The sequence below is a fragment of the Typopeltis vanoorti genome, chromosome 21 (genome assembly GCF_054136105.1).
Source record: "Typopeltis vanoorti isolate ZY-2024b chromosome 21, IOZ_Tvanoo_1.0, whole genome shotgun sequence".
Classification (NCBI taxonomy): domain Eukaryota; kingdom Metazoa; phylum Arthropoda; class Arachnida; order Uropygi; family Thelyphonidae; genus Typopeltis; species Typopeltis vanoorti.
The window spans coordinates 60,490,552-60,562,640 of record NC_143569.1 but is presented as its reverse complement, the minus strand read 5'-3'; the positions used below and the strand labels follow the sequence as shown (position 1 = coordinate 60,562,640).

General features: G+C 36.0%; 1 protein-coding gene across 1 annotated transcript; it reads left to right on the top strand.

Annotated features, from left to right (window-relative positions):
- The first annotated feature begins 37,470 nt into the window (after window positions 1–37,470).
- Window positions 37,471–66,143, top strand: dap (cyclin-dependent kinase inhibitor dacapo). The gene is made up of 3 exons (XM_090410943.1): window positions 37,471–38,027; window positions 49,981–50,106; window positions 62,037–66,143. The coding sequence occupies exons 1-2, from the start codon at window positions 37,553–37,555 to the stop codon at window positions 50,085–50,087; spliced, it is 582 nt and encodes a 193-aa protein (XP_090267069.1). The 5' UTR covers window positions 37,471–37,552; the 3' UTR covers window positions 50,088–50,106; window positions 62,037–66,143.
- The last annotated feature ends 5,946 nt before the right edge of the window (window positions 66,144–72,089 follow it).

Here is a 72,089-nt window from a genome sequence, read left to right as displayed (position 1 = left end):
ATTGCTGTAGCCAATGAAGTTTTAACTGAGACTCGGCTATTGCTGTTACCATTCTGCCATGATCAGAGCTTATAGCCCTATATTACCCCATCCATACAGTTTTTAAAAGTATAAATAGAGTGCTATTACAATGTCAACACTTTTTTTGTTACTTAAGTATAAAGAGCTAATAATGGTTGCACCTGTTTGGAAAACTCGGTCGCAGAGTACATAAGTTCTTTTCGCTATACACTTTGGTATTAGGTCTAGCTACTCACTGGTGAAGCCTCAAAAAAGGCTGAAACCGGTCTGGGTAGTGACCTCCCTCCATAATGTAATAACAGCATACATTTCCTAGGAAATGTGTTTTTACATTATGGAAAATACCTAAGAATACCGATCTGAACTTCCCCCACCTTTGCAACGAGTGGTCCGGTATTGTACTACGTACTAGGGTCATTTGCATTGGCTAACGCTAGTGTCGCCGATACTTTATAGTTTTACTATATTCGGCAGGAAACTCTCTGATTCCAATCTTTGAGTTTCTTATTCGGTTTTAAAACTATGTGGGATTTAATATCCCCTTAATTTAAGTCTTTTTTTGTGTTTATTTCGTACGTCATACTTTGTTGAATAGTTTTTTTTATTTATTTATTTTTATTTTATTTTTTTTTTTAACCCGTGGCGGAGCAGTTAAACTTTGCAGATGGTGAAATTCTGATTTACAAACTTTGTAAATGAGAATTTCGCTTGACAGAAGGAAAATAAATTTTGAAAAAAAAAAATCTTCATCTACAAGCTGAATATCCAACCAGAACAGATCTTTTTAAATTCGCCACGATTGTCTGCCAGTCCTAGAACGATGGGCAAAATGGAAGAAGGATGTGATTGATCGCTGCAAGACGTCATTTAACGGAATCAACCTGTTACTGTCATTTTCCCACTACAGCTTTCCAGAGATCTAGTAATATATTTGGGCACACATATCCCTCTCTTCCCGATAAATCACGAAATCAGGAATAAAAATGGTTTGGAAACACCAACAGAAAGATCTTTTCATTCAACGAAAAGAAGGGCAAGTGATGTTGTGATATACACAATGTTTTGAATTTTTCAGAGTCCCGCAAAGAGGTTCGAATTCTGAACCAAAGTCGAGATGAACGCTTAGTGCATAAAAAACATAGTTCCTTTTCGTTCTTTAAATTCAGTTAAAGCTCAATTTAGTTAAACGAGCTAATACCCTATCTTTCTGAAAGCAAATCATTCAAATATAGTCGATGATCAACAAAGTAAGTTAATTGCAAGGCGAATTCGTGTGTCGGATAAGACCCATACTCTACTTCTGAACTGTTGGACGATATTGGTGTCTTGGAACACCATGTTTAAAATAAATAAATAAATACAAAACAACAATAGCAATAATAATTAATAAATAAATAATAATAATAATAATAAGTATTATGTGAACTTGACCGAACAGTTCATATGAATATGTTACAATTATAAATCATTCAGCTTTATTAACGATTTAAGCTGATAATGTATGATATTATATAATTAATATAAATAATGCGATATGATATGACGGATCTCCTTAACTCAACTTTCGACGAAGCCCTTTGGTTGTGATTGAAATACGTGGGATGCGAGTCCCATCTAGAATGAAAAGAACCTCTATATGGACTTTTCAACTGAAGGTGAACTAACCTGACTCATATGGAAGTATCAGGGTCTTTCTTCCCAGGAAGTTTTTCATCCAGCAAATCTCGCAAGGAACACATGCAACTTACATACAAGAACATGTAGGCTATTTACGCATAACATTGAAAATCTTGCCCGACAAATTATGGTTAAGGATCTTACGGGATCTTAAGCATTAGTTCAAACAACAACTATTATAGAGAAATAAAAAAAAACAGACCCCTTCATTATGTAATGAAGGAACATTCTATATGCATGTCAAAAGACACAATTCAATAGTGAGGGTATATAAAGAATAGGCTGAAGAACAAAAGTTGGATAGAGGGGCAGTAGAACCCCACTATAGGATTAACATTGGATTGAGAAAGTCTGACCTTGTCGTAAAGACAGGAGATTAGTTAGTCGTTATCGACGTACAAGTTGTGGTTGCTGAGCGACCACTTGTTATCTTCCATTATTAGAAAACTGCTTACTATGCCAAGACTTGATACAGCTACTTCAGGAAGCACACCACATCGTGCCAAAATTTGCCTTTGCAACCTTGTCCTTTAAAGGAGTATGGTGTCAGCAAAGTTATATAGACTTACTAAGCTTTGGACTCTCTCTCTCTCTCTCTCTCTCTCTCGGGATGATTTCAAGATACTCCTTGTTTGCCTTGCAGGGTACAGTGGCTGTGGGCATAGCAGAAAATGGCTTCTCGAATCTCTAGGTCTGAAGTCGGATAGCACTGGATATTGTTGGGGACTCAGGCCGCTTTAGCTCTTTACATGGGGGACCATAGTATGTAGCATTGTTTTTAGTGCGACGGTAGAAAACAAAAAATAAATATGTCCAATAGCGAGGCTATGATCCTGCACTGGGCAACTAAATTATAAAAAAACAGACATTCCTTAAAACTGAAACAATAATGTCGGCCTGTTGGCTGAGTGGATAGCGTATCCACTCTCCAGCCTGCAGGTTCCTGCCATGGGCATGGATGTTTGTGATTGTCTGTGGAAATATCAGTGGTGGTCGGCGGTAGATGGCGGTGGTGTAGTTGCGGTCAGTTGGTGATTGAATAATGGAGACGGAGTTGTAGAGCAGGTGTCCTCCCTCGATGAGTCCTTGGCTCCCTGGAGGTGTCAAATAATAATAATAATAAAATAGTTCTGTGCTTTGGTATTGTTTCTTTATTTCTAAGTTGACATTTCTAGATTTTCGACCGAAATTTACCTACAAAGCCCAAATATCATAACAGTTTTTTTTTTTTTTTCTGATGATGATGAGTTAGTCGGGTCTCAAACGATAGTGGAAGGGTTTTTTCTATCAGAAACTCGGATTTTTTCATCCTTCAAAGTATAACACATGCAATTTAAAGACGATATTGGCCTCATAGTGTTACCTGATTCGGTCACAGTTCCGAACAACTCTAACCTTATTACTTGGATTTGCAGTCAACTATAAATTGCATGATAATATTCTACTTAATAATACCCTAGGGCTTCTTTTCGTTGTAAATGCAGAAGCCCATGTAGGGCTTCTGCATTAGCAACGAAATTTTATAAGAGATGCTTTTAAAAAAATAAAAAATAAATAAAAAAAACAAGAAGAAGAATTAAAGGAAAAAGTGGAAAAAAAGAAAGAAAAATTATTTTCAGTAGAAAAAACGTAAGTATAAATTCCATAGTCCACCAAAAGAGCAATATTTTCTTAAACAGAATATTTCTGATACTAATGACATAGGAAAGAGTTTTGGAAGAAACGCAACAATTGAGTGGGTCAAAAGTTAGCACTTCACAGTTTATGCAGCTGACTGGTTGTGCTTCTCTCATCAGAGAGCACTGAAGTGTAGACAAGGTGAGTGACATTATTTAGATATACACTTGATTTGATTACATAAGACGTGCGTGCTTTACTAATAAACGTGCAAGCTTGCATGTGCTAATATTGAACTCTCAAATTAGTTTCCAGGTTTTGAAACCTGACGCCAGGTTTCAAAAGAATAATATCAGAAATTTATCAAATAATCTTGGACTGAAAGAACCACCATCGTTCATCATATATCTCAATCCGTTAATATTTTTATATTTGTGACTATCATTTGTTTTACTGATAAATTTTATTTCATTAAATTTTCTAAAACACAGTCATGAAAGATAACACACGCAAGTAATAGTAGTGGTTTCAGTGACACATTAATAAAATATTTTTAGAAAAATGAAAAATTAGTGGTATTTTTCATAAAATAATAATACTGCCATTATTTTCAATTATGCTATAAATAAATTTAAAAAAAAAATTAATCGTAACAATAATCTCTAATATATATATATATATATATATATATATATATATATATATATATATATATATATATATATATATATACACTAGATTATATAAGCTTGAAATAGATTAAATTTTAATAAAAACATGTTAATAATTGAATTCAATAATTTTAAAAATTACCATAATACAAATATTTTTTTTTAAACATAAAATTTCCAAATACACCATAACAGTTATTGTATGCAAATTATTTAATTCTTCGCTGTCTTTGTTCACTATCACATTGGGATTGGGAGGAGTGGATTAATCGACCGTGAGATGCGGTGATTACTACCCTTGGAGGATAATGGATGGCAGTGCTGTAGCCAATGAAGTTCTGACTGAGGCTCGGCTATTGCTGTTACCCTCCTGCCATGATCAGAGCTTTAATTTAATTTAATTTAATTTAATAGCTCAATAACACCTTATCCCTATATCCCTACACTGTCCTCTACAGATAACGGGGAATATGAAAAGCATTCTTGCTTCGCCCCTTTAAGCCAGTCCTTATAAGGACTATCACATTGGAAATAGAGTGGTCCTGGTCGGCCGTGAGATGCGTTGATCAGTACCTTTGGAGGGTAATGGATGGCATTGCTGTAGCCAACGAAGTTCTAACTGATGCTCGGCTATTGCTGTTACCCTCTTGCCATGATCAGAGCTTTAATAGCTCAATAACACCTTATCCCTACACTGTCCTCTACAGATAACGGGGAAGATGAAAAGCATTCTTGCTTCGCCCCTTTAAGCCAGTCCTTATAAGGACTAAGTTCACTATCACATTGGACGTGAGGAAGTAGGTCGGAGAATTAGTTCCCAGGATTTCCAGGGTAACGGATGGCAATGCTGTAGTCAATGAAGTTTTAACTGAGGCTCGGCTATTGCCGTTACCCAGCCATGACTAGAGCTTTTAACTCAGTAACACCCCATCCACACAGATTTATTTCATTCAGATGACGGGATAAAGACTCAAGGACTCAGTCCATCGCCCAGTTCTTTTAAGAACTCACTATCACATTGATTGAATAATGAATCAATGTGATATGATAGTCAAAAGAGCGTGAGAACGGACGTATTATATTAGACTGAGCACGATTGCATTGCATGCAAGGTTTCTCAGTAATCCCACATTGCACTGGCGCTGACACAGTTTGATTCCTACTGTCTCCCCCTCTGCACGAAGCATGCAAGAGGTCAAATGGCCGGCAGCCCGACCCGCAATGAGGACCAGTGGTGGATTAAAGGTTTTATAGGGAGGTAGGTTTCCAAACTGTGGTCAAGGAAGATACTGATACTCCTTTCCCCAATTAGTAGGTCGCAGCAAGATTAAATTTGCTAGTAGACCAACTCAGTTTGCAGGAATTTTGCTGACAGGCTTCAAACCCTGTGGGATTATATACTGCTAGTAGTCCATCTAAGTCTATAGGATACTTTGCTGGCAGGCCCCTAGCCCTGCAGGATTATTCATACTGCTGTCACAATTTCTGCTAGCAGTAAATCGCCACTTTGATATGGAAAACATCAAAGAACAGATCCAGATCCGTAATAAAGAGCAGTCCCTAGAGGTACTGAAACTCATAATAGGCAAGCTCTGACTGGCTGGGTTTTATAAAATGGTACATTCACTCAATTGATCAGGATGAAGAGGAGGAGGAGAATGAGATTTCACAAGATTAACTCATTGCTGCTCTGTCACCAAAATCCCCTCTGTCAAAACAACTCTCAGGGAGAGCACTCTAGCAAAAGAAGAACTACAGAGGACCAGATGGAAGAAGACTCTCCAACACCAGATGTCCCGAGGAACACCGAAAAGGTTCCACCTTATCCTAAGGAACAAGGACAAATGGACCACTGTCACATCAGCACTTAGGGAACATAAAACCTCATATTCCTGGACTAAAAATCAAGATGAAGGAGTCAAAATCCAGCCAGCCTCAGTCACTGACTACAGACAGTTGACAAGACTAATGGATAACAAAAGTCTTCCTTATCACACTTTTACTTTATCCAGTGGAAAGAATCTCAAAGTAGTACTTCGCGGGGTAACCGAAGGTGTCACCTATGAAGAAATCACTGCTGACCTTATGAGTCGGGGCCTAACACCAGTAAAAGTGAGCAGGATGCACAGGTCAGATAAACGGCCAATGCCACTGGTGCTCGTAGAAATTGACAAGGCACAGAAAGATATATATGAACTGACTGCGATCTATGACCTCAGAATTTCTACTGAGCCATTAAGGAAAAAGTTGTCAGTTGGGCAGTGCCAAAGGTTTGCTAGGCAAATTACAGGTGTTTAAAATGCGGTGAGGGCCACCAGACCGTCATGTGTACCAAGCCAAGATCCACACCAGCTAAATGCACCAACTGTGGAGGACTTCACCCCGCCAACTACAAAGGATGCATTACACACCCAAATAACCGAGGGTCAGCAAAAACTACCCTTCCAACACATTTCAGCGATGCTCAAGACAGCCGTGCAGATCGCACCCCGGTCCAAATAATCTCCAGCTTGACAACTCAGGAAAGAAAACAAATGCCCAAAACTTATGCAGAGGCAGCACTAACAAAGGCTGCTCCATTCCATGATCAAATTAGCTCAAATCTAACATCAGTATTAACTGCCTCACTAGCTACCATGTTAGAAGAATTCAGCAGGACAAATCCTTCGCCATCCTCCACGAAAAGATTACAAGATACCCACTCAATTCTGACAGTCCTCAATAATGAATAATAGAAAATTCCATCCCAACTCTCTCATGATCACTGCATGGAACGCCAATGGAGTTAGTAACAAAATCTTAGAACTGCAAGAGTTCACTCACAGACACAATCTTGACATAATACTAGTAAATGAAACACATCCAGGCCAGCTAATAACCCCAAGTTACGGAACTATATTATGTGCAAAACAGATAGACTCACCAGCAGTGGAGGAAGAACAACTATATACATTAAAAACTACCTAAGTCACAATGTTCTGACCAATTCACAAACCAAGAACCTAGAGATAAACAGGCATTGAAGTTCATACCAACGATGCTGGCAATATCAAATCTATGCTGTATATAATCCACCCAGCATTCCACTACTGGTGTCTGATTTGGACATCATACTCGGCTTCACAGACTCCATCATCATGGCTGGTAACTTTAATGCCAAACATACAGCCTGGCATAGCTCCACAATCAACGACAAAGGTCGAACTCTAAATCATTACTCAACACAAAATTATATTGTTGTAGTCGGACCCACAGAGCCCACCCATCACAGCTCAACTGAAGCTCAGATGTACTTGACATAGTTATCCTCAAAAACATCAGATACCAATATCAGCTGGAAACATTAAATGAACTTTCATCCGATCACAACCCTATTCTGCTTCAACTCGGTACACAAGAACAATTCTTCCCTCCCCACTCTTTCATATCTTGGGACAAACTCTCCAGAATTCTCCCTGATCACATTGGCCCAGTCCCTGCTATTCACACTAAAAAGGAAATAGAATTTGCTGCAAACAACCTTACCAGTCAAATCAAAAAAGCAATAAAGTGAGTTATCCAAACTACAGACTTTCACTCTAGTGGTCGGATCCCCAAGGAAATCATGGATTTAATCAGACTAAAAAACAAAACCAGAAAGAGGTACCATAACACAAGAGCCCTGCAAGATAAAACAAATTTGAATAAATTAAACAGACAAGTCCGAGAAGCCCTCCGAAAACATCGTAACCAAGAATGGGAACCTAAGCTAACTAAATTAAACCCAGAGGACAACTCCGTTTGGAAGTTCCTGCGAACCTTCCGCACTAAAAGGCAACTTTTACCCCCAATTCAGACCAAGAAGGAGAATAGCCCATACAGACAAAGAAAAGGCAGAGGCTCTGGCAGACAGCTTGGAAACTCAGTGCAACCCCTCTTATGAAAATTTGAACATCAATCTCATCTTCAAGATTCACTGCCGAGTCAGGCAGGCCATAACACAACAAAAGGATGACCTAAAACCAGTCACACCCACTTCTCCAACAGAAGTTATAAATATCATAACCCACCTGAACAACAATAAAGCTTCACGTTCAGATGGAATCACAAACAAAATAATCAACCTACTCTCCAGAAGAGCCATTGTACATCTAGTCAACATAATTAATGCCATCCTCAGACTCAAGTATTTTCTCTTAACATGGAAGATAGAGGATGTCACGCCAATCAAAAAGATTGGAAAAAAACTCACAACTCCCTGAAAGCTACAGACCTATCAGTCTTCTGTCCAGCCTTGGAAAGATCGCAGAAAAAGTAATCCTTACAAGGCTTCAATCAGAAACAGATAAACTAGGTATAATTCCAAATGAGCAGTTTGGATTTAGAAAAAACCACACCACAGTTCAGCAGATCCACAGGCTGATCGAATTCATCTCCGAAGGATTCAACAGGAACCTTCACACAGTTGCGGTCTTTTTAGATACTGCGAAAGCTTTTGATAAGGTGTGGCATCAGGGTCTTCTCTACAAGCTCATCACATTCAATATGCCTACTAATCTAGTTAAAATAATTCACTCATACCTCCAAGACAGATACATGCAAGTCAAAATAAACGAAACTGTGTCAACCAGACGCAAGGTCCTGGAGGGAGTGCCACAGGGCTCACTCCTGGCCCCCCTTGCTGTTTTCTATCTATATAGCTGATATCCCCCAAAACCCAAGCTCAACAATCAGTGCATTATATGCAGATGATACTGCATTATTAGCAAGATCTCTCAGCCCCAAACTAGCTATCAAGAGACTCCAAAACAGTATTCACACACTAGAAAAATGGCTGATGGACTGGAGAATTCAATCCAATCCACAGAAGAGCTCAGCCATACTGTTCACTAGAAAAAAAAGCTTCAAATCAAGGAAGATATACATTTATTGGGTGTTAAAATCCCATGGCAGAATACAGTCAAATATCTCGGAGTAATTCTGGATAAAAAAAAACTACAATTCACCAACCATATAGAACACATAAGTTCAAATACATCCAAAGTAATAGCGTAGCTCATGATCAGCAGAAAAAGTTAACTGGATACTCGGAACAAACTACTCATATACAAGATGGTAATACGCCCGGTCATCACTTACGCATCTCCTGCATGGAGTCATACCTCGAACACAAAGGTTCAAACTCTACAAGGAATACAGAACAAATGTCTGAGAATGAGTTTGGATGCTCCGTGGTTTATCAGAAGCTCCCAAATTCAAGAAAAGACAACATTCCCTACATCACATTCCTCCTTCACGACCTAGCTGAAAAGTTCTTCATCAAGACAATTAATCATCCGAACCCACTGATCAAGCAAGCTTCAGACTACAATGAGCAGATTTCTGCAGATACAAAAGACCCAGATCAATTCTATGCTCAGCTGAACGCAGTTAATCTCACTGCCCTTTCAGGGCAAGCTTAAATCTCAATAATTTCTCCACTCAAAGAACTTTCCTTTTCAGACAAAGGGGAATATGGAAAGCATTTATGCTTCACCCATCAAGTTAGTACCGTTATGCATCACTATCACATTTATGTTATTTTCTTGTGTGGTATCTACAACGGTATATTTTTGTCTGTTAATTATGGATTGCAAAAAAAAATTTTTTCGTTATAATTCAGCTTCGTAGACTAAACGACTGATATACTATTCGAATTAATATTAATAACTCATTCATGCTTGATGAAATTTAGTATTTAGATCCATTATTAAAAGCGGTCAATGTGTGCAATAATTTTTTATTATCTGTGTGATTGTTTTATAACTACAATAAGGAATGTCATTATCATATCCAGCCATCAATACTGCAAGTCTCTCTGGTCTATGCATGTATATCCCTGTAGAAACTTTCATTAAAGTCAGTCTCATTCACGAGAGATTAAACAACCTTTCGTGGATAGTATTAGCATTTCCTTAGTATTACCTTTCTGTATTTTTAAGTGCTTATAACGTCTAGTAATGGTAAATGCTATGTGAAATTCTGAGTTAGAGTCAAACAAATTCTTCCCGTTAAAACGGCTGAAGAATTACAGCGAACACATCCTTATCCTTATAAGGACTGGCTTAAAGGGGCGAAGCAAGAATGCTTTTCATATTCCCCGTTATCTGTAGAGGACAGTGTAGGGATAAGGTGTTATTAAGCTATTAAATTAAAGCTTTGATCATGGCAGGAGGGTAACAGCAATAGCCGAGCCTCAGTTAGAACTTCATTGGCTACAGCATTGCCATCCATTACCCTCCAAGGGTATTGTTGGATTGAATGAATCCTGATCACAGCGAACACATTTCACGAAATAGAATAATATATATTTTCCGTATATTAGTAATAAAAAGGTGTAATCCCTTATTATTAAAATACTTTGAATTAAAACTAGTTTTTGAAAGCCTTTTAATTGAAAATATTTTAATTAAAGTTTATATATCTTTTATTATTTGTACGTAGGAAATATAGTTAAACAGTACTAGTATTTTAGAAACGAAGCTACCTTTCTAAAATATCAAAGTTTTTAAAAGTATTTAGAATAACATATTAAACATTTTATATTTTTTTAATTTTTTGCTATGGGAGCCTTTAATATTTTTTTTCAACTTTCCGCCGCTGTAGACCTTAATTCAGTCCCTAAAAATAAAATATACAAATGCAGTGTTATCATTAAAATAAAATTCAATGCTACAAATAGTAAACTGGGAAAAAAAAAAAAAAAAAAAAAATATATATATATATATATATATATATATATATATATATATATATTCACTATAATGCAAAATTCATTTTTAATCGGTGCCTCGATGTTTGAATAACAGATTGTCGAATAAAGGTGTGAGTCTTTTAATGCAGTTGAAGATCACCCGTATGTTTTGAAGACGTCGCCATGTTTGCAATAATGTAATTCAATAATGTTCGCGATGGAAGTTTCACTTGCCGCGAATTTTGAAGCTGGTTGCCTAGATGCAAGTGCAACTATCGCATTAAATATTAGGTTAGAATTATATTCTGAAAAATCTATTTTTTAAAATGTTTTCTTGGCCCAATTAAAAATGCCTTTTTATGCAAATATGGCGGGGATTGCAGGTTACTAGGCTATTATAAAAGGGTATCGCGACTCGAAAAAAGATTGGGAAACACTGATTTAGAGGATGGGAAGAGAAGAAGATGCTTTTTTTTTTTGATGAAAACGAATTTTCAATAACTCGCGCAAGAATTGCATGAAAGAATGCCTAACGAGATTTTAAGGAGAGGATGGTCAGGCACCTTAAGAATACCCTCCTCACTATGTACCTGTTGTAAAAGTCGACCTGGTTGCCCGAATGGTTAGTGTACCTGCTCTCCAACCAACAGGTTACGGATTCGAATGACGCTGAGACATGGATGTCTGTGATTGTCTTTAGGTGGGAGATGAACTTCATTGCCCGGTGTGACCACCGCCTTGCTTATTGGAGGCCTGAAGTGGCTTGAAAAACTTCCATGTTTGGTCTCTAGAGGGGACTTTCGGACCATGTAAAGAATAAATAAAAGATTACTAATAATTTTAAATAATAACCAGTTGTGAGTGGGAGGACATAAATAAATAAATAAAAATAACCTACAGCAATATTTTTATCCTTGCAGTTATTTCGTCCTGTAAAAATGGCGTTCTAATTTAGTTAAAGTATTGGAGCAAAGTGCTCACATCCGGGATCTTTAATTGGTTTCGTCTGTTAGCCTTTCGTGGACTTACTAATGAAATAAAATTAGTACAATGTTGTGTTAGTAGTGCGAGACCATTAACTCAATGGTGTACCATTCCTGTTGAGATGTGTATTGCGGGATATAGAAGATAACTACACTGAATATCATTCTTTATTGCCCTATATGAATTACTCCCCCCCCCCACTTCTCTCTCTCTCTCTCTCTCTCTCTCTCTCTCTCTCTCCAGGCAATGACTGCCGCAGTGAATTGTTCCGTAGGGGGTCGAGAACGAGATACGACAGTTACGATGACTTCAACACCTGCTCGAGCAGACACCTGCCACCGAAACTATTCGAATAGCTGGAAAGCAGACAAAGTTGGCGCGCGCGTGACACCAAAGCACCTGACCACTCCGATAGGACGGCACATTTCGCACGAGTCGCTAAGAACCTGCGCATACGCATCAGGTGCGTAGCAAAAAAAACCGACAGACAGAAAGAGAGAGAGTGTGGGTAGTCCGTTAGGCGGGTACAATACCGCCCTAAAGGCCAAGGAGGTATCATGAGGTCAGCAAGACTCCGGGAACGCTGACCACTGGACGCTATTTGTCCGCTGTGGCAGGTGTTTGCCAGCAAGACATAAACAACCTGTCTGTAATCAGCGGATGGTGATCGTGAACCCTGGACTAGAAGTGCTACGGGTGAACTTTGACCTGGCGTTCCAAAAATACGCGTTAATTTAAAGAAACATAGTGAAGGGATAAACATATGTTATCGCGTACAATACCCAGAGAAACCATAAAAGTACTGATTGGAAAAAATTGTTACAATTGCAACGGTTAGAAAGCATGTCAAAGAAACTTGGTTCGGTGACGGTGTTTCTGAACACCAAATGAAGCCAACACTTGATGATGGTGGTGGCGGTTTCATCCAAGTTAGATTCTTGTAAGAAAAATGCAGGAGTTGTTTTAAGTAAGATTCATCGCTTACGGCTTCATCGGTCAGTTAAGGTAGGGGTTTCCAAACTACATCCCGAGCAGCAGCTGGGACTAGCCTGCAAGCGAAATACGAGAGAGGGAGAGAACTAATTATAATTATGTTATTATCATTATCCTTGTAGGAATTTAGGACATGCGATTCTTGGTGGTTTCCATCAAGCTTATTCTAGCTTTTCTTTGCTTCCCTTCCCCCAGATTTATGTCGTGATATTAACTTTGATCTCTTTGTTGGTTCATCATATCGATATATTCTTTCGATTTGTTGCAGCATTTTTATAAATTTTATTTATTATATTTGGTTCATGTTAGGCTTAAACAATAAGTCTGAAATTGTTAACTTTGTTTACATGACCCCCCTTTTTTTTTCATAAAAGAATATCGTGGTTGATATCATTTGAATGTATTGATTTCTTTAATAGATTTGTTTTATTTTTAGTGGATGCTATTAGTTTTGTGTTTCACTGAAAACAGTCATCATACCAAAGGATCATCGCAAACATCTAGTGAAAAACAAAACAATCTATTATGAGTGTTGAAAAACCCGAGTTTCTGGAGTAAAAACCCTTTGAGACTGGCTAATTCACCCTCAGATGAAAAACTCTTATAAAGGTTCTAAACAGCAAGAAAGGCTTCTATATATTCATAGTCAACCTCCAACTCTTTAGCTAGCACCACTATCTTGTCATCAATCTTTTGTAGGGTTTTGTCTGTGAATGTATCAACATATATTTTCAGAACCGCCTTCCAAACACCATTCATACACTCTGCTGTCACCTCACCCCATGCTCTAATCTACATTCTTCGTACAACAGAAGGCATTACATTCCTTTCTGACGTCTCTAAGGGTTTCCTTACCTTCAATAGTGTGAGGGTAATAGTCCGAGAAAAAGGTACTTCTTGTATAAATATGCCGTGAAGGCAAGAATAACATCCTAGTCTATGTCTTGCAGAAGTGAAGGGATGTTCAGCGAACGTGTTAATAGGATGGCCGTATTAAGTACGAGTGGTACTTACTGTGCTTCCGAATATTAAATACATTGCCGATCCAAACGATAAACATTTCAATCGAAGATGGAGAGAAATGCAATATAAATACTCTTAGGACTATTATTGAAAAAGTGAGCATGATAGGCGATGTAAATGAATAAAAATAGTGGATATTGTAACCCCATCCTTATTTCATAGCCGAATGTATAGCTTAGAATGTAATCCTCGCAATTGCAGTTGCTTTGGCTTTCACTAAAGATACGAACTCTGCTCAGGAGTCTTGTATATTTGCCTTTTATAAGCGCTTTTACGTTTCATTGCCTGATAGCTGTTTCGAACTGGTCGCTCTCATCAGACACCAGGCAAAACTTTCATCTCATGTCAGAGATTGTATTTTTCATTAGTGAACATTCAGCCGATGAGCAATTGTAACTATTGAAAAAGAGAATCTTAAAGGCTCTCTTTTTTCATGAGCAATTTTGATTGTCTTGTGATGAGAATAAACAGTTAAAACGACTGCGAAGCTGGTGAAACCTAAAAGCACTAACAAAAGCCAAATATATGGGCTCCTGGGAAGAGTTCGTATCTTTTTAGTTCAAGTCCAAGCCAATTCCAATGACTAAGTCCGTATTCTCATGAGCTCTCTGGTCTTATTTTTTTCTAAACTTGCTAAGAATAACATACGTTATTCTCTTTTCTTACTTTATTGGATTGTAGCTGTCATTTCGTAAATTTATAATCAAAAGATGCTTAACTACACTGGTTGTTGTCTGTATGAACATATATTTTCAAAACCTTCTTCCAGTGTATTACAAGAGAATTAGGAAATAAGAATCTCAGTAGTTTGATTTGACTATTTTCGTGCGCAAAATTAAAATGTATTTGCCCAAAACAAATTCGCCACGAGAGATATTAATAAAACATTTAAAATATTAATTTAAAAACTATTTTTGTAGCTCAGTGGACTTGAACTATTACTGAAACTTTGGTATCTCCAGCCTTGGCAGCATCGTTTAAGTAACCTTCAACTCACATATATAGTCCTTATAAGGATCTTAAAGGGGCGAGGCAAGGATGCTTTTTATCTTCCCCGTTATCTGTAGAAGACAGTATAAGGTGTTATTAAGCTATATAAACCTCTGAACTCTGATCGCCTCGTACGACATGCATGAGCTACACTATTCTTATCCCGCCCACCACACGGGTAGATTTCTGGTACCCTTCAACTTACTTCTTAGCTTATAAGGACTGGCTTAAAGGGGCGAAGCAAGAATGCTTTTCATCTTCCCCTTTATCTGTAGAGGACAGTGTAGGGATAATGTGTTATTGAGCTATTAAAGCTCTGCTCATGGCAAGAGGGTAACAGCAGTAGCCGAGCCTCAGTTAGAACTTTATAGGCTACAGCATTGCCATATTTAAATTTAAAGCCGTCTCTAAAAATTCGGACGATCCCTAGGCCACTCAATCGTGGGCGAAAGATCATCCATCTAAGCGTTGCTTCACTCAGTGATGGCCTTCCACCCACACATCACCACCGAGCAGAACCGCTCATATTCCGAAGAAAAGCATTCATCGACAAAGCCCCTCAGTGGGCCGTGCCGGAGAACACTTTCCCCGGAGACTCAAATTGCTCCCTTAAGAGAGCGTACTCAAACTCTCGAATCTCTGCGCCCCAGTAGGTAACAGCAACAGCCGAACCTCAGTTAAACTTCATTGGCTACAGCATTGTCAGCCATTATGCTCCCAGGGTTTCATCCATTCTCCTTCCCTACCATTCAACTTACTTCTTAAAAGAACTGGGCGATGGACTGAGTCCTTGACTCTTTATCCTGCCATCTGAATGAAGAGAATCTGTGTGGATGGAGTGTTATCGAGCTAAAAGCTCCAGTCATGGCTGGGTACCGGGCAATAAATAGCCGAGCCTCAGTTAAACTTCATTGGCTACAGCATTGCCATTCGTTAACCTGGAAGTCCTATAAAGGACAATTGACAATTGACATTTATGTCTTTAGGGGTGAAGCAAGATGCTTTTCATATTCCCCGCTATCTGTTGTGGTTGCAGTGAAGGTAAAATTTATGAACAGATTGCTCGCCCTGGATGGGCATGGAGATTATGCATCACTAAAGGAGGCCAATATAGCTTTTGGCTTCTATATTTGAATATGTCCGTTGGATCGTATGCTGTAGCTTGTTGAACCAAATCGTTGGGATGTGTGGACGTCTTTAGGAAAAACTTGGTGGCTAAGGATCGTAGAAAAGAGAAGATATAGGGAATATTTGTGTCTCTGTGGAGTTGAATGTTTCTAACATACCACGGCGCGTTCAAAATCATTCTCAGGCACTTGTTCTGCACTCGCTGTATTTTGATGATGTTAGCATTAGAGGTGTGGCTCCAGGCCGGAGAGGCATAGGTGATTATAGGACGAATTGTCATCTGGTATAGTTGTAATTTGATTCTGTTGCTGAGCTTGCTATTTCTATTAATTAGCGGATAGATCCGTGCTATGGCTTTAGATGCCTTTGTGCATGCAGACTTGGTGTGCTGATTGAAAGATAGCTTTTTGTCGAGAATTACACCCAGGTAATTTGTTTCTGACTGCCAAGGAATTTTAGTATTGAATAGTAACAAATCTCCTACAGGAGACTTGTTACAAATCTCCTATAAAGGACTTCACTTCAACTTACTTTTTATACCTAAACAGCTAAATAGGAAGTCATATCTTTTTATATAAGAGGTGTTTACATATCTGACTCTTTTCTTTTCTTTAAGTTCAATGTTTATTCAAAGTTAAGCTAAATAACTAAACATATCAATTAATTTTGTTTTGTATACAAAAAAACTTCTCTTTAAATTTTCAACATCTAAACATAAATATGCCTTAATATTTCTGATTACTACTCAGTGATCAATATACAACTTCGCAAGAGAGAGTGAAAACAAGCATGCGCAGAAATGTTTCAAATGTATTATGTAATACCATCCTTTAGTATTGTGGTACCGATGTACTGTTCATTATGTACAATGCACCATCGGCATTATTGAATTTTTCTTCATTCGAAGAAGACCTCAGCAATGAAACTAGACATGCTTAGATTTATATAAACATATACCGATGTATTTTACTGTTGCTTCCTTCTGCCATTCCAAATAATTCTCGGTGTACATCGCATCATTTCAGTGTACCTCACTACTTGACAGGTTTGCTGAGTTTAATAAATACATTTATCAGATGTAATGAGTATAAGGATATTGCAGGCATTCTGTCATATAGTGGTATTCATTTTTCTTCCCCTGCAATCCATTTCTGATTGTTATTTCTAGATTGCACTGAAATCTCTTGTAAATCTCTGACCCTCGGGACTTGCCTAAGTCTAATTTACGATGTCACGGCATATACGGATACAAAAGTGTTCACTTTATGACCTGAGTTCTTTTGAGTAACTTGATGTGTCGTTCACTGCTAGTTCCCACCACTCGGTGAAGAAAAACTTGCCTTGCAGTCCGATAGGAGAGGTGGGGGGGGGGGGGGGAAGGCTTCTACAGGGACGTTTCTTAAAAGAGTGTTGTATACTTGACGCCTCAATAAATCTCAAAACAGAAGAAAAACCTTGTCGGAATTATCGCCCACTGCAGCTTCCCTCCGACAGTGACCTACGGAGCCATTTTCGTCTGGAGTATTCAGAGTAAAGATCATTGCGCAGCTAAGGGTCAAAGGTGACGTGCATACCAGTCAGGTCCATCGGAAGATTTTCCTCTTTCTTCTGTAACTCTGTAAAAAGGAAGGTTACAGCATATTCAGTGCGTGATTACACAACTCCACATTTTCATTTTAATTCCTACTTATTAAAATAACAATCCATCTATTGGGTAGCAAAATTATCTTCACTCTTGATAACCTTTTTGAGCTCAAGACATTAGTTTTCATTTGTCCACCTACTGATTTCTATCACAAATCCGCCCAACTTGGAATATTCCTTCCATATTTGGGATGGTGCTTCTAAGACCTCTGCAAAAATTCTTGAGGCTGTTAAAGGCGTTCGTCTAATTGACGATCCCACCCTCACAGAATCTCTTCAGCAGCTGTTACACAAATGATCAATGGGTGTATTGCCTCTTCTACAGAGATTTCGATGAGTCCTATTTAGCAGAACCTTCCATCATCCCCTCCCTATTTCTATTAAATCTACAATAACACAAGCAACAAGTACCCAGTATTCTTTTTATAGTTGAGCTACCTACTCTCAGAACCTTCCAATCCCATTCATCTTTCATTTCATTTCATCTATCGCGGTTCTGTGGAACAGCCTTCCTAAAAGACTACAACCTCCAGCTCTTTAAAAAGAATACCAACAGTTCTCTTAATCCCTACGCACATACAATCGATTTCCTATAGGCTTTGGGGGTCTCTCTCGTGTGGGCAGTGATTATATATATTTATGTATAAATAACAGGTAACAGAGCCTCCGTAGCTCAGCCCGTATAGACGAAGACTTTTGGTTGGTAAAACCTGGGTTCGATTCCCCTCAATGAGATGAGGAACTTTTATCTGGTCTCTTTTGACTAAAGGTGAGTTAGTCGGTCTCATACGAAGGTATAGATTTTTTTCACCCGGAAACGCGGGTTTTTCTTCCCCCCCCCCAGAACAGGCAAACCGCCCGTGAACACACGCATCTACACACCTGGAGGCATAGGGCTAGCCACCTTGTCCTCGATACGATAGGGATTAAATGTAAAAAAATCGTCGACACTGCCAGATAACACAGGAGAGATAGAATAAGAAGAAAATAACAGGTAATATTCATATCTGAATTATTTTACACCCATGGAAAAAGTCATCGTTCGCATGCTATTTTTTCTGCCTGTTTAATTCGTGTACATTTAAAACAATGTCTTTTACAATAAAAATTACCAAGCTGCTAGGTAATGAATGATAACTTAGATACTAATAAATAATAGTATGTGTAAACCTACAGTAACACATTCTTCTCTCAATCATTGTAGAAGGTCCAGGTTGCATGATTGCCAGTTGGAGCTAAGTTATTTAACTCGGAAATAATTCTGTGCTTTGCAGATCTGTGGATGACATCAGATATATTTCATATGTTGCTATGGAAACATCTTTAGATGCGAGCGAAGCTGATGTGGGAAAAAAAACTTAATTTAGTCACTGGGATGAACAATGCATAAGCAGGAATTTACTGCAGATCCAGAGAATATCTGTGTGTGGGTGGATGGGTGACCTTTAACAAAATTCGTGATATCAGCAATAGAGGGAGGGGAGGGAATCCGTTAAGAGGGCCAGATGGATTTTTGCTATTACAGACGTAGTCCCACTTCCATTTCTAAGTGGACAGAGAGAAGCGCTGTGAGTTGATCTGCGAGTGATCTATTTCCGTGTCGCCTACGAGGGGACGACCACAACCTCTACAAAGTAACAACCTAACCTTCCACGGACGGGGAGGCGCCTACCTCTCGCGCTCATCACTGCAGGCACGCGTGCACAAGGCACAAGACCTTTCCATCAAGGCAGAAATCTTGTACAGAGCCAAAGTATAGGGGGGCGGGGTAAAATGCTAGAGGTCACGCTGGGAGTCTGGCTTACCCGCACTCGCTGGCACGCGCCATATGGCACAGCAAATGACGCTTAACTCGTGCTTGGTCCCGTCCCTTTGATGACTGGCTTAAGAGCCGAAGGGCACAACAGACAATATGTTTTTTTTTGTTTTGTTTTTTCCTCCTTTGTCTCGCCTGTGCAACCTTTTCGTAGACGCCTTCGGCCTCCGTCAAACAATGGAACGCAATCTTAGACACCCTCTAGAAAACATCCCCAACTGGGCAGGTGTGTGTGTGTGTGTGTGTGTGTGTGTGTGTGTGTGTGTGTGTGTGTGTGTGTGTGTGGATTCTCTTCGTGCATTTCTAAAATCAGAATCATTAAACCACACACACACACAATTCGATTGTGATGACGTCACGTGTGACGCAATAGTCGCGCCGATACGTTAACGATGTTGAAATCACAGCTAGAAATTAACTGGACGTGAAATTTTTGAAAGGAGAAAAGATTATTGCTACACAAGTACTGTACAAGTCGGATGAATAGATCAATTAGCCAACATTACTGTTATAGCACTCGTAAAAGTGTTAGTCGAATTAATTGCACAATAGCTCATCAGTGTGTGCTCATCCATCTATCTGTTTAAGTATAAGGACACACACACGAGTTTCATTTGCATTAATTAGTGAGCACCAGCCACACCTTAGGGAAACCAGGCGACCATCCCTCCTGCTTATTAGCATATAAACTGAGTATGATTTTGACGGTGCTGGGTTCAATCTCCCAGCGAAGGACCTACAACCGAAGCCCCATTGAATTTATCACGCTGACACGTTTAATTACACACACACACACACACACACACACACACACAGGAGAAGAGTTGAACATTGGGAATTCTCTTGTGTTATGGATCTCTTAGTAGATTACAGTAAACTACCCCACAGTGAACACGTAAATTAATCTGTCTGTGTAAGATCAGTGGATCATTTATTTCTGGGAAGATTACAGGTTCTCAGGACCGTGTCATTATCTTTTGCCAGGGGAGAAAAAATAGATTATCACATCCTTTAATTATGAGAAAATGAGTGGCAAAGATCGGTCATGTGTATAATAGCAGCAGTAGACTAACATATCATGAGATAATAATGTTGTATAGCACTGCTGGTTTATCACTGCACAACAAATACGGCGCAAATTCGAGTTATTTAGGGGAAGAGGTCAGTGCAACTACCAGGTAATAATCAATAAAAAAAAAAAACGTAGTCGTCAGAATTATTAAGAATTGACTATCTGCCTTGATGATTTTCAAAGATAACGCAGCAAAGGTTGACCCCAAAACTCTGAAAATTTTATTTGAAAGAACTTATAAACACTACAACTAAATATCATCAATGTTTACCTTCCCTCACTGGCATAGTTGGCTGAGTTGATAGCGTATTCACTCTCTAACCAATAAACTCTGGGGGGGGGGGGTAGCGTAACTCGAGTTCTGGTGCCCTTGGCAAATTTAGATACGCACCTTTTTTTTTAGTGTGACAATTTCGATAATTGGTAAAATATCCTGTCACTGACGCCTTTCTGACACCGGCGCCTTTGGCAACTATCCTATTGCCATAGCGTTCCTATGCCTTTGGCTGTAGATCCGAATCCCACCAGGACATGAGTGTTTCGACTCGACTTCTTCCAAGAGAGGCTTCACTTCCAAAACTCTATGAGATACTGGCGTGACCATACAGCATCAAGTGACGTTAAATGTAAGTACCCTCTCTCTCTCTCTCTCTCTCTTTACCCAAGAGCAGTCAAAATATAATTTATTTTTTTCTCTTTCAATAAATAGTTTATATAGTTAACATATTTTAAAATTGAAAGGGGAAAAAATACTTCAAAAATATCACAGGTGCTAAAAATATAAGTGTTGACATACATGAATTATCGTACACTGATAACGATCTCTTTCTACTAACATTTTGTCCAGACATGCATCGGGGCAGATGAGATCGTTTTTCACTTGGCTGGATACTGCCTGAAGGATGGATAATAATACTGTCACTTCACTCACATTTCCTGCATTAAATCACTGACAAATAGTGGGACTGGCTTTCGACTAGTGGTCTTACAACTGACAGGGGGGGAAGCTAAATAGAGGAAGAAAATCGCCATAGCTAAACACAAAAGTAGTTAAAAATATTCAATCTTAAAGAGATTATATGCATTAAATAAATTATAGACAATAGTGTGCATGTGTTTATATACACTGTGTTAAAATAAGTATTGGAAGAGCATTATATTTCAAAGATACTTCAAATGAACACAGCCAAGAGCATCTGGGGGCCTCTTATGGTTCTGATCGCAATCCGACCCTTCTAGGCACATTCTCCATCAGTTTATAATAATATGAATCAGATATTTTAAACTGCTTTTCCTTCACCACGACCACCAGTCCATGAATCAGTATTCTATCCGATAGGTGGGTCCACACCCAACGTTTCCTTCCAGTGTTTTGTTAGCTGGAGATTGAGACTGAACAAAGAAGCCCAGTTTTTCCCACATCAGTTTACCCAATCCATGTCTGAAAAACAACTGCAGTACAACAATGCATTCTCGTGTTGAAAAAGATGTGAATTTGTTTTGTGAAACTACCACAATGTAGGACATGTTGTGTTATCCTGAAGTGTTTGAAGTCTGTGGCATTCACCCGAAATTTCAGGCATTTTTAACCAAAGGTCCGAGTCCAGACCTTTGATTAAAACTGGCTCCAGACCATTGCAGCTTTAAACCTCCGCTGCCAAATTTTGCATTTGAAATGATGCGCCCTAGACTTCCGTTACATTCCACCACTTATCAATCCGGAAGGAAAAGATTTACTATGATTCGTCGGTCCGGTCAGCAGAGTAAAGAAATTCCATCGCTCCATGAGCTACTCACGGTGTTTTTACATCTGTGCTGCCTACACTGTTGACTACGGTAGTTAATATTTGACTTATTTACAACTGTACTTGGGTACAAACCGAAACCAAAACCAATCCCTGTAGATTCTTTATTAGGAAGTCATTTCCAGATCGGACTTTTCTCTTTTCGTGTTAGCTTCCTGGATCTTTGCTTTTCAAATGAGAAATTCGAGATGTTTTTATTTTAGTCTGGCCAGAAGATTGGACACAATTCACTGGCATCATGCCCTTTATTGCTGTGCGTTCTTCTGCTGGCTTGAGTGATTTGTGGGAGAAAAAAAATTTTTTTTCTCGTCGAAAAACTCTGCAACTTCTGTGAGCTAACTTACTTCAGTTAAAAAGCCCTTATAAAAGTTTCTTGCCTTCATCTTAGACGGTATTCAAGTTGAGATCTTTTCAAAAAATAAGGGATATCCCTATAAGTATTTTAACATTTAATTTTGACTTTAGCATTTTACTTAAAATTAGTATTATTTTTGGATGAATCATGTTTTTTAAGGAATCTTTTAAAATGTTTAACACATTTTGAAATACAGTAAAACAGAATATCACATAGATTAAAAAAAAAAAACGCGAAAATATGAAAAACTTGACGTCACTAATGTTCCAACCATATCGACAATGTGTTCAGATCTTCGGTAATCCAATCGATCTTCAACAGCACTTTGCTTACACTTTTATGCCGACAAATTCTTGTATCTTCACCCCTAGTCATTAAATCCTTTTGCGGTAGCCGAATAACCACGGTGAACTAACGTAAGCGGTAGTCAAGGAGTGGCACTCCCACCCCTTAGGTCAAGCTTCGGCAGTACTAGGCACCACTAGCATTCACTAGGTGGTAGATGAACTTTATTACCGAAGTAACAAACCGCTTGGTTAGTGGAGATCTCACAGTCAAACTATGTTTGGTTTCTAGAATTAACATAAGAATCTCGCATCTAAGAACAATCTACTGATCTTATTTTTGAATGGATGAAGGTTATAGTCTTCAGATAAATCCTAGTGAGAAAGAAAATTTCAAAGATGGAATGAAAGAAGAGGAGAAGGAGAAGCAGGTTTGATAGCTTTGCATTCAACTTGCGAATGTATGTGTAGGAGAAAGATAGTAGGCACAGAATAACTCGTCGAGTGCCCCCTGGCAGCCACCCATCACGACACGCAGTGAACAACCGGAGAGAAAACGGACTACCGAATTACAAAGAATGAAAAGAAGACCACAGGATAGCAAATTTACTAAGTATGCCTCCTGAACAGACGTGATCAACTATCTTGGAAATGCAAGAGCGACTGGAATTAATTGAAGTAATTTAATAAGGAAGTAACTATCTTTCGCCTACTGTAATTACGATAATCTTCTTCAGGTAATGTCAAATAATTAATGTGGTAACTGAAGTGTGTTTTTCATACTATTTATCATGATAAGTGTGACACATAACACCGTCTGATCTAATTTCATAACTATTGCTGTTGATCTATTGATTGAAGTAAAGAACGAAGACTTCTTACATTTCTCATCGATGCAAGTGTGAGAATATTATTCTACTTTGCATTATATTGCGATAAAAACACTTGGCGATATTCGTGTAAAATCATTGTCAAGATGCATTATTTAAAAAAAAAAAAAAAAAAAAAAAAAAGAGCCTCTCTAATAATAGATTTTTGATACACGTCAAGGTTTGTCCACAAATTATGGACTACTCTTTTCCGTACTTTTAAACTTCTCCCCCCCCCATCTATCACATAGCATTAAATTCTTTCGAAAAGGAAGAAAAAAACAAGTTTATTTATTCTGCTGTGAACCACAGGTTTCTTTTATTTTAATATCTTAATTTTATCGTATAAAATTAACTATACAAGTATAGTCCTTCATGGTAGACAGTTTCCTCTCATCTGATTTCTCCATCATTGCTGGGGTGAGGTACCCCAAGGCTCTGTACGTCAACCTTCACCCTATACATCAATGCTCTCTTGGATCTGACTTCAAATCCAAGACCGTCAAATCCGTCCCTCAAAACCTCAAATCCAATCCATAGTTTTACTAATGACAGCGCACTCTGTTTCTCCTCTTTTTCATTCGAGAACCTTTACAGTGCTCCAATGAGTCAAGCTTCAAATTGATCTCCTCATCATTTCCAAGTGGTGGTGGTGGATGATAACCTAGTGAACTGCAATAACAACTAAAAGCAATTCTATCTTAATTCACGGACGAAAGATCTTGCTTCACTCCCTCTTGCTTTTGATAACATCTAACCGCTAGTCAAGATCATTTTTCTCTTCTTGAATTGGCTTTCACACCTAGCTAATCCTGACACAAATATATCATATTCATAGCCTCCTCAGTCACTGAAAAATTGGTGTTCTTTTTAGTTCAGGACGCTATTTCTCTCCTACAAAACTCTTTGCACTTTATAAATTCCAAATCGTGAAAAATTAACCATCGACAGTTGATCGAGATCTCCAGTAGTAGTCTCATAACGAGCAACGAAAAATTATCAACGACCTAAAGATTTATAAGGACCCATGCTCCTGATGGTATTCGAATTCCTATCTTGCTTGCTTGCCTGCAGATATTCTAAACCCCTTGGCCGGTGAGACCAACAGCGTCTATTTCTAATAAACTAACAGATAGTGATTTATTTTTTCATTGATAGATTAGTCTATTCAGTTCTGATATCAATCTCCACGCACAGCATTTATAGGTGTGTTTCTTACACTGAAAAAGTAACTTGAAAACACATTTCTTGAGAGTAAGAGACTAAGATTACCTTCCTTCTCCTTTGTAAAAACGCATTTTCGCTAGCTTAAAATAATCCCACTATTTTGTTGTGGAACGTATGTCGTGTATTTTTCTGTCTGTTGGCCAACGAATTGCGAATAATTTGGTACTCGTGGTAATGGAAAAGTATAGATGGTAATGTTGATTACGAAATTATATATACACCGCGTAGGTAGCGATACCTACCTAATAGTGTGTTGAACGAGTGTGAGCCTTCAGATCAGCCTCGATACGCCGGATCATCAAGGAGGCTCCAGAAGTATCTTCATTATCCATAGAAGCATGACGAATACATGCAATTCTATCAGATTTATTGGTATTGGGTCCTTGTCACCATCTCATTTCCATCATATCAATGAAATGGTCAACAGGATTTGATATCCTTGTCAGTAGGATGAAGTTGCCATCACGTTCCTGTATCCAATAAATATTGCTGAATCTCTCTTGTACTATGACATAACGCAGTCGGATCCGCCCATCACGTGGTCAACATGTATTCGCATTCAGCCGTTCATACATCCATTCACCCATTCTGGGACCAGCGGAATATAAGAAGTGTCAGAAATTTAGCTAGTTTTTTTTTTTTTTTTTTTTTTTTTTTAATTTGGCGATTACTAATATAAACAATAACAAAGACATCGAATAAACAAGACAAAACAAATTACTTACGTATTATATAATTTCATTTCGCTCAATGAACTCACTAGAAAAGTTGAGAAAATGTTCTCCAATGAATCTTATAATCGTAATGACAGTATCTCTCTCTCTCTCTCTCTTTCCTTGCTCCCACAGAATTAATTTCTTATATTCTTTCGTGTTCATAAATTCCTCCATTCTTGTGGTATCTACGAGATAATTCGAAATCTAGCCCACATCCAGATTACACCTAAAAAAAAAAAAAAAGAAGAAAGAATTAACAACTCAAGTGATCTTATTTCAGTTCTCTCTAAATGCAGATGTTAGCATTTCCATTCTATTCTCGAACTTCTCACTCGGTGACTAATACAGATTTGCTCATTGATAGAACGACTGTCGGTCAGCAAAGTAAACAAGACAAAGTCTTGGTCGCGTCTATGTACATATGTAAATATATAAATATGTGAGTATAAACATCATATGAAACAACTGAAGAAACATATCGAACACTTGATTAGCTTTGACATTAAAGACTTTGTAGTAAGTTCCCATATTAGTATCTAGCTCAACGATCTCCAATTTACCCACCATGCACACACACACACACACACTTCGTAAAATTCTCTGTTCAGCCCCATCTATTTTATGAAATTTTCATAAAAATTTATAAAATTTTATGAAAACAGCGCCAATAATCAATAAACAAAATTAATTCCAAGTCAAAAAATAATTATTTCTCCCCCCCCCCTATTTTTTATGATTACTTTATGGCTATTTCATAGTAATGTAGATTTTTTACGTATTTAAAAATGTTATTATTTTTTTTTTTTTAGTTTTGTAGCATTGTAGAAGTAAATAATATTTTAATGACCTTTTAAAAATCTCTTAATTATTGTGCGGTTGCTTTGAGGCTCGGCAAAAGGTTGGAGCTCACTATCCGATGTTCTACTTTTGGAATAGCTTTGCCTCCAGGCTTAACATTACGTGGAATTCTGCTAACCTCTTTAACCTCAACGGCGTATTCCATTGTTTACGGTTTCATAAATTACAGTAATTGCGGGCTTATCTTTAATTCATCTAAGCACTATGAAAACAAATAAACTTCAAGAACATCTACAACATACCCCTTAAATCCTATGTTTTTTAATTCCTCACTGATGGATCAATTCAATTCTCATTTTCTTTTGCAAGCTTTTCCACTTTTCAGCAGCTCTGTTGTAATTCCATTCTCTACGATTTTTCCAGTCCTCATCCTTTAAGTCTCTTTTCTCCATCTTTCTCACAATAATCCCTCTTCATGTAGCTTTGGTCTTCTTTTTTCTCCTTCCAAGGGATGACCAATTCATAATTACCAATGGCCATCGTTCTTCTCTCATCCCCTGCACTTGTCCATACCATTTCAAGTCAAAATCCTCCATCCTCTTTGTCACAAGCTTTTCAGCTTCCATCTCTGTTCGAATATGTGCAATCTTCAAACGATCCATGCTAATCACTCTTGTACTTCGTCAGTAAAAATTCATCTCCACAACTTCTTCTTGGCTGTTAGTGAGGGTCCAAAACTCACATCCGTAAATTACCGTTCATAGTTTTACTAATCAAATTTGTCGATTAGGCAGCCCATACACTTGAAGGAATCTACTGATTTTATGGTTACCACCTCCAACTCAAGATTCGTTGAGCTGTCGATCTCCACCTGCTTCTTGGTTTTAACAGATTGATTTTCAATTCAAAACATTTATACGTATCCATTTTCCCATTTGGTATTCCACGTCTGCGAAAAGAAGAGAATATAAGTTCTATGGGTACACCCATTCCACAGCATTGCCTGTTTCAATCTTCCAACCTCATCTAAATAGATCTTAAATGATTGGTGACATACGACATCCCTGCTTGAGCTCCTTTAAATTCCTCTGAAAGTTCATTGCTAATCTTTATCCTGTCTTATCAGTGGCTTTAATAGGCACTTAAGCGCCCATAGCCTTCCAAGTATCCTTGGATTTCTTAACTGTAATACGAGGATAAGGCGGTTACTCTCTGCCTCTAAGTATTCGTGTCTGTAAATTGCGTGTGTTCTACAGGGAGGTTTGCCAGTTCTGAGGGACGAAAAACCCGAGTTTCGGGGAGAAAAAACCCTCTACCTCCGTATTAGACCAGCTAACTCACCTTTAGTCGAAAGAGACCAGATAAAGGTTTCTCACATCACTGACGGTAATCGAACCCAGGTCTTTCCGACCAAAGGGCTTCGTCTATACTGACTGAGCTACGGAAGCTCTATCTTTATAGTAGACCTAAATCCCCGGTACATCCTCCGCACCATCCTTACTGTATTTTCATCTATTCCTGCTCTCTTCAATGCCTATCATATTGTCTTTCTTGGGACATTATCATAAGCTTGTTTCTGAATCTATAAAAATCAATGAGTTCATTATTTTTAGTAACCAATTTTTGGGATATTTGTCGTAAGGAAAAGATCTATCCACGCAAGATATTCTTGCTTCAAAACCAAACTGTTCTTTCGATATTATTGGGGATATCTTGAATTAAATTCTATGCCTCATGATTCGACTAAATATCCTGCTAAGCGAAACAAACGACATTTATTTCTCTCTAATTCTTGGGAGTCTTTCTTAGTACTCTTTTTATAGATGAATAATATACGACGTATATGAGAAGTTCCACTCAATAAGGGATATCCTCACCCACAATCACTTTGTTGAATCCCATTGTATTCACGAATGTTCACGTGACTTGTACTGTTGGATTAAGTTCATTGATATATATATATATATATACATGAAGAGACAAAGACGTCATTGGAACTATTTCAATAATGCTTCAGATCACCTACTACATCCTACACTGATTACATTGATATCCTGAATGCAATAGTTGCTTTCAAATGATAATGCACACCTATTCATCGGAGATATTACCTGTCAGAAACATGGTGATGTAATCAGCTATCACTCACTGAACAATTTAAAAGTCTCGATAATGTTCAGACACTAAAAGTGGTTGTTATACACATACAGATTCTGCATGACATAAGTAGGGTTTCGCATTTTATAATACTTTATATCAAATGGAATCATAAAATAAAATTATAAAAATTACAGTTAGCAATGTATACGCATTGAATAGCAGCCAATAAAATTTATCGTTTTATAACAATAAGCAGATTTTAATGATATATAAGGTTTCGATGACTTGAAATGTTATGCAGCAGTTACACACTTTGAAGTAAATGTATCTAACGGCTAATTTAATTATGAAATTGAATGAAACGCGCTTAGAACAAGGAAATATCCGCAATGTCTGATGCAGATCGTATTTACTGCTAGCATCCAGTCTTACGCCAGCTATCTTATTGGTCAGGGCGTTTGGGCTATCAATCTATTTTATCTATGGGGCTAAGCATCCTATTAAATAATTTAAGCACTTCATTAAAGACATTCATGTCTTTAATGAGGTGCTTAAAAGTTTTATGCCCAAGTTAAAATCCGTTGCTGTGGTTCAGATATTGTAGATTCTAAGACTTGTTGGTTTAACCTTCCTAACTTATGTCTTAATCAATCATGTTAATCTAATTCAGACAATGGTATGTATCAATGATGTACTCTACGGGACCTGATTTTCTTGAGTGGTGGTTATGAATATAACCCTTGTGTTTGCAGGACCTGATGGTAACTGTTTTTTCCTTGTTGTATAAAGTATGGCTGTCTATAAAAGATCCGATCTATAAACTCTTGGATAAGATAAATGGTGCTGTTTTTCTTTAGTGAGATACAGATATGAAATTCATCTTATACAGGGTGTCCTCACACGCACACACAAAAAAGAATATTAATAATTTTTATCAATGGTCCTAAAAGTAAATAATAAAAAACTAAAATAGCAAGTGTAGATGTACGTTTTTGGTAATCCTAATTAATTATAAAAATTTAAATCTTCACTTCAAAACAGCCTACGCTATGCAAACTGTAATTTTCTAAACAGTGAAATTTCATGACAATTAATTTTTTAAGGGGTGGGTTCTTTAAAATAGCCCGCTAGATCTTCAGACTATAAAATAGTCTGAAGATATAAGTTTGAACTATAAAATGAACTTGATATTTGGGTTTAAAATATCTCCAAATATGTAATTATTTTGAATGATTATTTAATTAGTTTAGGTGGATGCAATTTATTGTTATCCCACACTCACATAACGTATAATGTTATTGCCAGAGATAAATCTGCTTAGCAGGTTTTGTGCGGCGTTTTTTTTTTTTTTTTTTTTTTTTTTTTTTTAATGAGAAATGATGTATTTACATCTCTAAAACAGCTAGTTTTTCTATCTACTAAAATACACTGATGTGCAAAACCTAAGAACGAACATTTCTGAAGATTACAACAGCAAAATCAGACGAATCAGCTTGTGGCAATTTATCCAACTGAGGATTTCGAGTAGAAAGAGGGTACACATTTTTTTTTTCCGAAATTTCCGAATACAAAAGATTCACATTCCTGAACAGGATAAAAGGCAAAAGACTGAGCTCAGCGAATTGTGTTTGAAGGAAGTTCTTTTCGAAAAAGAATAAAGTTGCAAACTTGGATGTCGTGTAATGTCTCAAGGACATCATCTAGATGATTTCGTGCAGGGAAGAATTATTGGAAAACTTGAAGAAGGCCGCAGAATTACTGACATAGCCAGAGAGCTTGGAATCTCGCATAGCTTTGTACCCAGGCTCTTGGAAGCGTTTCAAACTAATGGAATGTGTTCCAGACGTTTGCTAAGAGGTCACCCTCGCTCCATCATGCAGCACGTAGATAGATTTTTTGGTTATAACAACAAAACGTAATCGACGCACCAAGGCAGATCAGCTTGCTAATCGGCTCCATTCAAGCACAGGTACGCGGATATCGACAAACTGTGACAAGAAGGCCTGTAGTCTGCTTTCCTTTATCCACAGCACATTTTCAGTGGTGTTGCATCCAAAAATGTTGAACAAGACGCCATGAACGATCCCCATGATCACTCCCTACGAGTGACCGAAATATCTTCCAACTCAGCATTGGTTCCACCCAGTGACAGGGCTCATCCCACCACTAAGCAGAACCGCTCATATTCCAGGGAAAAGCATCCACAAGCCCGCCCCCCACCATGGGCCATGTCGGAGAACACCCTTCCCAGAGACTCAAATCGCTCTCTCAGGCAAACCCCCCCCCGCACGAAATTTAAGCCTCCCCTCTTACCGGGAGCAAAATTCCGGGAGAAACATAAGAAAGCAAAAACTCTCAATGACTAGGGAACTTGAAGCGTCGGAGAGATGTATTTTCTGTAAGCGAACTCTTGGTCGGTGCGTAAAGTATTTACTAAAATAAAGGGCCAAAGGCTTCATTTCGGCGATGCAAAATTATTTAAATTGAGTGGATATTAAATCCAACATTATTTCAAAGCCGAATACAGAAACTATAAAAGTTTCGTGCGAAAATTGAGCAGAGAGCTTGCGAGAATACACCCGTCGCCATACTGCGAGTTGCCCTAGCCGAACCTTATAGGAAACACGAACGCTCAAAGCGCCATGTCCAGGAAGAAGTTGTTGCGTGGCGTGTTATGTGATATCGTTTCAGTAGAAAGATAAAACGTCATGTGCTGTAAGGCAAAGCTCCATGTGTGTAGAAGAAAAACGAAAGATATACAGCAATTGAAATATGTGAAAGAGAATTATAATAGATTCTTATGAGAAAGACTGTGGGTGACACTGAATTCCAGATAAGAATACCAAAGAAGAGCCTGTATACATATTAAACGATTAGTGGAGGTTTGACTCTTTTTTTTTTCCTTTTTTTTTTTTTCAGGCTGCCTGTGGAGGCCTGTAGATTTACGTTTTAAAACCAGGACTTCTCCCTACAGTTAGGCACCTATTTAAAATGATAAATGATATAAAACTAGGTTTACTAGTGGCTATGCATTTAAACATCATACAGGTGAAATGATAATAACTAAGTTGCTTAGAATGATAACTGGATTAATCCAAGTTTATAATCTAAATTTTCGTTGCATCTATCATGTTTGTAGCAAACATGATATTTCCTATCTTTTTATAAGCACTTTTGATTCCGCTATCAAAAGAATGAGATTTGTCCTTTACTCGGAAAGGCCTGGTTTCCGGTAGTTATCGTTTAGAGTCTAGACTGATGAATCTTCATAGTAGCTTTTCATTTAAAGATGCGTGGTTGATCTCATACGGAAATGAAGGGATTTCCGCCGAGGAATTCAGATTTTTACTCTAACGAAACAGATAAACCAGCCTATGAACACATACAGTTAACAGAAATAATACGCTTGTGTTATGGCTTAGCTTCTCTAGTATAATCCTAACCAACATCAGTCAAGTTATGACTTCGGTACTTAGGCATTGCAATACATACCATTACAAGATATCTCGAATATTATTACTGCGGCACTCATATCGCACATTAAAAGACCCCGCTTAATCCTTATATTAAGCTGTGATAATATGAAGCTGTGATAATATGAAGCTATTATGTGTCGTATTTATCTGTTATAAATGAGACTATTCGTTAAAGTGCAAAAAATAAAACTCTCTAACGTAAAATACACACTATAGTATATTTATGGATTAAGTTGGCTCATTGCAATGCCAAAGCATTTGAGGAGGAAGATGGGAAAATATTTCGAAAGATAATAAACAAAAATAATAGTGGAAATAAACTGCAATCACAGAGTCCAATATAAATGATTTGGAAGAACATGTCCGTGTTATATCTTCATAGTTTTAAATGCTATATAATGCACACCAAACACGTGTCATTTGAGAAATCATCATTGCTGATCTGTTTGTTTAAAGTGTGATTCTGAAAGAAGCTAAAGTATAGCAGCAAACCGTTGTAGGTAAACAAAAACACAAAGTAAGCTTCTGATTTAAGACCAGTCTGGAGGATAATGGTCTACAGTGCAACGCAAACTTTGTAAGTTGTAAAATCAGTATATTTATTATATATATTTATATTTATTTATATTTAAAATTAAAAAAAAAAACCACCGTATTTCATTAAAGCAAAGGATAAAAAATGCATTACTCTAGAACATGGAAACAATGCAAATAGATATTTTTCATGAGTAGGTGTATAATTGAAGTTGAAAGAATATTTCTTCTTTAAAGGAGAAAAAATAAATATTTTTTTAAATAAAATTTGTTTAAAACTTCCTAAATATATTCTTATAAAATAGTGTTTCTATGAGAAATAATAATAATAATAAATAAAAATAAAACCTCAAGTTATTCCATCGAATAAGTCATATCCCTGACAGCTTCCATTTTTTGGAAATTCACTAATTCATTTATGAAGCATTAATAATTGTCAAGCATTTTCTTTAATGGTAATACGTCAGTAAAATTTTTCAGACACACTTTGATAAAATACAGGGTGTTCGGGATAAATTTGACATATTTATAATTAATTATATTTTTCCGTAAGTTACATGTATTAACACACACTTCTCTTCATTTAAAAGTTTGGACCCTTCTTCATTCATATACAAGATGTCAGAAAGGATGGATAGCTGGAACCCACCTGAATCATGGAAGAGAATAACTTGTATCATGATGATTCGTGCCCGCCATCAAAATAAGGATATTACGACTGCTACCCAATGCTCCCTGAATACAGTAAAAACAATCAGGCATGAACTAGAGACTTGCAATGGTGACTACGAGGATGTAGCAAGAAGAAAGATCCCTAGCAGACGATCTGATTGCGTTCGTACAGCAGAATTCCTCGCAAATATGCAGGAACAGGTGTTGAAGAACCCTGGCATTGGAATTCGGGCTTTGTTCGTGGAGTTGCTAACTGGTCAAGCCCTGGATAACAAGGGTAGCCAATGGTAGGCCGTATGTATGGCAGCAGGATTCGGCCCCTTGCCACACCTCTGGGAAAAGTCAAAAATGGTTGTCTGAAAATTTCTACGACTTCACCAGTCCAAATGTTTGGCCTCCAAACTCCCCAGACCTTAACCCCATGGATTATTTTGTATGGGGCGCAGTTGAAAAAGACACCAATCGCATTTCCAGTAATACAAAAGCCCAGTTAATGGATAAAATTAAAACAGTTTTTGCGGCCCTTCCCAGGGAGACTGTAGCATCAGCTTGTTCGAGGTTCCGAAGCAGAATTGAAGCTGTGATCGATGCTAATGGTGGTTATTTTGAGTAAATCTTGTTGATAGTATTGTAATTAACTCTGCCTGTAATGTTTTTTTGTCAATTCATTAAATTTAATAGATACAAAGAAGATTTTCTTTTTCCTTACGAAACTGTCAAATTTATCCCGAACACCCTGTATATACCAACTAATGCTGCGCTTAATCACAGACCACTACTCGAAGCTCACGAGGGCAATAGAAGTAGTATGCGCAGACTCACGGGATCGGGACTGCGCACATACAACAACAACAACGGAAATGCTTCGGTGATGTTGAGCCATTTAATTCTTAGTTTAAACCAATTCATACTGACATTAAAAATGTCCTTGACATCAAAAATAATGTGCGAAACATTTAAAGAATAAATCAATGAGAAAGCTAATAAGACTGCATTTAAGTAAATATAATTTTTTTTAAAAAAATACTGTTTAATTTAACGTGCCCATTAATAATACATAAAATATTACCGAAACATAATTAAGCATGCATTGCTAAAACACTTAAAAATTAGTTTTAAAACCACTCACCTCCAAGTTGATGCAACACGAACAAGGAAATTTCTGTGAAATAAGCAAGCAAACAACCAATAAAATCAAAGACTAATTATAAATTCATGGTAATTATAATTGTAAAAATGTTGTGCTAGGCTGAAAAAATTCTAATTTATTTATGTAAATGAGTTATTATTTATTAAGTTTTTTTCAGTACTTTTAACATATATTATTTTAGTCTTTCGTAAACAGCAAATCAGTATTTATTTTTGTATTTTATCACAATATTTAATATACAAAACAGCAAACAATTAATGAATTAGATTAAACAAAATTATAACAAATAAGATGATAAAAACTGAAACTAAACATGCAAAAACATTCCATGATCTATAAGTTCTACGGGCAACCATTCATATACAGTATCATACATAATATTTTGAAGATCTAAATTAATCAAAGTAATCATGCTGATTACAAATGTGCGAAATTATACAAACATTTTTTCATATGTTAATCATTTGATGTTTTGATATCAGTTATACACCATGGCTGATATCAAAGCATATCAGTCATACACATGAAATATTGAAAAAGCTGTATACAACGGTAATGTGTGTGGTTCAAGAACAGATAATAAACTTATCGCTATTGTTAACAGCTGTAAACGTAATTTTTTTTCTGCGGGAGGGGGGGATTCTACACAACAAGTCTAGGAAGAAGGAATGAAAGGGAAAATATAAGATTTCAGTTCGTTTGATGTCGGATTGTGTATATGTTGCATCACGTGTATAAATTCATCATGTTATGTTAATTCATTACTTTTATTTTCATCAGAACTATTTAATCCATGTATAATTTACGCATATAAATTCATCATGTTGTGTTAATTCATTACCTTTATTTTCATCAGAACTATTTAATCCATGTATAATTTACGCATAAACCTCTTTAGTTCAATAACATATGATGTTAACAATATGAACACTCATAAACAGCATTTACTGATACTGATCTATTCGCAATATCAACAGAACATAATTATTTGATATCGAGATTTTCAAAACATATTTCTCTTATATGAAATGTATGTGTACTTATTAATATATATATTTATAATTTTTTTAAAGTTTTTTCAAATAAAAAAAATAATTATTTAAATGTAATACTTAAGTTTAATGATTTTATCATATAAAACTTTTAGAATAATTAAAATATTTTGATGATAATATGAAATTTGTGAAATTTAAAGTTAAAAGTGTCAGTTATGAGGATATCCATTAACAAAGAAAGGAAATGTGTGAAGGAGACATGGAAAGTACGACAAATTTCAAAAACACATAAATAAATAATACACAGCATAATAATTTTTATTATTATCTAAAAGAAAATCATATAAGAAAATAAAAACAAACTGAAATACAAAATATTAGTGAAGGTGGAATAAATATAATCAGTTTATTCATTAAATGTAATTCATATTGAGAAGTTGGAACATATGATATTTATAGGCGTCAAATAGAGTGAGGAATTAATTACTGTCTAGACGTGTATTACAGAAAAATTTTTACCTTTCATTCCTTCCAGTATCCCGCTTGAGTGCACTGTGCAAAAAATGAAAGGTAAAATTTGCTTCAACGAGCGCCACCTAGCTGCAAATTAAGTTATTAGTAGTGTATTTGAGCTTAATAAGAACATGAACCAAAAATTAATGAAAAAAACTTAAAAGGATAATAAGAAAATCTTGCACAGACCTAAATTTGAAATGTCATTTACAATAAACAATAACTTGCACGATGAAGAATTAAGCAGATAAGCGCCTGTGAAGAAATGGACATAATTCATTGCTTTCTCGTCATTAAATTATACATAAGCGTTTAAATGAACATCTGATGATTCAACGAGCGCCACCTAGCATCAGAATAAGTTATTAGCAGTTGAGCATTGGGAGGATAATTAATGTAAATGACGTATTTATACTAAAGAATTTTCCATCTAATTGGATTGTTGAAAACAGACTTATGCTGCGCATTTTCTTTAGAATAGTAAATCGAATCAGATTAGTCGTGCTTGATTGCAAACACTGGCATTAAATACACGAAGAATCTTTTAAAAAGTGATGTATTTTTCATCATTAACAATACCTTTAAAAAATCAGTAAAATATAACATTCTACTCTATCATAAAGCAGCTAAAAAAAAAGGATTACGATGATTATTGACGAGAAACCTTTAATCTTTCAATTAGTAAGTTTGTTTATAAGTGAATATTCACTGTATTATGTCACATTTACATTTAATGCTTTCTTGTCAAAGTTCTTAACACAAGTAACAATTTATCCTAAGAAAAAAAAAAAAAAAAATACTACTTTAGTGTATCTTATATAGGACAACATGGAAGATGCAAAGAAACGAAGGCAGTCTTTGAACATGAATTTGTCCCCCTTGTAATTTACAAAAATCTAATATTTTGTAACAGTATTCTTAAGCATTATATGTAACATCTAAATGGTGTATAAAAACTCGCAAAAGGAAAATGAAATTGGGATAGACAAAAGAAGAAAAATGACCGAAAAAAGATGCAGCGATCTATCACCAAGTTGATCTATTAGTGAAATTATTAGCAAGAAGAAGACCAATAATGTGAAAATATTTAACAGGAAAACGTTAAGCACAGAGGAAATGTGTTTCCTGTATGATTTAGGAACATGTTAGGGGAGAAATAATTCTGTGGGAGGAAAATTCTCTCGAACATCGGCGACCACATAAGAGATCTCTCGACTGCCATTTTTAGTGAATCAGAGGTTTATCCTATTTTATATATATATTTTTTTTTCAGTTTTGTTATCTTAAAATCCTTCTAACTAAATCCCCACCAAAAGTTTCTTCTCTGATACATCGGGGGTCATTCTGTACTCGCCAAAATTTCATCGGACCAACGGCCACTGTCTAATACCGTAAGGCCAGACGTTCAGAGCGTTGATTGCAGCATTTCTAGAGCCGCGTTACCAAAGCCAGTGAGAGTGGCCAGGTTCACTCTTCGTCCAATAGAAGGGCAGGCCTTTATCAGTTGGTTGGTTGCCTGCTTGCTTCATGACCTGCGGCACACGAAGCGCAGCAGCGATTGGTGGCTATAAATAACTAGAAGCTGAGCTCGGCGATCGGGACTGGTTTTTGAGCGCCGACTACGGAACTCTAGGTCTACATTCTGTAAACTTGACGGAGTTTGTTATCAACTGCGGTCGCGTTTTTAGTGTGTCGACGGTTGAACCAGCGATGAGTACGGGACATGTAGTTCTGCGTGTGATCATGTCGGATGGGACACGGCTGCAGCCACGATTTGGCCCTGTCGACAGCTCGTCGATCAGGAGGAGGTTATTTGCCGAAGAACCCATCGATCGCGAGTCTACTCGAAGGTTCGTACGGCAGGAGATGGCCCAGATCTCCCTACAGAGTCGGAAACGGTGGAACTTCGATTTCGAAGGGGAAACGCCCCTGGAAGGAAGGTACGAATGGGCGCCCGTCAAAAGAAACGAAATGGTGCACAGGACTTACGCCCTCAGTCGCTTGCCCTTCTGTTCCCAACACTCCGAGTGTGTCAACACAGCAGACGTGTGCCAGCGCGTGAAGTCAGAAAGCACCAGTGCTTGCGCGAAACAACCATCGTCCTCGCTTACGATACATCCAGAAAGATGCAACGCTACAAAAGAAATGGAAGCCTCCAGAGAAAAAATGCAGACCAAAATAACAGGTAAGTTTAGCTCTTGTTCTTCTATGTGTGTGTGTGTGTGTGTGTGTGCATTTTGGCGTGTGTAAGGAACAGAAAGTATATACGATTTTTTTTCTTGGTTTTTCCTCCCTACCATGTAGTCAGTAGCGTGGGTTGTCCCGGGCATTTGTGTGCCCGTATGTACCCAGGGATAATATCCGGGCCTTTAAATCCTGGCAAGGTTGCCCCAATCAAGTCCAATAAGTACTGCGCGCGTCGGTTGGCTACGTCACGTTCGGGATTTTACGCGATGTGCTAGATTTTTGATAAACTGCCGTTGGAATATATCTTCAGTTCCCGCTGATAAACTACTGGTGGATATGCCCAGTCTAGTACATTTTAATTATTGCGCATGCTCAAATCCATTCCATTTTTATAACGTATGTATAGGAGAAGCATGAAGCTTTCTTTTAATCGTAATATATAGAAATATGCTATGTTTATATGGAAGATTTATGTCCTTAGGTGCAGTGGTGTAATGATAGCAAGTAATGTGGCTTATGGGAAGAATGTATTTTATATATCGAAACAGTTCAGCATGGAGGGATTAATGCTACCATTGTGATTTTCGGAGTTTGGGGCCTAGCATTACTTGGAATCTCTCCCTCACGTTACAAAATCACAGGAACCTATTCAAAATTTCCTGTATAGCTTATTATTATGTCGAATTTCATATTTCGGATGCAGTTACATTATTTCATATATGTTTTTATTGAGCTCACTAGACGATATTCCTACGTACAGTCCATCTCTTATTTTATTCGCAATTCTTTGTTGCCTACTTCAAAAATAAATTTTGAAAACCTATACGCATTGACACTTGTATTTGCTTTACCGTACGTCTCGCAACCATTTTACTCAAGCAATGGAAATTTCCCTGCATGCAGTGTGTTTGAACTCTCTTTTCACAGACACAACAATAGAAGTGCGGGGATGTCTCCACAGGTGCCAGGCTCTGTTCTGTTTTCCCCTGCAAGGAAGTCCCCACAAAGAGTACGGGTTACACCTGATTAAGTGAAATAAAAAGCAGTCGGGGGGGGGGAGGTCTTGTGTGCATCCCCTCAACCATCATACATATAGAGCTATATCTGTTCGTAGTGAATTATTTACAGTGTTGCCACCTAGTGGATGTTAGCTGGAACTGTTGAGAATAATCAAATACTGTACGTTAAGTTACTGGGTGCATTTGGACCTTTAGAATGAATATTCAAACTCTTAACGATGCGACAATTTAAATAAACAGTAATCCATCGAACTAGTTCAAAGCCTTTTTCTTCTTGCTTCGCAATCACTTTCACTTGATGCTAATTTTAGGCACTCTTGGAGATTTCTAATAAAACTATTTTAATTGATTGCTATCTGTTTTTAGTTTGGATGACCTTATGTGCATGCTACGCATTTTATTTTTCTGTTTTTGAGTCAGAAACTTTCTATTATAATTGATTAGTAGTAATCCACACTTTCATTTCCAAAATGATCACTGGATGGACTTCTGTGTAGTAAGAACAGTTGTGTTAGGTTACTGTCAAAAATTATTACACAAAACTACCTATTATACATTAATAAATAACCACACACACAAGCAGAATACTGCTGTTGTCTTCTGTGAATGTTTGCTTACGATTTTAGAAGTTTTGGTTCAGTTTTTGAGATTTTATCGCTTGTTGACTAAGTTTGTGAAGCTATTAGTAAGGAAATACACTTTGGAAGTTGTTTTTCTTCATGTTGCGTTTAGAGGTATCACCAAATATTTTTTTTTAAAGTGATAACTCGAAATTTCCTACATAAAATCGTTTCTCCAAAGATAAACACTTATCATATATGTATATGTAATGAATATAAATATAAATAAACAAAATATAAGTAAAAGAAAAATTTTTAAACATTCTACTACATTATTTAATTTTCAGAAGAAAATAATATATAAAAAAATCACATTTGCTTTTATAAAATATTGATATTGGCAACAAAATGGTGTATTGATATAATACCAGTTTTCTGAAAGAACCAAAAAATTATATATAAAAAACAATAATATTTTTAATAAAAAATAATGGAAAAATTATTTTTATACTCAGAATTGTAATAAATATAAACGCATATTGCACGGATCATAATCACTTACCTCTGTATGAATTTCTATCATTCCCTCTACACCTGCTACAATCAAATATTAATTTACATGTCCACACTTGACGAAATAAAATATATATTTATGTATTCTCTTCAATAAACGAATTATCTGACTGAATCAGTACCCTATAGTTACACTTCACCATTGGAAAACACCTGTACGAAGACCCCCTTAATTGACACCACCTTTATTCTATGCCGCCTACCGACTGATCGATTCGTCCACTACATCTCTCACCGCGCTCCCAAGCGCGCGCCACAAAAGTCGGTTACGTTACGTTTCAAATTGTTAACGGACATTCGGCCGTTGGCGTTTGCTAGCGTCGGGACGCTGGAAAGTGGAGCCATCGTAGACCGTTCCATTTTTGTCGAGGGGTTGAAGTAGACATTTTCTTTTGGCTGATGGTTGAAACAGACGACACAGACAATTTTTGAAAAATCTGGATGCCTTCTCCCTGCCAAAAAATCGTTAAACCGAGCCCGTTAAGCTGTGTGAATAATTTGTTTACGCCCATATATAACGTTAATCGACTTATTTACTAATTTCAATGGAATAGTGATACCGGTGTGTAAACGGAGTCCAGTGGCCAGTGCACGAGGCAAATTTGAAAAAAAAAAATATTGATCACCAGATGGACTTGTGTTTGCGATGACGTAAGAACAATTGTGTCGTATGTTGTCGGTTTGCATTGCACAATAATATTACCCAAACGGACACACCATATTACAAAACAAATAAAAACATTTTAAAATGATACTCGATTTATCTTGCAAACAGCAATAATTATATATAAAATATATATAAAATAAATTAACCGGGTATGTTTAATGAAAAAATACTAATTTAACTCTGAATACCTTTTTTTTATGGATAACAGTTTCTCATTTTTAACTTCATTAGTCATGCTGGTTTAAAATTCTAGCAAATAAATCGCTTCAATTTGAAAGATTTACATTCTGATTAAAAGAAGCAGATTGACAACTAAATCAAAGCATATATTAATTCAAAATAATTGAAAATATAATTACGCATATATTTAAATATTTTTAAAACTAATTTATAATTTTTATTTTTAAGAACTACACCTTTTTACGAAATGGTTGTTATGGTTTAAAATATGCTTTCAAGCCTGTTTTATCAAGAGTGGGGAATCAATCGACTGTGTGATGCGGTGATTGATTCATTCAATCCAATACCCTTGGAGGGTAATGGATGGCAATGCTGTAGCCAATGAAGTTCTAACTGAGGCTCGGCTATTGCTGTTACCTTCCTGCCATGATCAGAGCTTTAATAGCTCAATAACACCTTATTCCTACACTGTCTTCTACAGATAACGGGGAAGATGAAAAGCATTCTTGCTTCCCCCTTTAAGCCAGTCCTTATAAGGACTATTTATCAAGAGTGATATTATCTAGTTTTTCATCATCATCAATAGGATCTGCCAGGGTAATGGTAAACTACCCTGGCATGAAAAAGCAATGTTTCAGGTGTGGTGCCTTCAGTCATCTTGGGGCAGACTGCCCTCGACTAAAATGCAAAAATTGTCTTAAAGCAGGCCATACACTAGATAAATGTAAAGCTGCTTGCCTCAAATGTGGTGCCATAGACCACAAAGTGGACACCTGCCCACCCAGAACCCAGGTAGAAAGGATGGGAGGTATCATAAGGCCAACAACAGTTACGACAGAACAAGAGTCGGAAAACCCAGACTTTCCAACTCTAAAAGAGGCATAATGGCAAAACAACGTCCGAAAAAAGAAGGCAGCCTCCATAGAAACCTCAGCATCCAAACCTAAGGAAGAGAAAAAAACAAAATCAGATGAACCTCAAAAAGCAGATATTGCCCACCAGATCCCCCTCATGCGAAAGCAGCAAAGACGCTAAGGCATCTGTTAAAAGAAACCCCTGTGCTATCAGAACAGTTCCAGAATGCAATAGCAAAAATAGGAGACCCTGTACTCATACTCACAGGCCCAAAAGTTGTGAGTGTGAAATGGGGTGACCTATACATAGAAGACATAAGTGAGGTCACTCCAGAACAGATAATTGGAGTTCTGGATATGAAGGAAGAGGCAGAAATAGCGTTCTTCAGAACTCTCCAAATGATAACTTTAGCCGAGGGTGGTAGGTTGGCAGATGAAATATTGACAACACACAACAAGAGGAAATAGACCTTGTACAGTCTTTAAGTCCACACAGGAGGGGGTGGACCTGAGAACGCGAGCGGCGAAGGCCTACAGCGAGGCGGTGCAGCTCCTTGTGAGCTGCATCACTCAGGCCAAGTCCTTCCCCCACTTCTAAGTTCGCCTTTCTTTTCTCTTTCCAGAGTTTTCTGCAGGTTTACTATCTCTGTACCTTATTCATGTTAAGTTTTCTAGTTTTTGTTACGTTTTCTTTTCAGGATTTTTCCTTTTTTCTAAAGTGAAAAATCAACGACCGTTTTAGAAACACCCCTGGGGGGTAAAGAGCTAAAACAGGTCAGCTGAGGCCTCTTTTACCTACTCTACCACTATGCACTCTATCTTTATTTCCTCTCCTATTATCTGCTGAATCTCAGCATCTATCTCACTCCACAGGCCGATGATGAGATTTTGTTGAACTCACAAAATATATATATATATATCATCAAATTCCTGCCATGTACCGTCAAGGGGTGTACAGGATATGGTAGTACTACATGAAAAATTTACATCATTGCTACCTATCTAGTTTTTCTTTTCTTTTGCAAAGAATCTGTGAGGATAGAGAGAACAAAGTGAATCGTGCAAAAACACTAAAAGAAACTGCTTTATTTACATTTACATACTTATGACAAAGTTATTTTTATTTAAAATATATTATTAGATATAATACCGCAAAGAGAACAATGGATTTGTTAAAAATAAAACCCGAAGCAAATGCACATATTGGTCTATAATCTCATACACCAACAACTAAAATAAACATAATAAATTATTAAATATAACTAATTTACTTAATAGGATAAACTCAAAGTAAGTTCTTGCGATTTCTTCTAGAATTCTGTGCAGCTTATTCAATCGTTGCAGTCACTGGTTTTTCGCTTACAAATCCATCGTCAAATTAACAGGATTCGAAGCATTCCTTTTTAATAATAATCACTGTTATTATAACCTAGAATACTTTTCGTAACTCTGATGAATTAATTTGAGTACCGTCGAACAAAGTATGAATTCGATTTCATGCTAATTTTCAATCTATACTGTATAAGTTACTCAACTAACACATGATAAATAGATAATAATGAAATTAATTTCGTTAAAACTTTATATTAAAATATTTTTCAGATCTATCCAAGAAAATAATTGAAGAAGCAAATATTTAGCAGATCTGATACACTGAGTTCACGCCGTAGCATATTTGTTAGGGGCTATGATAGTGTTCTTCTCACCCCCCCCCCCCATATTATGTTATAAATATGATACAGATACCCTTAAGAAATAAACTATAAATAAAGACTGCAAACGTGTCAAAACACTAGAAGCATTTTACTAAAAGACGAAAAATATGTTGAATGTACTGATGAAAAGGAATAGTGGAAGCACCGTTATACTAACATTCTAGGTAATTCTCTGTTGCCTACTTTGGAACGATCTAAGAAAATGGTCCACACGGGTATCAACATAATAATACATGTCATGTTAGCATGATGATACGCATTACGACAATGTGAGCTTGTAATTAGCAGTTAATTAAACCTGATAAGTGTTTTACTAATTTCTGAAATAACATGGAAACTACACGAATATCAATGCTGTTATCAAAAATGGAGAATGTTGAAATAGAGAGAAAGAGAAAAAACAAGAGACGGATACTTGATAGCAAACGATTTAGCTACAGATGGTTGCCTGATAGACAATTTAAAAAGTCGCTCGATAGGATAATAATTGTTGTCTATTACTTGAAATTCCTGCTCCTGTTCTTTGTTGCGAAGACATGCAGTTCATCCCCTGCCCAATTTGTGTTCACAAAGAATATTATCCCTTCTGACGTTTCCAAAATCTTAATCTGTATTAGTTCCTAGTCATAAGTGTTAATGTTTTATTTTGTACTCTCAATAAAAATAAACTATCGCAAAAAAAGAAAAGAAATATTAATATATAATTTATTATAATATTTAACTTTCTATTAACATTTAGAAAAATCTTATTAAAGTATTTTAATTCTTTCAAATACACCTTTATATTTTTTATATATTATAAAACATCACCTCTTCAATGATTATTTTTGAAATAATCATTGAAGAGGTGAGTTACATCCTTAGACCCTTGGAGGGTAATGGATGGCAGTGCTGTAGCCAATGAAGTTCTAACTGAGGCTTGGCTATTGCTGTTACCCTCCTGCCATGATCAGAGCTTTAATAGCAATAGCTCAATAACACCTTATCCCTACATTGTCCTCTACAGATAACGGGGAAGATGAAAAGCATTCTTGCTTCGCCCCTTTAACCCAGTCCTTATAAGGACTAAGGAGTTACACCCTTAGAGGGCAATGCTGTAGCCAATGAAGTTCTAACTGAGGCTTGCCTATTGCTGTTACCCTCCTGCCATGATCAGAGCTTTAATAGCTCAATAACACCTTACCCCTACACTGTCCTCTGCAGATAACGGGGAAGATAAAAAGCATTCTTGCTTCGCCCCTTTAAGCCAGTCCTTATAAGGAAAGTTAGATGGAGATGGTAGGGGAATTTCCAGGGTAGCGGATGGCAGTGCTGTAGCCAATGAAGTTTTAATTGAGGCTCGATTATTGCCGTTACCCAGCCATGACTAGAGCTTTTAGCTCACTAACACCCCATTCACACAGATTTTCTTCATTAAGGTGACGGGATAATGAGTCAAGGACTCAGTCCATCGCCCAGTTCTTTTAAGAACTTTTAAGTTAGAATGGAGTTAATCGACCGTGAGATGCGGTGATTAATACCCTTGGAGGGTAATGGATGGCAATACTGTAGCCAATGAAGTTGTAACTGAGGCTCGACCACTGCTGTTACCCTCCTGCCATGATCAGAGCTTTAATAGCTCAATAACACCTTACCCCTACACTGTCATCTACAGATAACGGGGAAGATGAAAAGCATTCTTGCTTGGCCCCTTTAAGTCAGCCCTTATAAGGACTAAGTTCTGTGATGATTTAGGCAGTGAGTTGAGGTATGCTCCTCTCAGGGTAACGGATCAATGCTGTAGCAAATAGAGTTTTAATTGATGCTCGGCTATTGCCGTTACCCAGCCATGACTAGAGCTTTTAGCTCAATAGCACCCCATCCACACATTTTCCTTAATCCGATGAAGGGATAAAAAGTCAAGGACTCGTTCTATCTCCAAAAAAAAAAGAGTTTTGTGATGTGAATTATTTTATATTCTAATAAAAATGTCCATTATATACAATCCTAAGTATATTTATTATGAAGAAATACACTTAAGGATTCAAACCGGCTGATTTTTGTCAATGTTTCGCAGATGTTTATCTCATCAAGGGAGCATTTTGTTATAGAGGTATTTCCACAGAATGGACCGGATGTTATTACATATGTTGCATCAATACGCAACCTACTTTGAAGCTCGTGCCAGCTGAATTAGCACTTCTCGGAAGGCTGGAAATTTCAGTACCTTCCTACGTCATTTCCCCCTAAGATCTTATAGATTTTAGGGGGAATGACGTGCAAGTTATAGACAACTTTCAACTTCACTTTAACAGTCTTGTTAAAGTGCAAGTATATTTGGGTAAAACTTCCTGAAGGAAAATTAAAACATTCACTCATTTTTTTTTTTTTTTTTTTTATGGAAGCAATTCGGCTCCGTCGAGGCCCTTAGGAGACGAATCGTTGAAGATGCGAATCTTCTCCATGTAGGGAGAACGTGTTTGGACGTGCCCAGGTGCTTGAGCCATTATGTCCTTGTCCGTGATTACTCCTGCCTCTTTCTCCGCCCAACAACCTCATGACGTCACTGTTGTTTGCTAGTCGCATCGTAGTAGACAAGCCACACGTCCGATAAAGACGCTTGGAACCGTGTGATTTATTAGTCCAGTCTGGTCACAGGAGCCTTGTGCACAGAGAGTTAAAATCAGATAATTACTGTTTGAAATACAAGACTAAGCGTAGAGCCAAGAAATGTCATCCATAAGGCATGGGGCTTATGTTTCCATTACGTTTATAAAGACATCTTCTAAATAGACTTTATACTAACAATCTTTCATATATTTGTAAAATTACTTTTTTTTTTTTTTGCGTTGTCCAAAAACTATGTTTTGATATCGATTGCTGGTGGTTCATCACAGAATACTAAAGAGAGCAATAATAAATAAATATATTATCTTCCTTTTTTTAAAAAAAAAAATTATTATTAATAGTGTTTTACTTATGTTTAATTTTTAATCGAGTCTATAAGACAATTTTTCGTATGGATGACAATGTGCGCAATAGTCAAGTACGCATCATTATTCAGTTTTTACTATTTGTTAATTTGGCCAGCCAATCAGACGCTGTTTTTCTTTCTCCAAAAATAGCTTAATTTTCTTGCTGTATTCTTAATGTATTATAAATAAAAGAAGAGTAAAAGAAAATTAATGAAAAGTTATTAAGAATTCATTGAACAATATTAAAACACCATAAAAAAATTAATAGATAATTAAAACAAGTTTTTTCCTCGTATCAATTTTGGAATTGTTTAATAGTATGTAAATTGATTCTTTAGCACTCTGATGATTTGATCTTTTCAATTATTGCTTGTGTATATTCCCAATTTCTCCCATACATATGTTATAAGGTGGAATGACATCGCTTTTTTTTTTAAATAACCAATTTAGATATTTCTTAGTTGTTTCTTTTTTATACATTGATTATAACATATTTGAATCTCTGTTATATTTAAAAACAACTATTTTTCAATTATTTTTTTTTTTTTCTTCAGTAAGTTGAATTGTTTACTTTTGTTTCATCAGGGAAGCTTCCCTCGCAATAACTATCCTTTAAAACAGGTGACGATTTTGATGATATTCTAAACCCAGCATGCTTGCCAAGTTAAACAGGTGATCTGTAATTGCGTGTGGATTTATTCAACTGGATTTTTTTTAATCATCAAAAAAACCTGCAGTCACACGCTGATTTATTAAACAGAAGCATGCTGAATAACTAAAGAAAGTATTGCCTAAGTTAGTCGGAGTGATATTCCTAGAAGAAAATACAAGGAAATGATCGTAATTTGGATCGTTTCCTTATAAAAGATAACAACAATGCAATAATAACACTACAGTGGAATTTTTCCCAATATATTTAACAGATTTCAGTCTGTTTCGCTACTGTTAGCACTCCTTAGAAAGGTGATCATACTAGCGAAATGTACAAAAAAAAGGGGGGGGGGTGTTTTATAGCCTGGTTTACCATAAGAATTATTTGTAAATCAGCCGTAGCTATTCACTTTTTCAAATGCAGTTTACGTAATGGATTTGCTACATATGTATATAACAGATCAAAATTGAGAACACAAAAAATTGTATTAGAGATCTTAATAGGAAATCAATAACATGTAAAAATGGATGTGTTAATTTGTTAAGTCTAGATTTAGCAAATTAACAAATCTATTTTGTTGTTTTTAATGTATTTGCTTTCACCATGCTTACCTAATGTAAGTGACCACCTTAAGACAGAAGAAAATATCAAAACTATATTGGCGCCATAATGTAATATTAAATTTATTAAATATAGTAATAAATTATTTAAATTCAAAATTTTTGATTAAAGTTTAAAAATACTGAGATATCTTTTAATTAATTAGTGTTTTCTAATACACCTTTTTTTTCTTTATACTTTTAATCTATAATAGATTTTTGTAACAAATTTCTTGAATGATTCAAATTATTTTATATGTATTTATGCATTTTATTTTTTATGTTTGATTTGTTTTGTTTCATTTAATATTTAATTTATTTTCTTTAATATTTACTATAAGATATGTGTTCGTGTATTTTTATTTCATATATATATATTTTACATAAGATTTCCTATTTTATGTGAAATTCATAACAGGATTTAAAGCGCTCTACCGGTGAAAAACGCCGTATGCGGTTACCACCACGGTCACCAGCGTGGCCACAGGAGGTCTGACGTGGATGGCACGCGACTTCGTGTCGTGACGGTACTTAAGAATAGTGGCTTTGTCTCAGCAGGTGCGTCTATTTGCTGGCCACAACTCCATTCTATTGTGTCGAAGCCATATTTTAAATTCCACGCTTGACTCATAGAGCGTAAAAAAAATACGAATTAATTAGAGAAAAACATAGAACGCAAGTCGTCTTGCGTAGGTTCTAAAAACCTGTTCGGGTCAGCTTTGTAGCACTGGACACATTGGCTAATGCCATATTGCATACGAACGTGCTGTGGAAATGTGCCCCTATGTTCAACAGTTCCGTGATAAGATTCCTTTGTGTTAATGCCAAAATCCTTCAAGATTACATATTTTATTCAACTGAATTTTCAAAAAAAAAAAAAAAAAAAATGTATTAGGAGACAATAAGGTATTCGTGGTAACCAACCATGATTAGCATACCTTGAAACTGACATGAAATTACAGCACGTTCACCACCAGTTCGTGCTTTTAATGAGAGGAAATATCATTGCACGCGCTCATTGTTAACAGCACGCCCACCTTATAGGCTATTATGGATAGTCTGTTCTTTTGCTACTTTAATCTCCAAACAATAGCAAGTGATTTGTTATCAAAGAAATACATCAAATATGCCTGTTTGTTATGTTGAAACACGATTGTATTCGCAGAAGTTAATTCCGTTCTATAAATATATTTTTCCCCATCTTTCATCAGTTTTTTTTAAGAGCCTGCATTTAACGTCTTTTCTTAACTGTGCCATTTTCACTTTTTTTTTTAGAATAAACAGGTTTGTCACTGGCGCGTGTGTGTCTGATTCGATCGTTACATCTCCCCCCCCCCTCGTTTTTTGCGCCTATTTTTTTTCCATAAGCAGGTGTATAGAGAACACCTGCTCTGTAGCCTATATGTACCCCTAGAAACCTTAGGAGAAAATGACAGAGTAAATGGCTAGCATGTTTTCTAAGAAATAATAATAAAAAAAATGAGTTGACCTTGTTATTATAATAACAGGTCATAATAGACCATTTTTCGGGGTACATCTAAAATTAATGAGAACATTTGATAGGTAAAATCAGCTGTATGCGATGTTTGTGGTATAAAAGAAATACAACATAGTAGGCATGCTTCTAAGTGTTTGAAAAATAGAATTCCCCTCTGGCTCGCCCTTCTTTATTGGATGCAGACGTTTTATAGATCCCCCCTTGTAAGAGTTTTCTTCCGGTGTTAGATGTATCTTCTACTTTTAAAGCCCATTTCTGATTGTTTGCATGTATGCAGGCTAGACTTCTAAATCAAACATTTTAGTAGACTGAGTAGTTGAAGAACTCAAAAAGTAATGAACGTTACAAAGAAGAACTGAGCTTCAGGGCTTTCTAATGATAAACAGGGATCTGCTAACTCTTAAGCTATTTTGGCACGTACGAGGGACTGTGTGTGTGGGGTCGTTTCAAGTGGGTTTCAAGTACCAGGAAAAATGCCGAAAGCCAGGTGGCAAGACGGTAGCTTCTCTTAGCTGGAAAAAAAAAAAAAAAAAAAAAAAGTCGTATTCAGATGGAAAATCTAGTGACTGATTATATTACATTCAATTATATTACAATTGAATGATCAAAAATAAAATAACGATCATTACTTTAGTCAGTTCATTCTTTTCCATTTGTTTCATTGATCTGTTTTCTTGCAGACTTCATGAAGAAAAGAAAACGCAGTGCAATGCTTTCCTCAAAGATCTCTGCTACTCTTGACACTTCACCAAAGAGCAAGGTTCAGCGGACGCCAGCGTCCTCATAACAGTCCGTCCCTACACAAGGTAAGTTGCTTTTAAATTCAGTTTTGTGTGCCTTCCATGTTTAATCAAGTCTTCACTAATACTCAGTCATCTGTTGACACATTTTCACTCAATAATGAACCTGAGACTTCAAGAGAGGTCTGATTGTGAGTAAACAGTTTTGAATGGCGTAACTTAAATGTTAGATTTTTTTTTTTAAATTTTAATATTTTTTTTACTGAATTGCAGTTACAATCAGATGGCTCAGCAGTTACAGAAATAAGAAATAGTTCAGAGGCCGAGTAGATAACGTCTTCGCTTTACAGCCATTTTTTTTGGGGGGGGGGAGAGCATGGAAACATTTAAAAAGGAAAAAAAGATGTGTAATCAGTAAGAATATTTTGATAAAATAAAACTTAACATATACCGATATTTCAATGTGTCTATCGTAAAGTTTTGGCAATGTAGAGAACAACTGAAAATTCCAACCAACCACCTTCATATACGAGACCAGCTAAGTCCACCTCAGCTGACAAATCTTTATAAAGGTTCCTCACCTCCTGGACGCGGTTCAAACCCAAGTCTTTCCAACCCAAGGGCATTGGCGATACCAGTTGAGCTGTCCTTGCTCGGAAGAGACAGTTGTTGGGAGGAATTTGACAATATTTTCTGTGGTGAGCCGAGTACATTGTAAAACTAAATGGCTAATAAATAGACAGGATTTCAAGTACTGTTCAACGGCTAACTTTCACAATTATGCGCAGTAATGAATCTCTAACTGGATTATGTGAATATTAATAGTGTAGATTCTCATAACAGACAGAAAAGGCTTACTCTTATAGGAATGGCAAGAAATTCAGCTAAAACACCTTTATTTTATTCATAATATATCGATAATAATAAATGTTAAATATCCGTTAAGCTTAACAGTTCGGTAATTGTGTGAGAAAGCCCCCTATAGGTCTAAAAATGAAGTTTCGGAACTTCGTATCCATGGCATCGCCATGTTTGCTTCTCTTAACGTTGCTATTTCTAAGAACCGCCCTATCTCTATATTTAAGCGATCGTAACCTATTTCAAGAAAATCGATGTCCTACGTGGCCCTGTATTGAGGAAGTCTTCGGGCCAGACCCACCCTGCGATACACAAGCCCTAACAGACTGCAGCTGTTGTTGTTGCTTAGTAACAACAGCAGCTGGCAGGTGTACACGAAACCGCCGTATGGGGGCGCAGGTGGATCTTGTCTCGTGTGATGGAGAAGCCTTGTAAGTATTTTGTGGGGAGGGGAGGGAGGGAGATGAAACCCCAGGAAGACAAGGTCAGTCAAACAGCACGTGTAGTGTCAGGTATCCGAGAGACAGACGGAATAAACCTTTAATTTGAATAGGATGGCATTTCGATGAGTGTTGACACTGACCTCGTAGTTAGCGGATCATGCAGGCATCTTTAGCTTACATATGACCTTGAGTTGTGAACATCCTCCCGTTCAAGGTCATATTCCTGTGTCCTATAAGGTGCAATGACGTTGCATTGCAAGCTCGGTGTGATCTTTTCAATGTAAACAGCATTATATATCAAATTATTTCTCTGATAGTCACAGCATTTTCTTTCTCTCTTTCAAGCTATCGTGCTACGTCTCCATTGGCTCACATACGGCGTATGTGATAATATCATGAAGTCATAAATCTACTTGGGATGAAGATTTTATGACCTCTAGTGTACAGTTTTTGCAAAAAAAAAATAAAAAAATAATAATAATATGTGTCTTCCGAAGTCATTATCAAGAACTCAGGGCTGATTTTAATCAGCTTGCTAACCTTGTGAACCAAATCCTGATGGAAAGATGAAGCCACTTGTTTACTCCCCACTACGAAAAGTAAGTTAAGGGGAAACACTTCTTCGTGGCTTATGTTTATACCAGCACAGGAAGTACAGGAGATTTAGGGTGGAGATCTCCTCACCTCGTTGCCTTGACAACTCTGGTATAGCTTTAGAACGGTGATGGCTAATAGCCGAAAAAAAAAAAAAAAAAAAAAAAACGCTTACAGAAATCCGACTTCGTTCTAGTGGGTTGATCGACCGCGGTGCTCTAGGGTAACGAAGACGTTAAAAGGGGGGGGGGATTGCCCTTAAGGGAACGGGGATTGTAATAGTGCCATGTGTCAGGCGTACGACGACAGAGGAAACCCCTCAATTTCGTACAGGAAATCTGTTGAACTTACCTGGTAGGCGACCGTTTCTTGTCCGGTCTCAGGTGGTGGCCAGGTCAGGAAACTGGGGTCACACACCGCTGAACGTTTCATAGTGTTCAACCATCCCCTGCTACCAACGGTTATGAGGCCTAGAAGAATACAATGTCCAGATAGGAACAGCGTGGAATCTATGGAACAAATGGTTGTTGCACCTGAAACCTTTGACTTCGGGGACAATAAAAAGTTCTTTTGTGCCATCGTACTATTGACAGCGACTCGTTACTAAGCTTGCTTTTTCCATAGATGAAACAAACCGTGCGCTATTAAATCACAGCTATGTAAGTTCTGATTCCAATAGATCACCTTAGGAACTATACACAACCTAAGGCTTAACTTGTATTAAGTTCATCTCTCCACGATATAAGATTAACAGAATTATAGACGGTTATGTAAAGCTAAATTAGATCAGTAATATGCACTGTGATCTAATTCATTTAGAATTAATTGATTAATTTTAGAATATATTTCTTTAGGCATATAGTCTCTTTATACCATTGTAGTGCTTCTATTTGGCATGCGCTAAACTCGGTTTCAGTCATTTCTTTTAAATATCGTACTTAGGTTTCACTAGTTTCTCATTTCGAGTTCAATATCTGGAATATTTGAATGAATGAGTCCAAGACAGTTTGGAATATTCACGCTATTTAATTATTAATTACTATTGTTAAAATGAGATAATTAATTATCAAATAAAAATTCTCCGAATCGTTTACTTGCATTCGGAAGGGAATTAAAAATAAGTAACGAAAACAGGAATAAACAAAGCCCTGGTCACAAAGTACGTGTATAACATATCATAAATTTATATCCTTTATGTATTTATAAATATATATATATAAATAAATGTAAATAAAATATACACGTATAAATATAAATAAAATACAGTAAAATTTTATTTAAAAAACAAATGCAAAGAAGTACAAATTTGTCACCAATATTATATTATAAAATTTCATTTAAACAACAAATCTAGAAAAGAACACAAATTTAACCATTAATTATTTACTTTTTTTTGGGGGGGGGGTAGATGGGCGAAGCAAGAATGCTTTTGACATTCCCCGTTATCTGTAGAGGACAATGTAAGGATAGGGTGTTACTGAGCTATGAGCGCTGATCATGGCAGGAGAGTAACAGCAATAGCCGAGCCTCAGTTAGAACTTCATTGGATACAGCACTGCCATCGAATACCTTCCCAGGGTACCCATTTTAGTCGCCTCGTACGACATGCATGGGCTACAGTGGAGCTATTCTTATCCCGGCCACCACACTGGGATAATTAATTATTTATTATTTTTTTTTGGTGGGGGGGGGGAGAGGAGAAGATGGACTAAGTTCTTGACTCTTCATCTGATTGAAGAAAATCTGTGTGGATGGGGTGCTATTGAGCTAAAAGCTCTAGTCATGGCTGGGTAACGGCAAAAACCGAGCCTCAATTAAAGCTTTATTTGCTACAGCATTGACATCCGAGATTATAACATAATTATATAACATTAATTATTTAAATCCTTTTAAGGACTAGCTTCAAGGGGCGAAGCAAGAATGCTTTTCATCTTCCCAGTTATCGGTATAGGACAGTGTAGGGTTAAGGTGTTATTGAGCTATTAAAGCTCTGATCATGGCAGGAGGATAACAGTAATAGCAGAGCCTCAGTTAGAATTTCATTGGCTACAGCATTGCCATCCATTACCCTCCAAGGGTATTAATCACCGCATCTCACAGTCGATTAATATTTTTTAATTATATATATTTAAATATGATTTCTGAATTCAAACAGATTTCATAGATGTTTATAACTAAAAGGTGTTAAAGGAAAAATCTTATTAATTTTAAAAATATCAAAAGATTTTAATAACCTTTTGAAAACTTTAAATTAAATTATGAGTAAATTAATATTTAATTCATAGATAAATATAATTTTAGATAAATCGTCCTGTGTAAGATTTTTACTTTATTGGCATATGAAAAAGTATTAAGTATAAAACTCTAAATTAACTTAGTAAAAGGAATAAACATAATAGCAAGTTGTATCTGAAGATTCTCGACAAAGAAAGTATAATCACAGATGTTGTTCTTGTTCGGGATGGGTTTAGTCAAGTGTGTTTATAAACCTTTCATGAACACTTTATTGACGCGTACCCAGCATATCTCTGTTGGCTGTTCTGTCATATTTAAGCACACACAACTATAAATCTCCGGTATAGTTTTATGCCTTTCTTCTTCGAAGTTTCTGTCCATTTTCACCAGATTTATACGAATGTGACTTCAGTACTGTTTCTCACGATTTCTCTTACCTTTATTCAACAATCTTACCTGCTTCTTCCGGAGTGCACAAAGAAGGACGAAGACACTTGGCCATGCCTTGGTGGGGTGTAAAAAGGTGAACCTAAGGCACTTCCTGTCACACGAGGGTTCGACTGTTCTCATGGAGATGGGGTTCTTTGTGATGGGGAGAAAGAAAATAGAACAAGGGAAAAGGATGATGGGAGGAAGTGTGTTGAGGGGACTGGGGAGAGGGGGGGGGTTGGTCACCGAAATAAAGCTTTTTTTTTGGAGGCACCTGCTAGAGTAAGAAGGGTTGAGAGTATTGGTCCTTGTCCACTTCCACATGTGTCGTCTAGTTTCCCATATTTACGGAAAGTTACGCCCTCTGAGCCGGTTTTCCTGTGTTCTGGAAAGGTAGCCACGCGCACACAAGTTCCACGCTCAGGTGAGTTCGACGGTGAGATACAGAACCTTATTTCCTCCCTCTTCGGTTTCCTTCGCGTCCTAATTACTGCTAAAAGACACTTTGCTTCCTGTGCGGCTTGAATTACGTTCCTTCATAGCAGATGGCGTGGGCTCAAGTGGGGATGGCTATCTTTGGCAGTGGCATGAGCCTTATTTGTGATTTCCTCATGGTGTCTGAGGTTTTGGTGGGGGGGGGGGAGGAAATCACAAGGTGCCTGGTAGATAGAATACTACGAATCTTCAAATTGTGGAAAAATTAATATACATTCTGAACAATAAGTTGCCATGAGCAACAATTTACCCAAGACATGGAAGAAATAGGAAAATTAATACCACTACTGAAACTTTTAATGGAGATTATATTATTTTTATTATGGTGATTTCTAATAGAAGTGAGAATGATTTTTCAAAAAATAAAAATATTAAAGCTTTAAATGGTTTAATTTGTCTAAATAATTTGCTTATGTTTTATAGTTATCTTATCGTTAGTTTAGAGTTGTGTAGTTTATATCATCTAAATAGAAAATATTAATTTATATAAAGTATTAATCCGCATTATAAATCGGTAGGCACAGTTCGACTCTTGACACTGACAGCTGGGCTCACGACTACAGATGATTTTTTGAATGCATCCAGGAGGGAATGTAACAGATAACTGTAGTAGTTTACCCTAACTGATATTATTGTTAAAATAGTATGAGTTATACGGCCTAGTTTATTGAGTTAAGGGATTAAAATTAAAACCTTGAATTTTCGGGGGGGGGGGACTTGTCGCTCCAATTGTTGGATCGGCAACTAAAATCGAACCTGTGACTGTCTTTCTTCTAGCATTATGCAAATAGAAACGTTTCTTGCCACAAGATTACATGTAGGCATCAATTCACACCATGAACACTTTAATACGAAGTTCACATTTCATACGGAGAATAAATTTATATACTTTACGTGGGTAGAACTAAATGGGGGAAATAATACATTATGTATTGGCATTTGGCCGTGAAGGTGACCAAACCTAGCTGTAGAAGAATAAATCGTATTGCTACCATTATGAATAATATTTTTTTTTCTTTATAAAACTTATCCTATTCAGTTTCCAAGTAATATAGATATTCACTGAAGATAATGCATATTCATTTTCAGAGTAAAAGAATAAGACTAGAATGTTAATATGTGAATAACCATAGTGTAAAATGCAATGTAGTAAACGACATATGTCTTGCCTTGCGTCTTCGTGTCACACGATCATTTAGGCGTATCTTGGTGTCTAGATCTTGCTCTCGCAAAGCCGGATCAAGATACCAATGGTTCTGTTACTTGTCAGTACTCTTCTAATGTCCATGAGTAGGAAGAACTTCAATGTTTACAATGCCACTTTCTCCTTAGTATATTTCTCCAAGATTTTGGTCCTGCTTTCCTATCCAAAACATTCAATATCTGAATTATTAAGAATATTACTTTTAGGTGCTTTATTCCAAACTCTTGAGAATGAAAGTGGCGAAAGTGAAATCTTTGCTGAAAGTTGCTGACCCATTTCCGTTTTGATTTCATTAAGATACCTAAACTCAGATGAAGGCGAGGTACGTATATTTTGTGATCCCAAGATTATTTTCTTACCTTTTCTTAATCCTGTGATTTCTGATTTTCTGGAATCGCAGCGTGTACTCGTTATCCAGCAATCACAAAGGAAGAAACGTCATACCGGAAAGATAAATATGAAGAAAGCAACTTCCTCTGGTCCAATACTTGTTCATCTTTCGCAATATAGACGCCTTTCGAAATGAAATTGCCTGATTGTTCTACTGCCTGATATTGTAAACTTCGTTCCCGAATGCTTCCAGTTTGGTGTGATCACGCTGATATTTCTCAATGACGTTATTAATGCAGAAATGGCGTTTTTGGTCAAGTCAAGTAACCTGCGCACTTCTTTGTTGATTCGAAACGATTGGAATGAAAAAAAAAAAGAAAAGAAAAAAAAAGCTGAACGTTTACATTTATTGTATGTTTCTAAGTAGCCCACAACGTCGATGGACAAACTATACTGTGAACCACTTGGAATGACCAAATAACAGAACAGTTGAAAGATAGGTGTGAAACAAGCTATTGCAGTACAAAGAATGTTTCAGTATTTGGGTCATTAGTTGTGTCTTCGCAACTGGCTGCAGAAAGAAAAAGAGAGAAACACGACTGCAAAGGAGTATTTGGGGATCTTTCATTGTATCAAGGAATAATAGATTCTGCTAAATCAATTGATGTACAACTGAAGAAACCCAGAAACAGTTTTAAAATCACCCAGTTGTGAAATTAAATCAATATTCATTAGTCTTTCAAAAAAAATAATAAATTCTAATAGGATCTTTTAAAAACTATAATTTGAGACATTCTCAGATGTACTTTATTTCAGTATTAGTTCAAAACCACATGAATATCCAACAAGAATGACTTATGTCTTGTTTGATCAAATATACAACGATGCATAATGTTGTTGGAGCTAACCATCTGTACGTGACACTTCATCTCATTTCCAACATTGACTGAAACGAACTAAACATCTCAAACACCTAGCATTCTCCTCCTGGGTGTGGCGAGTAAATAATATCTACTGTACCATTATATCCCTAAAGGGGTAGTTGTGACAATAATCCCACATAATTCCGAGGCGATTGATGAGTTGCTATTATGAAGGGCAAGTCTTTGTCTTCTACGAGATCAAGGTTATGCACTATTAAAGCGATCAAATTAATTAAGTGCCTTTATGATTGCCGCCAGGGAGGTGTGCCAGACTGCCGAATGGATATTGTTGGCTAAGCACGCAAGGAAATCTTACGAGACGGCTGGGGGGGGGGAGGATAGAAGAGTAGGGGGAGATGTTGCTTTGTGACTAGACGAAACCGACGCTACGTCAAAAGTGTCATTTGCGTAGAGGGTTTATTATATTTGCATGCACGTTCTAAGAAAAATATGCACGCAGAAGCATTTGGAAATAAACACAAGCGGTGGGTAAAGATCTCGTTAGGGTTTTACAGCTGTTGCCTTCATTGGATGGGACGCTTCCCATCATGCATTGCAGAAGAGAGAGTCAACAAATTTTATATTAAAAAAACAAAAACAACTTTCGCTTCTGATAATCTAGTTCCAGAAAGAGGGGGGGGGTACTCAAGGTGGCAATGAACACTGGGGACACTAACATTTTCTTTTCCTTCCCTTCAAACACCAAAACTTGATCCTGCATACGAGAGGAACTAACTTCTGTTCGTTTCATCGCCAGTGACCCCTCAACTCCTCTGACTGCTTGTTAGTTCCTCCATGACCTTTGACACCATTAGAGAAATCTGCTAGACCAAATGTTTTCATTCTTAGGAATGAAGCAACCTTCCTACAAATCACGCTCTTTTTTTTTTTTTTTTTTTTTAACAGAGAATTTTTGCGGTCTGTACTGGGCCGCTACGGGATCGATAGACGCACTGAACTTATGAACTGACAGAAGAACGGACAGGTGACGACCAAAGACCTTCCTCGGCCTTGGAAAAGCAGCCGCAATTTGGGGGAGGGGGGAAAGACAGGGAAGAAAGAGAACATGTAAACTCGTAAAGGAGCCTTCCCCCTTCTCTGGCCCTCCCCTCCAGCGTACGAGAGAGAGGGAGAAAATCTGGTGGAAAGCCAGGTGCGCGCGTGGGTAACTTTCACTTGAGGCCCAGAGGCTGACGCCAGTGTACACCAAAAGTAATTGGATGTGTACCACAAGAACGTGTTCTCCACACCATCTGCGATAGTCTGATAGAAATTCGTTTAACATTTCCCTCCTTCAACACTGTTAAGCCTATTTATTTCCAAAAAATATATAGTAAGAAATGCATAAATTCATATCGCATAAAAAGTGAAACAAATAACAGACCAAGAATAAAAAATAATTAATATACAAGTGATTAAACTCTTTCACAAAGCTGCATACAGTCGAAATTTCTTGCTCTTAATACACGTCTTAATATTTTAAAATGCCTCTCATGTCCTTTCCAATTACGTTGTCTGTATACATAGAAATAATAAATAAAAAATTTATCACAGAAGGCGATAGAACGCTATGTAAAATATTTACATAAAAATCTTACGAAAAATATCACGCTATAATTTTTATTTTTTTTAAATTATGGATGTTGTTGATATATGGTGGCGCCATCTTACGATCATTTATCTAATAACGATAAATACAGTGCAGTTGTTTTAAACGATTTGGGTTTAATTTTGGAAGAAATAGGAATTATAACTCAATATATTTTGGTCAATTTCATTATACGCACTGAATAATAAAGTAGCTTTGCTAATAAGGTGTCTTCAAATATTGTATATTATTTATTCCCTTTGGTCTATGATAAACCAGCAAATTATTACAAGGATACACAAAGGATAGTAATTTATACATGCGACGATATTAAAATAAAAATTATGATATGTCAAAAATTTGAACTCGAAATAAATGTTTAATTTCCATTAAGTCAAACGAAATTAGGTTTAACGACTGAAAACGAAAAATGAAATGCAGCGCCACCTTTTTGCTTTAATGTCCATATGATATGAATGCTATCGTCTATTTTTCATTTCGGTATTCGCTGTTTACTTGTATCACAACAAGCGCATAAAATAAATTCAGGTTATTTCAACTTCCAATTTTTTTTTTAACCTTTTATTTTATGATCAGCTTAATGGACTGTAAGATTTACAAAAACCTGCCTCGTTACTTTTTTTTTTTTTTTAAGCTATCATTAGGGAAACGTTAGGTGGGGCGTTTCTGCTAACTTTATCCACATGGCGTCTCGTGTTGTTTAATTCGGGCAACTGAACAAAAAACCAGTACACGTGGAGTGTAGAGAGCTAGTTCGTCTGCGTGCTAGCCTCCCAAACGAGCGTGCATTTTTTTAAAGGTTTTTTTCCCCCTCTTGTGCTTAGCATTAGGCCGTCATTTTCCTCGTAATAAGAGGCATTCTTACTGAAACACGTGACCTCTTATCTTAGCAACGAACACGTTGTCAGAAGGATTCTTACGCAGCTTAACCTTCTAACCTTAACATATTCGTCAGCAGCTTGCGTTCAGCTGACATCAAAATTTTGAGTGCCTTGTCTTTTGTGTCATAATGGTGTTGTTTTCTATTACTCACTGTTCTGCCCTGTTTATCTGAGAATACTGCAGCAGAAGACGCATTTCAAGTCTACGGTTGAAAGTCGGGTAACGGAGAGACGACAAGTAACCTTAAGAGATCTGACACCAGCAGTTCCCTAAAGCAATTCATCTGTAACTAGGACGAAATAATATGGAGATCGCTACATACATTATAATAAGAATAATAATACACTAATAATAGTTCGTTTTTTGAACAAGTAACCGTATCAGTGGCTTAGTACAGTCACGCCACCTGCATTTCAAGAAAAATTAAGAATGATAATAAATAATTCTGAAAATAATAAGTAAATGAAACAACTTTGCACTACTCGAAATTATTGTGCTGATACTGGATAAAAAATTCTTGATGTTATGAACAAAGTCTGATGTGTCTAAGAAACATTAAGAATGTTATTCGAGCGATAATAATTATTATTAATAATAGTTATGAATAGCAATAAAAGAATTCGTATTAAAGTGAACTAATATTTGACATATTTTCTTTCCGTTGTGCGCCACCTGTTGGTCGCAAGAGACATGATAAATGATGCTAAGTTTAGCTTTTTTTTTTTATGTGATTCTTCCCTACAAAAGGTTGTAAAATTATTTTTTACATAAAAATACAAAAAATATATAAAATTAATTAAAAAACTTATAATTTATTATTTCTCTTGCGACGATGACCAGAAATGTGTGTGTGATATTCTAATTATAGAAATAATATTCTAATCTTATTATTATATTAATAATTATGAAGAGTATTAATTTCTTACCTAAATGCTAATAAAAACATATTGAAAATACAGAGGAGTTTATCAAAGTCAAAATAGTGTTTCCATAACAATGCTCCATATAATATATATATATTATATGGAGTCTTCATGACACAGTATAACGATACTGGTAAATGCATCCTTGTAATTTTTAGCTCACTGAAAATGCTGGTCAGCAGGACCTCTTCATCAGCAGCAGATACTGCGTAGCAAAGAGGGCGTATTATAGAAGCATTATTTAAATATCATCATCATCATCTGAGATAGACAGCTACCGTAAAGACAATTCTTTAGCGATTAGTTTGAATTTTTTCCTTCCAAGCGACAATAATTTTCCCTTAGTTCAATAACTCTACACGTGCCCTTACGACTTATTCTACGAACGGAAAACCGTCCAAAATAGAATGTGCTTGAATTTCCTGTGTTTACAAAAATGTGTCGACAGAAGGTTTGCACATAGTAAAGGAGGAGGGAGAATTATTTCTAGCTTTTGCTGTGGAAGTATGCGTAGAAGATGCGAACCATGAAATCCACTATGCATCCTTTTCATCCTCTTTTTCTTTGACTGTACTCAGAGAGGCTTGAGGAGGGCAAAGACGTCGGCTTCTTCCATTCAGGTGCCTTTTATTGGAAGGAAGTAACTTCCTTAAAGTTTCTGCATTCTTGGGACCCGTGCATCCGGTGGAGGGAGCGAGAGGAAGTAGGCGTAGCGCGAGGGTGTCAGCTGACGAGCAGACTACCAGACATGGCAATCGGTGATCTATATGAAGATGACTGACCCCTAAGTCACTGTTCCCGTAACTGCTTGACACATGTCAATAACTTGCACTATCGAATATCATAAGCGCAGAATATCCCCATTATAGATCTCTAAATGACAAGAAAATGTAGTGTGCTAGGAGGGAGGCGGGGGGTTGAATGAAAGAAATAACACAAAATGATGAAAATATTGATAGACATTTAGAATGTAATCTAATTTTATAAATTAATAACAAGTGTATTTTAATTATTTAAAGTGTCGAATATTTCTTTCTTTATGTTAATTATTATTTTTTTGTTTATTTGCAGGTTGTTCCAGAAGTTTGCAAACCAACCAAAGATGCCCATGTGATAAGTGCTGCCACCAAGTGGTTTAAAAGAGTAGTAATAAAGGTGGCCTCCGACTTCATATGCTTGTGGTAGCTGATTATAATTGCTCTGCTATCGCTACAATGGATACGCATCAGGCAGCAGAAAGAGAAAAACAAAAGAAACAGCCCTTCTATGGTCTCAAGAAATTGGACTTCAAATAATCATCTTCAGTTATCACTTTCAACCTGTGTTTAGACTCTGTATTTGAATTGTGTGTAACTATGATTCTCAAATTATTCCCTATTGAATGCAATAGTTTCTTTTATTTGTACAATTGTGCTCAAATGTTTCAAAGATGCCAAGTTTCTTTTGGCATATAATTAAGAATTCTGTGATGTATTTTTTAAAAAAAAATCTTTTTCATTTTGCAATCGCTGATCACATGTCCATGTATGCTCATCATGGTTAATCATTCAGCTTCGAAAAAAAAAAAAGTAAATCACGTGTTTCAGTATTGTTAAATGCCTATTCAATCTGATAAATCTCTATGTATATATAATATTAGCTTAAAAACCAGAAATGTATGGAATAATTTACTCCTAATGTTATTTTGTATCATTTAATAGGGGTATAGTCCATTTTAGAATTATAAGACTTTTTTTTAGTATAAAAATGGACATTTAAGATAGCAATTAGTTTAAAATGCTATTTTTCTAGAATCAAACATCGCAAATTAAAAAAAAGCAGAATTTAATACAAAACAAAATGCAAAAAAAAAAAAAAAAAAGATAAAAATAGTGTATAGAGAATGTCAAAAGAGAGAAACGCAGTAGTTGTACATAGCTGTACATAAGTCAGTGACTCACTGATGAGTATTTAAGATTAAGAACTACTGGTGGATCACATCAGCTTTTGATCTCACATGGTTCATCCATTGCCTGTTGGTGAGGCAAGCTAAGTTTCCAGAAGGCAAGTGATGGACGCTATATTATCAACTTTTATTTCTTCTTGTACAGTCTAGAATAGTATGTAGATATGCAGTTCGTTTTTATGTGATCACAGATGGGTTCAAGTCCAGTATTCTGGATCTGTATCTAGGTGTTTCATATATGAATGGGAGCATAAGAATTTTGCATTTTTTTTCTTGCACTTGAAGAAATCAACTTTATTTTATCATCTGTCATATTAATGTACCTTTACTGAAATCTTATATACCCTAGCAAATTCTATTTTTATTTTTATTTTTTCTTTTAGAGATGTGTTGTAGTGGCTTTGATGCCTGATTTCTTTGTATTTAGTCTGCATATCAAAGTGCGTTTGATGTATTATATCTAAACGATTGATCTCATTTTTTTTTTTCATTCCGTAATATTTGTTTTAAGAAAAAAAATTATAAACGTTTTTGTTAATATTTCATAAATAATCCCACAGACTAACCTATTTTTTTTTTCATGTTGTAATAAATAATAACCTTATTTTTAATTATGTTTACGATATTTAGGTATGAAAGACTTTTTTTTTTTTTTTTTTTTTTTGCGTAGGCTACAATTGCTCCTAAGCAACCATTTTAACCAGATAAATGATCTCATGTATTTTTCTTGTTGGGACTAGTCAGTAGAATGTAGCGGATAGGTTGAGGCGAAAGATAAGCATTTTAGAAATGTATAAAAGCAATTGTCACTCTATAGATATTTGTAAGGCAAAGTAAGAAAAATGAAAATGCATACTTGAATTTTGTGCGTATTTCAGAGAAAACAAAGTGAGGTATGTAGTATTAACAAAAGAGCACTTCACAATTGGTCAATTAATTCTTATGGGTATTTTATAAACACCACAGAATAGTTTAAAACAAATTGATTATTTAAAAAAAATCAATGTTTTAAAATATATTTTTAAATCCTTTAAAATAATCTTAATTTCTTGTAATAAATATTTTTAAATTATGAATTAAAATTTACACCTAAAAATTACTTACATATTAGAGAATGAAATAAAAAATAGTTTGTAAGAAATGTTACTGTCGGTTTGGTTGAAACTTAATAATAAAAATCAAAATAATTTGTGTTTGACAACAAGCACTGTTATATGTCTAAATTTCTGCGAATATTTGTCTAAAAAGAATTAGAAATCTTGTTGCAACGTTGCTTGCAAACTTAGATGGAAAACTGGTTAAAATTGTGGTTGATATAAACAAGGTTGATAACATTTGCTTTGGAAATTATAAATGCAGCATATACTAATTGGTATATGTGTTATGCGTTGATTCCCGAACTATTATGAAATAAAATGAAAATGAAATAAAGACAATCGTCTCTATTTCGTGTGCAAAAATATTTTCTTTCTATCTTTGGGCAAATTATCTACGACCACAAATCAATAAAATAAAAGAAAAATCACCCGAGATTTGGATTTCTTTTTTCTCTTTCTTGTTATTGTTTTTAAATGGAGTGTAAAGCAAACTAAAGATAGATGAATTACGAAATCAGTAACACAAGAATCATACAGCCAAAAAAAAAAAAAACATGGAGGCAAGTACATTAATTCTGATTGCCAGTAAGCATTAGTATTTCTAAATATATTTAGATTTTTCCATCTGCATTCATATTTTTATATGATGTCAGGCAAAACGTGTAGTGATTGGAAATTCTCATCTAGAGTAAATGGGCTATTTTGAACACACCTTAAACACTCGAGTTATGTCGTTTTAAAATCGAATAGTATTACAGGGTGTATACAAAGTCGCACAATCAAAAGGAAGATACGAAATAAAATTGTTTTTTTCGTATGTTCGTTAGCATATCGGTAACGGACCTAAGTTCATTTTATGTTTCCAAAGCTTACTTCATAAAATTGAAGTTTTAAATATTCATAGCTGGTAAAATCCATTAGATTTTAATTAATTAATTATTTATTAATTATTGTTAATAAATTATTAATTAACACTACTAATAATTAATCGATGAAACTAATTAATAAATTAAATATATATTAAAATTTAAAAAGATCAAAAAATTATAAATATTTTAAAATCCAAAGTAATTAAAATATTTAAATAAAGCATGGGATGCTATAAAACTTTAAATACACCCGCTAGAATTTTTAATCAGAAATAATTAAAATAGCAGACAAAAAATTTTTTTTTTTTTTTTTTTTTTGGAAAACAAATTGTCATTTTCTCATAGCAGTTCATAAAAATCAATCTTAAACTCATACGATATTCACACACTATACTAGTTACGATTAGGAACACAAGATGGCAGCAGTTATTTGCTGTATTTACTTTTTTGTTTACAATAATAAGTGTCTGGCGAACTTTGACAAAACTATACAAAAATAATAACACAAACTTCATATGTGTTTGTATACTACATTTATTCATCCCAATAAACTCAGCTGGTTGGAAGAACTCTAGCACATATGCATTATGATGAATTAATTTTTTGTAGACACAGAAATATGGGCAGGGGCTTAATTCATATTGTTCATTACTAAACTAATTGTTTCTTAAATTTTGTAATGATTCTAATCATCTTTGTTAATTCCAATATGCATAGCCAATTATGAATTTAAAATGACCAAATTGATATTTGTTAATATGTAATGAATCTAAATACAGTTGTAATCGTATAGTATGGTTATTGCATTGTAAGTTTCAAATCCAGTTAGACAAATGGATTTATCTGAGATGGACCACGAAGTTTGGAAAGGAATCGACCATAGAGCAGATGACTCAGTTTTGTATCAGTTTTATTTTATGATCTCATTATGGAAGGGAAACAGTCGTTAAAATTAACGATGTTATCCCTTTTCAATTTCAAGAGTTCAGAAAGACCCCCGAGTGTTGAAAATGTCTTTCCCATTTTTTTTTAAAACTGTTAAAATGGTTGCTTTAGGTTCAATAGCCAATGGTGCAAGTTTGTCTTTCAACCCATACGTGCAACAGGTTTGGGTGTAGTCCCTTCATTTTTTTTTTTTAATAGCAGCTAGCGTTTGACAAGCACTGTGTGCTGTGAATGTACATAATGTATAAGCCTTCCCTGCTTTATGCCTTATGAATAGTTTGTTATGTGATGATAGCAATAAAGGATTTTAACAATGGAATAAGTGTTGGTGTTACTTATCTTTTAACAACAGTCAAAATCCGTGTTTGCTGCAGGTCAGTCACTCAATAATTCTCCCTGCGTTTTTGAATCAGTGGCGCACCCAAGGGGGGGGGGGCAACGGACCCTTCCCCCTAAAGAAAACGGAAAACAAACACTAGAAAAATTTTCAAAAATCTTCTCCAAATTAAAATTCATCTGCGATCATTGCAGATGCTCAGTCATAGGTTGCATGCGATGAGTAGTGTGTATTTTCAAATCGTCTACTCAACTCCCCCTCCCCCCCCCCCAAAAAAAAAAAACTAAACCCTGAGGAGTGCGCTTTTGAATACTAGAAGAATTTCAATTAAAATTTTAGTTCTGCTATTCGAAGGCGAAACATGATGTTTCTTCCATTCAGTCTTAAAACTAAGTTTCTTATATCAATATTTTTTTCTATAAATGTATCGCTACTAACGAATAGTCTTTCTTTTTTTTTTTAAATTATGTTATCGATATAGCAAAAACACAAATCTAACAATCTGCATAGAAGGATACATTGCATTTATATAAATTAAATTTCCAAGTTTCTTAAAAACTTATAAGAGAATTAATTTCAGGAACTCCGGGTAAAATATTTTCAAAAATTTTCTAACCAAGACTACAAAAGGTTGCAAGCCTGTGGATCTGAAAACGTTTGTAAAACGTCCGTAACTTTAGCAGGATTCGAACATACATATGACCTATTGGTGGTGAATAGAGATGCCATGTACTCGACCAACCAGGCTAGTAAACATTCTTTAGCTTTTAACTCAGTTGGAAAATTGTGCGATATAGATTAGAACAGTACATGAATGCATATTCTAAGGTCATCATCTAGAATAGACCTAGAGGGATTATAAACTAAATGGGTCAACATTATTTCTATTATCTTTTGAATTATTACTAAATAGGTGAGAGCCTTCACAGCTCAGTCGGTTCGTCAATGTCCGTTGGTTGGGAAGACCTAGGTTCAAAGCCCGTCTAGGATGCCATTAGCCTTTATCGGGGATTTTCAGTTGAAGGTGAGTGAGGCTCTCATACAGGGTTTTTCATCTCGTAAAACACGCAATCCAGAACACATTATAACCAATAGCATTATATTGGTTTCCTAAGATGGTGTCGTACCTTGTAAGCCTCATGGCCGTTGTATCATCATACGCTAACTAAATAGGATTTTTTATGTGATTCCCACTCACTTTAACTATTAGGAGAACAGCCATAATATTTCAGGGCTGCCTAATTTCTCACACATATTTTAGGACCGCATAATTTCGTACATATTTCTTCAGTTTTTAACACTGTCGGTATCCATGACCACCCTTCAACTCCGATTTAAACTAATTTAAACTCTTGTGATTATTTCTTAAACAGGGTTCGTTCGGTTCCGAGATATCCATTGAAATCAGCAAAGTGCATTCGAAACTACATCTACCTATGTGTGTGTGTGTGTGCGCGCGCGCGTGTGCTTTGAAACCACTAAAAATCTAATATCTAATAGTAACAGGAAATGATGTATACAGGTCGTGAATAGATTTGGAATCTATCAATGGCAATAGGTTGACTGGTATGACAATGGTACTGCTAACCAACAATAAATACAAACAAGTATAAGTATGATTAAGGTCACATGGGAGCTTGAAAAAGCGTATTTTATCTTTATGATTTAAGGCTCCTACACAGATTTGTTATGTCCTAAAAAAAACCAGCTGAAAGTCTTTTAATAAAGAGGACAAATGCTGCGGTTCGTCTTGATGTTTGCGTAACGATGCATGCATGCCTACCACACCTAAGAGAACAATACAGTCCGACAAGAGATGTAGGCGTTCAGGATAAAAACGTTGCAATTCAGTGAGATAAGGATAATGTTATAAAATAAATAAATGAAGGTGGGAAAATGGTTGGAAGAGCATAGCAGTTCTACACATCCCAGAACCGTCTCCTGCCTTGAATGCTAATGTAGAGTGTATTTCCCTATCCACTCTTCATTCTATTAGTAGATTTTGTTGCAAAGTAATAATTTTCAAATTTTCTTCAATTGTATCTATTAATTATGTTTAGAAAGCTATCAAAACTTGTAAATATTGAGGGTGGTTCAAAATTCCACATACAAACTTTGAGGGGAGATAGAAAGCATCAAAATCAACCATATTCATACATATACGAAAGCATAACCGGAAACGCCACCGGAAGGTACTAACAGGGACACAAAGATACAGAAATAACACAAAGCAGTAAATAGTGTAAAAAACTTGATTAGGCGTGACTGAACCGTTCAATAGGAGTTGGATACATAATATGGTAAACGAGGTGCATGTCTGCCATCTCAGCGTTCGTCAAACGACGCACGTCCTTCGTACGACGTCGAAAGCTTCAATGAGGAAGCCCCAATTGCACCTGAAGCGCTGGCGAACAGCGCCACCTATCACTTTCGGGTGGCGTTTCCGGTCATGCTTTCCTATTCCTATGTGATATGGTTGATTTTGATGTTCTCTACCTCCCCGCAAAATTTGTACGTGGAATTTTGAACCACCCTGTATATTATTAATGTTTAATTGATTATTTTATGTTAGAAAAATATGTGCCTTTGTAACTCTATAGATATGACGTTTACATCCGCTGCCCTACATTACACGAAGGAAGTGTATTATAGGTTTGATTATAGTCGCCAACTAGGATTTACGACCAGCGCAGTTGTCTACGCTACGTTCTCGTTCTCTCGCATTCTTGAAAGCCTTGATTCACTGATAGCCTGGACTCACTATCAGTGAATAATCGAAATCTGTTTGTCTTAAAAAAATTTGGTAGGACTTAAAGAAACTCTACCGACTCCTTTTGAATAAAAATGCCTCAGAGGATTTATTTCTTTTTTTAAATTATAAATAAGAAGTGGAATCTCTGTAGTTCTGTAGTACAACTTTTTTTTCGGGTGTCCTCATTGAAATGGTGATTTAGCTGGTCTCATACAGAGGTGGAGAGTTTATTATTTCCAGAAAATCGGATTTTCGTCCGAAGACAAAGCTAAAGTTTTCAGGATGGAGAAAAATTCTTTTTATTCTTTCACCAGACATGAAATAACTCGATTTTCGTTTGGTGAAAATGTTACTGTTAATGCTCAGGAAAATTCAAACTCACGTAAACAGATGTTCGTTCTTTAGAATGCGCCAAGAAAGTTAACACCAAACAGAAGAAGGTCAAGTCACGATCCATTTCGAAGGTGTTTTCAAGTAGAATTAGTCATTCCTTTCCCAATTATAGTTCGACCGTAGATGAGAGAACCCTCGACACTTCTGCGCATGTCAGAAGAAGGAAAATCCATTCCGATATTAGGGTAATCAATCCGATTCGTGGGGTGGATGTTTATTATTAAACGTCGGAAAATTAGCTTTTCATTTATGAAAATTCTAGTTTTTTAGCGTAGTGACGATTTTGCTTGTATATAACAGTTGGAAAATTTTAAGTGTAAGCACGTGATTTCGCGTGTTGGTGATGAATTCGTATATCCCTTATTCTTTTCTCTCCTTCAACATGAATTGACTCTTCTTGGCACTCTGCCAACTACGGTTCTCTCTACTGTGGGCAGACGTATAGTAGCTGATTGAATTTTTATTTATTTTTTATTTTTTTTCACACAATATCTAAAATAATAATATCGTTTCCTATTCGTTTTTGATCCTTTTCCATGTTCTTAAAAATGACAGAGTTTCACTATTTTCTTATTATTTTAGACACTGTAAAGAAAAATGATCAAAGATAAGTATTAATTACTTTTAACATAGACAGAAAGAAGAGAAAACTATGATGAGAAATAGATTGCACATTTTAGCGATCCTTAATGATGAAATGTACCAACATGTAATTAATTATAAAATCGTTGGAACTAAAAAAAAGAATCAATAAGTGAATGATATTTGAAAAGTTAGTTTCACCGCACATTTTTCTATTCTAAATTTTACTATCAAAGCTTTTCTAACTATTTTTTTAGATTTATCAGTCAGTTTTTACTACTAAAGAAAGTCGGATTTCGTGTTTATCAATCTTTATTTATGCGAGATTTATTTATTTAAATTTATTTAAATCTTTATTTAAGCATGTAACGAATTCTAGGTAAAATTCTTCTAGGTATTTTCCACCCCATTGAGTCTTTAAATTGATTTAAATCATATTTTTTGTTTAAGTAATCACTCAACTTAATCAAAATGTTATATTATGGAGTGCCAAAAATAAGAACTGTGATATCTTTACCTTATTACGTATTTCATCCAGAAGGATTACATTTACACTGCATATCCATGGATAAATTAAGAAACACTTCTTTATATCTTAATCTTCCTCCATTTACGTATTAGGCCTAGTGGCCTGTTACGATTTGAAACTGGAAATCCCACTGAATAGGTCGCTCAATGCTATTCCAGGAGTCTGGAGATGCACGGGGCCGTTTTGCCTGTTCTGAGGGACGAAAAACCCGAGTTTCAGGCTGAAAAAAAAACTCTACTTCAGTATGAGACCGGCTAAACTCACCTTTAGTCGAAAGAGAGATAAACAAAACTGTTTTTATTCTTGTCAATTTAGTAAAAAGTTTAAGTATTACTGATTATTAAAAATTTCTTTGATAGGTTCGGGAGTCTGAGTATATATGATCCTTACACTAATTATTTCTGAAAGTAGATTTCTACTTGTTCCACGGTTCTCTTATGTGTCATATTATAGTTGTATGATGGTAATGTCTATATTATAATAGTGTTCTTATTATCAGCCAGATGGCAGCACTATAATAAGTACTTCACTGCATGAAAAAAGTAATATGAGAAAGTTTTTTTTTTTAACCCATTGTTGATTATGTAAGAAGAAATAAATATCTATGTTAGAAGAGAATTCTAAGTAGTATTCTCAAAGAAACGTAATCGTGTCATATATTTAGGTTTATCACACTACCACATGCTTTTTTATTCTTTATTCAGCATAGCCAAACTTGTTTAATTACAGAACTTTTAAAGCTGGAATGTATATTATACGAAATTCTGTTATATACAATCATTAAAATATGAGATAACTAAACAAAATTGAATAAGCAAAATCTTTATTCAGAGATTGTTTGGCTTAAAAATTAAATAAGGTAGAATAAGTTCTCAAGTTTAAATTTTATAAAAATAAAGAATATATAATAATATCAAACAAAAATTTGTGAGGTGGATTCATAGATGGCGCCTGTTATCAATGACAATTCTTTGCGAAATAATAATATATTAATGTTTTTAATTATATGTATAACTTTATGATAATTACATTTATAAAGTTAACTAAATCAGCCTCTTAGAACTCTTCGGTTAAACGGTTGAAACTAAATAGCTAACTAATATATGCTACTGGTAAACTCTTTAGTTCAACCAGTTAATCATGACAAGGTGATTAACCCTAAGAGATTTAAAGTCGTTCTCCATCACTTTTTGCACTAAATATATCGAAATTAAGAGCCTATCAATATGAGGGATTCTTTGAAGAATCTTTGAAGAATCCCTCATATCGATAGGCTTCACGTTGCATAGAAATCGTAAGAGCAAGTGGTATTTAAAGTCTACAATATTTAGAAGACTATTAATTGTAACTACATTCATTAGCATGGACCGTTAACTCGTAATGATTTCAAATAAAAAATGAATAATTGCTATATCCATAATGAGCATGGCCATCAATGCAGCCTTACAGAGTAAAATAACGTGTATAAAAGAAAGCTGTCAATACAAGAGTTATTCGTGAAATATTAGTATAGATACAATAGACGGTGTGTGAATTCGAGTCAAACTATGTTAGGTAAAAGGAACAATACAAGATGACATTTGTATTCGTATGAAGCCAATGTGTTGTGAAGATTATTTGGACAGAAAAGCAATGCATACATGGTGCGCAAAATTCTGCACCTCAGATACAACAG

What these genes read in the sequence shown, in the direction of transcription:
- dap (XM_090410943.1), top strand. Translation starts at nt 37,553, where the DNA reads ATGAGTACGGGACATGTAGTTCTGCGTGTGATCATGTCGGATGGGACA. An exon ending in AATGCAGACCAAAATAACAG is followed by an intron (nt 38,028 to 49,980) that starts GTAAGTTTAGCT and finishes GTTTTCTTGCAG; the next exon opens with ACTTCATGAAGAAAAGAAAA.